Source organism: Malania oleifera, chromosome 13, assembly GCF_029873635.1.
Source record: "Malania oleifera isolate guangnan ecotype guangnan chromosome 13, ASM2987363v1, whole genome shotgun sequence".
In the NCBI taxonomy this organism is placed as follows: Eukaryota; Viridiplantae; Streptophyta; class Magnoliopsida; order Santalales; family Ximeniaceae; genus Malania; species Malania oleifera.
Window position 1 is genome coordinate 48,533,761 of NC_080429.1, and position 72,089 is coordinate 48,605,849.

The 72,089-nt window shown below is 34.1% G+C and overlaps 1 protein-coding gene across 1 annotated transcript; it reads left to right on the forward strand.

Moving 5' to 3' along the window:
* Positions 1-1,499: 1,499 nt before the first annotated feature.
* LOC131145830 (probable glycosyltransferase At5g25310) lies at positions 1,500-39,584 on the forward strand. The gene is made up of 4 exons (XM_058095014.1): positions 1,500-1,646; positions 28,500-28,684; positions 33,798-34,181; positions 39,491-39,584. Exons 1-4 carry the CDS (start codon positions 1,500-1,502, stop codon positions 39,582-39,584), a joined length of 810 nt encoding a protein of 269 aa, XP_057950997.1.
* Positions 39,585-72,089: the final 32,505 nt, after the last annotated feature.

Sequence of the window (72,089 nt, forward strand, 5' to 3'; positions counted from 1 at the left end):
AGGCATATCGTGTATGTTATTTTTAGTAGACATTGAAGTGATAGGATGTTCGTCGTACAAAGAAAAAGGGCATTGTGTTCAAATTAGATTTTCTGATTTTTAGAAGGCATGTGATTGAGCTAGTTGGGAGTTCTTGGATAGAGTGCCTTTGAGGAAGGGGTCAGGTGTTACGTGGAGGAATTCGATAGGGGGTTGTTTATCTAATGCCACCGGATCGACCGATATGGATTGGAATCTCTAAAATCAAGTAAAAATAATATAGAAAACAACCCACACTAAACATATGTGAACCATCAATATGGATAATCTTTAAAATCAAGCAAAACTAGTATAGAAAACAACTCAACTAGCCAATCCTTAAAAGAAGGTCCGCTTGTGTCCCAAATCATAATTTGACTGTTTGACGCACTCGAAAAGGATTTTTAGATTCCCATCTGCTTCTAATAACACACTAAATGTAATTAATAAGTTTTATTTTCAAAATTATTTTCTAATTTTTTAACATTTATATGAAAATATTGAAAATTAAACAAAAGTGGCTTTTTCAATTTTTGATCCAAGTGTTATAAGAACTAGAAAACACTACAATTTTACTTGCTCGGACATGGCAAATGTTTTTTCTCATCCTTTCAAAAATATTTTAACATTAAATGACTAATCCTATCTTTCATTTTTTTTTGGGGAAAATTTTAACGCAATTTCGGCAGCATGTCGTTTGTAAATTGAACGTTTTCCCATAAAACCTACACTTGATAGGTTCAAATAGAGCATTTATAAGAAGTTGAAGGCACACGAGAACCTATATCCACTACCAGCATGCAATACACATCAACTGCATCCGCCATGCAGAAGGCATTCTAGACTAGCATGCAATCATGTATCATATTCACGACATTACTACATATAACCATATCTTAAATTCAGAATATAAATAGAAGAGAAGATGCTTAAGTTTCTGTTTATTGGACGAGAAGCAGAGAAGGAAGTTTCATCAATGGGGAAGGAGAGAATGAAGTGGAATTGGACTAGTGGGTAAATGGGTATGTCTGAAAATGTGACATGTTTGAACTTAGCTTATGTAAAAACCTTTTTTTTTTTTTTTTTTTTGTCAACTCATAATATGCTATGCTCATTTGGCAGCCACTCTCGATGGAGAAATTGAACGAAAAAAATTTCCGTGAATGGGCTTAGTCCATTAAACTAGTGATTGAAGGAAAATAGAGGTTAGGATACCTTACCGGTGAACGGAAGAAGCCCGCTACAACCGATATCGCAGCTCTACAAAAATGGAAACCCAAAAATTCCATGGTGGACGTGGCTCATAAATTCGATGAAGCCCTCAATCGGCAAAATATACTTGTTCCTTCCAACAGTGAAGGATGTCTAGGACGTAGTTCGTGAGACATACTATGATGCCGATAGTTACTACCAAATCTTTGACATTAAGACCCAATTGTGGGTAGTTGCGGCAAGGAGAAAGGGAGGTCACCGAGTACTTCATGGAGATGACCACCCTCTGGCAGGAGGTTGACCTCAGTGTCAATGAAAAGTGGGAGTGCTCCGGCGAGATCATACGGTACAAGCGATGCCTTGAGAATGAGAGGGTGTTCGAATTTTTGGCAGGTCTCAATCGCGACCTGGATAATGTATGAGGGAGGATCCTTGGCCGGCATCCCCTACCTTCAATTCGGGAGGTCTTCGCAGAGGTGCAACGTGAGGAGAGTCACTGCAAGGTGATGTTGAAGATGCACGCACCTAAAATTTCAGCCCTAACCCGAAAAGACATGGGGCCTGAAGTTTCGACCCTAATGTCAAAACATCCCGTGGGGTTTGGATGCGGATTTTAACATCATCAAGGGAGGTGTGCTACAGATTGGAACCAGGCTGTGTGTTCTGAACGATGATGAGATTAGAAGGACGATTCTTGAGGAAGCGCATCGTTCCTTGTATACGGTACATCCGGGTAGCACGAAGATGTATCAGGATCTGCGTGAGTCCTTATGGTGGTTTAGTATGAAAAGAGAGGTTGCTCAATTCATGGAGCAATGTCTGATGTGTCATAAGTGAAAGTTGAATATCAGAGGCCGATAGGGCCGTTGCAGCCTTTGCCTATTCCGGTGTGGAAATGAAAGCGCATTTCCATGCATTTCGTTACTAGATTGCCACTAGCTCTTCACACGCAGACTTCCATTTGGGTAATTGTGGATAGGTTGATGAAATATTCTCACTTTGTACCGATGAAGGTTAGTTATCCTTTGAGTAGGCTAGCAGACCTGTACGTGTAGGAGATAGTTAGAATGCACGGAGTACCTGTGGGCTTTGTTTCAAATTAGGACCCGAGGTTTACTTCTCAATTCTAGAAGAGCTTGCAGGAAGCTATGGGGATGAAGCTTACTTTCAGTACAATGTTCCACCCCCGGACTGATGGATGGTCAAAGAGAACAATATAGATCTTTGAGGATATGTTACGGGCTTGTGTATTAGACTTCGGTGGTAGCTGATTATAGTTTATGCCACTTGTAGAGTTTGCATATAATAATAACTTCCAGGCTAGTATCGAGATCGCACCGTTCGAGGCTTTGTATGGTCGGAGGTGTCGATCTCTTCTGTATTGGGATGAGGTTGGTGAACATCAGGTTTTAGGACCTGAACTCATGCAGCAGGCATCTGAGAAGGTGGGTTTGATCCGAGATAGGATTAAATCGGCTCAGGGTCAGTAGAAGAGTTACGTGGATGTTTGCCGCCATGAGTTAGAGTTCGAGGTGGGGGGTAAGGTATTTCTGCGAATCACTTCGTTGAAATGAGTGATGAGATTCGGGAAGAAGGGTAAGCTGAGCCCGAGGTATATCGGACCATTCGAGGTTCTTGAGAGAGTGGATCTGGTAGCCTACAAGATTGCACTACCCTCAGCACTCTTGAGGGTCCACGATGTGTTTCACGTATCCATGTTGAAGAGGTATGTGTCAGATTCATTTCATGTTATTAGTTATGAGAACTTGGAAATTGGGGATACTTTAGCGTACGAGGAGATACCTGTTCAGGTTCTAGAATAAAGTTCAGAAGCTTTGTACCAAGGAAATACTGTTAGTGAAGGTATTGTGGCGGAACCACAAGATTAAAGAAGCTGCTTGGGAACTGGAAACAAAAATACGCCGAAAGTATCCACAGTTGTTCTGAGTGTATGTATATTACCCTACTTTGTTTGGAATAGGTGGTTAGTCATCAAGAGTGTGTGTTTTGTGAACTCCTGAGACTATATGTGTTTGTAACCACGGTATTCCTCCGCCATAAGTGAGGGCGTATGTATATGTATTGTGACGGGGCTATGTTATGGTAGTCGCTGGTTTTCTCTTCTAGAGTCGAGTTTGTGCATATGGTTATGAGATTGAGTTCGTGTATAAGAGAGTACAAATTTCAAGGACAAAATTTTTATAAGGAGGGGAGGTTGTAAGAACCCGACCCTTGATAATGGGATTAATATTTAAGAGAGGGGCAAATTGGCATTAGAGCAGACCTCGTCGACGAAGCCAGATTTCGTCGATGAGGAAATGCCAAGGGTTCTAGAAAAATTCAAAATATCAGCCTCGTTGACGAGGCCACCGTCTCGTCGACGAATTTTCTACAAACCTTGTCGACGAAATCGCCATCTCGTCGACGAGGGCGGTAGAGTCAAAAGCCCTTTAAATATCTTTCTTGGTTTCTTAGTTACTAAAAAATGTTTTTCCTCTTTCTCTCTCTCTCTAGAAACTCGAAGGGGCTCTCTTTCTCTCTCTAGATTCCTTCGCTGTTTGTCATGAGAATCGACGATCCGACATTACCATGTGGATCGGGACTGGATTCTCTTCGAGAATAGTGGATCAAAAACTCGTTTTGGAGATTTTCGAGTTTCAGCATAAAATCGAGGTAAGGCTCGATTTCGTTTCTGGTTTGGTAGTTCTGTAGAGAATGAAATCGTAAGTATGTTTCATAGTGTTGTTTATAGGTTTTGAGAACTTGATTCGTTGTTTAGGAGCTGTAGAGTTCGGTATTGATCGTTTGGGGGAAAGGTAAGGGGATTCTGTTTATGTCGGTTATTTTCTAAATTGGACTCGGTAGAACTGTGGTTCATGGTCTTATGTGTGTTTTAGCTACTCATTTGGGGGAATCTAATAGGGAAAACTATGAGTTTTTCATGTTACAGTTTTGGGAAAAGGGGGGTATTGGGTTGCATCCCTAGTTTTGTTGAAAATCGTTGTATATTGTGATTTATACTGTGTAATAGGGATGGTCGTGTCTTGACTTTGTGTTAAACTGTATGTGTTTGGAAAACCATGATTTTAGATTTTCTAATGGGTGTGGTTTGTTTGGTTATATGAGTCTGCATGGTTATGTTTTGATAAAATGCAATAGGAATTGGGTTCCAAATTGTTCCAGGTATGAAAGAGTGTCCGACTCTATATCCGAGGGCGTGTGTTTATCGCCTGTCACGTAGGCAAGAGTGTCTGGCTCTATATCCGAGGGCGTGAGCCTATACCAGTTGATCACCGAAGGGTGTGGATCCACCAGTTAGCGCTGGTATGATGCCATGGGAGCGTGGGGCTAGCCATGTGCCGGTGGTGCCGTGTTTCGCGGGTTGGCTTCAGGCCAACGCTGGTTATCGCGAATCACCTTCGGGCCGAAGGGTGTGATGACACTGGGTAGATCATGGGTGTGTGCGTGTATGCACGATACTGGAACTGTATTGTGAAAATACCGGATTTGTATTCAATTGTGTATGTTTTGTTGTCATGATAATACTCATATGTCACACAATGATATAATCTGAATCTGCCTTCCTAAGATGTGTCTCACCCCTGCTGTACATACATTTTTACAGGTCCTTTGAGTAGCCGGAACTAGCGTCCTTGTGTTGGGAGTGTAGTGGCCAGTGTACTACGTGTAGCGCTTGGGTAAGTGTTAGGACTTTTGTTTTCACGGGTTGCCGTTTTGGTATGTTTGGGCACCCAATTGTACGTTTTGTTTATGGTGCCTTGACTCCATTTTGTATAGACTCTGGTATGGTACTGTATATATATAGAATGACCTTTACTTCCGTTGTGTACCTATTGTGTATGTGAATGTGTATAGGGTGCCTGGAAACCCCACTGGGACGAACCCTCATTCTTTATGATGTGCCATTGGTATTTGTATGATACAGGGACAGGTTAGGTTACTTTTATTCACCTTTGGGCCCTTTACCGGGTTGAGGGCGTGATAGCTTGGTATCAGAGCTAACTAGCTTGTTAGGTCTTGTAGACTTGGTTAGGCGTTGATATGTGTACATACTAGAGTATAAGATGTCAGAAATGGGTAGAGTAGGTCGAGAGTTGTTTCGTTGCTAGATAGGGATTCATTGGTAAAAGGAGAGAGTGAGGTCTAGAGTTAGGGAAAGAAGGGAACCGGGAAGCAGGAGAGAAGGGAGCAAGGAAGAAAGGGAACCCCCGGGGGCTGGGTGTGCGTGAAGGAAGAAGAGCACCACACCCTTGCTTTGCGTGTGTTCATGCCTTTTTAAAGGCTTTCGGTCCCCAAACCCTAATTGCCAATACTAAATAATAATAATAATAATACTAATAATAATACAAATCCTAAAAAAAAATAATAATAATAATAATAATAATAATAATAATAATAATGATAATAATGATAATAAATAATAATAATAATAATAATAATAATAATAATAATAATAATAAAGAAATCCCAAATTCAATAACATGCCTGAAAGATGCTGCAGATTTATTGGCCCACACAAACGTCAGCATAATGGAGAGGAAATAGATTCCTCTATGAAACTAAATAACAAATATTACTTCTATAATACATATATTAAAATTCAAAAAAATTCAATTATAAAAATGACAAAGTCAACACAAGACTATTACTTTCCTACAATAAATCTAAATAAATTTTGGATTATCGAGGAATAAATATTTATTCCAAAACCAATTAAAATGGGAGAGAAAGAGGAGACGGGTGACATCAAATCCGTATATGCAAATTTATAAGAATTTTCAAAGACATAAAGAATGCAATGATTATGGTCAATTTCACCTTATTGATCATGACCAATTATTAAAGCTCCATGTTTAAAAAAAAAAATTCTGTTTTTTTAAGTGTTAAAAGTAAAAATTGTTAGTAGGAATTTGTCTGTACATTGGATATATCAATTTTGAATATATGAAACGAATGCATGGAATTTGAAGTCGTCGAAGGGCTTCAGCTTTGGCAAAGGAAATTTTCCTCAGCAGCTGGGCTTTGTTTTGCGAAAATAGGAAGGCGGCTGGACTTTCTGCTGTTTCTCAAAATATGGGGACAAACAAAAGTTTAACTCCGAAAAAAGCGCTTTATGAAGCCTCTCAAAATTTAATTGATTTATTTATTCCTTTTCTACATGCGGAGGAAGAAAACTTACATTTTGAAGCCAATCAACACAAGGTTATTTTACCTCTTTTTACCCCGCATGATAAATTGGCTAAACTACTACGAAAAAACAAGGAAAAAATAGCATTGAAATATATTTTTATTGATCAATCAGAATTGCCTCCCAGGATCTATAATTGTCCAAAAAGATCCAATATACATACATTATTGGACCTCTTCAACAAATATTGAACATTCTAGAAAAACATTTCGCAATTGAATTATCGAAAAACAAGTTTTAAATCCGACCTTGAATAAAAAATTTATAAGAATTTTCAAAGACATAAAGAATGCAATGATTATGGTCTATTTCACCTTATTGATCATGACCAATTATTAAAGCTCCATGTTTAAAAAAAAAAAAAATTCTCTTTTTTTAAGTGTTAAAAGTAAAAATTGTTAGTAGGAATTTGTCTGTACATTGGATATGTCAATTTTGAATATAATGCATGGAATTTGAAGTCGTCGAAGGGCTTCAGCTTTGGCAAAGGAAATTTCCCTCAGCAGCTGGGCTTTGTTTTGTGGAAAGAGGAAGGCGACTGGACTTTCTACTGTTTCTCGAAATATGGGGACAAATGGAAGTTTAACTCCGAAAAAAGCGCTTTATGAAGCCTCTCAAAATTTAATTGATTTACTTATTCCTTTTCTACATGCAGAGGAAGAAAACTTACATTTTGAAACCAATCAACACAAGATTATTTTACCTCTTTTTACCCTGCATGATAAATTGGCTAAACTACTACGAAAAAACAAGGAAAAAATAGCATTGAAATATATTTTTATTGATCAATCAGAATTGCCTCCCAGGATCTATAATTGTCTAAAAAGATCCAATATACATACATTATTGGACCTTTTCAACAAATATTGGACATTGTAGAAAAACATTTCGCAATTGATTTACCGAAAAATAAGTTTTAAATCCGACATTGAATAAAAAATTTATAAGAATTTTCAAAGACATAAAGAATGCAATGATTATGGTCTATTTCACCTTATTGATCATGACCAATTATTAAAGCTCTTTGTTTAAAAAAAAAAAAATTTCTCTTTTTTTAAGTGTTAAAAGTAAAAATTGTTAGTAGGAATTTGTCTGTACATTGGATATGTCAATTTTGAATATAATGCATGGAATTTGAAGTCGTCGAAGGGCTTCAGCTTTGGCAAAGGAAATTTCCCTCAACTGCTGGGCTGAGACTTCCCAGTTCAAAGTTCCCCCAAAATGTCTTTAATCATTTGTTAATCAAAGTACCCCAAAATGTCTTTTATTATTTAAATCATTCTTTTGGGGCAAAATATTTTGAGCAAATCTCTCCAACTCTCTTTCACTTGTTTCATCTCAAAATCATTTTTAAATAGAATATTTTATTTTCGGCATTTTATTTGCATGCATATACTTTACACTAATTTTTAATTATATCAGAATAATTTTTTTATTTTGAATTATATTTGTTATAATAATAATAATAATAATAATAATAATAATACTAATAATAATAATAACACATCCTGTATTATATTAGCCTTGGACAAAATGGGGTGTCTACATTAATTTTTAATTATATCAAAATAATTTTTTATTTTCAATAATATTTGTTATATTGATAATAATAATAAGAATAATAATAGCTGCTGTATTATATTAGCCTTGGACAAAATGGAGTGTCTACACTAAATTTTAATTATATTAGAATAATTTTTTATTTTGAATAATATTTGTTCTAATAATAATAATAACAATAGCTCCTGTATTATATTGGCCTTGGACAAAAGGGGGTGTCTACACTAATTTTTAATTATATCAGAATATTTTTTTATTTTGAATAATACTTGTTATAATAATAATAATAATAATAATAATAATAATAGCTCCTGTATTATATTAGCCTTGGACAAAATGGGGTGTCTACACTTACTTTTAATTATATCAAAATAACTTTTTATTTTGGATAATATTTGTTATAATAATAATAATAATAATAATTATTATTATTATTATTATTATTATTATAGCCCTTATATTATATTAGCCTTGGACAAAATGGGGTATCAACACTAATTTTTAATAATATCAGGATATTTTTTTGTTTTGAATAATATTTGTTATAATGATAATAATAATAATAATAATAATAATAATAATAATAATAGCTCCTATATTATATTAGCCTTGGACAAAATGGGGTGTCTACACTAATTTTTAATTATATCAGAATAATTTTTTTATTTCAAAAAATATTTGTTACAATGATAATAATAACAATAATAATAATAATAGCTCCTGTATTATATTAGCCTTGGGCAAAATGGGGTATCTACACTAATTTTAAATTATATCAGAATATTTTTTAATTTTGAATAATATTTGTTATAATGATAATAATAATAATAATAATAATAATAATAATAATAATAGCTCCTGTATTATATTTGCCTTGGACAAAATGGGGTGTCCACGCTAATTTTTAATTATATCAGATTAATTTTTTTATTTTGAATAATATTTGTTATAATAGTAATATTTGTTATAATAATAATAATAATAATAATAATAATAATAATAATAATAGCTCCTGTATTATATTAACCTTGGACAAAATGGGGTGTCTATACTAATTTTTAATTATATCAGAATATTTTTTTACTTTGAATAATATTTGTTATAATAATAATAATAATAATAATAATAATAATAGTTCCTATATTGTATTAGCCTTGGACAAAATGGGGTGTCTACACTAATTTTTAATTATATCAGAATAAATTTTTTATTTTGAATAATATTTGTTATAATAATAATAATTAAAATAATAATAACTCCTGTATTATATTAGCTTTGAACAAAATGGGGTGTCTACACTGATTTTTAATTATATCAGAATAATTTTTTTATCATGAATAGTATTTGTTATAATAATAATAATAATAATAATAATAATAATAATAATAATAATAATAAAGATAATAGCTCCTATATTATTTTAGCCCTTGACAAAATGGGATGTCTACACTAATTTTTAATTATATGAGAATAATTTTTTTATTTTGAATAATATTTGTTATAATAATAATAATAATAACAATAATAATAATAATAATAATAATAATAATAATAAAAACAATAATAACTCCTGTATTATAGTAGCCTTGGACAAAATGAGATGTCTACGCTAATTTTTAATTATATCAAAATAATGTTTTTTACTTTGAACAATATTTGTTATAATAATAATAATAATAATAATAATAGCTCCTGTATTATATGAGCCTTGGACAAAATGGGGTGTCTATACTAATTTTTAATTATATCAGAATATTTTTTTACTTTCAATAATATTTTTTATAATAATAATAATAATTATAATAATAATAATAATAATACTAATAATAGTTCCTATATTATATTAGCTTTGAACAAAATGGGGTCTCTACACTAATTTTTAATTATATCAGAATAAATTTTTTTATTTTGAATAATATTTGTTATAATAATAATAATAATAATAATAATAATAAAAATACCTCCTGTATTATATTAGCTTTGAACAAAATGGGGTGTCTACACTGATTTTTAATTATATCAGAATAATTTTTTTATCATGAATAGAATTTGTTATAATAATAATAATGATAATAATAATAATAGTAATAATAATAATAATAGCTCCTATATTATTTTAACCTTTGACAAAATGGGATGTCTACACTAAATTTTAATTATATGAGAATAATTTTTTTATTTTGAATAATATTTGTTATAATAATAATAATAATAATAACAATAATAATAATAATAATAATAATAATAATAATAATAATAACTCCTGTATTATATTAGCCTTGGACAAAATGAGATGTTTACGCTAATTTTTAATTATATCAGAATAATATTTTTTATTTTGGATAATATTTGTTATAACAATAATAATAATAATAATAATAATAATAATAGCTCTTATGATATATTAGCTTTGGACAAAATGGGGTGTCTACACTAATTGTTAATTATATCAGAATAATTTTTTTATTTTGAATAATATTTGTTATAATAATAATAATAATAATAATAATAAAAATAATAATAATAATAGCTCGTGTATTATATTAGCCTTGGACAAAATGGGGTGTCTACACTAATTTTTAATTATAACAGAATAATTTTTTTATTTTGTATAATATTTATTTTAATAATAATAATAATAATAATAATAGCTCCTGTACTATATTAGCCTTGAACAAAATGGGGTGTCTACCCTAATTTTTAATTATGACAGAATAATTTTTTTATTTTGATAATATTTGTTATAATAATAATAATAATAATAATAATAATAATAATAATAATAATAGCTCTCGTATTATATTAGCCTTCGACAAAATGGGATGTCTACACTAATTTTTAATTATATAAGAATATTTTTTTATTTTGAATAATATTTGTTATAATAATAATAATAATAACAAAAATAGCTCCTGTATTATATTAACCTTGGACAAAATGGGGTGTCTACACTAATAGTTAATTATATCAGAATAAATTTTTTATTTTGAATAATATTTGTTATAATAATAATAATAGCTCATGTATTATACTATCTTTGGACAAAATCGGGTGTCTACACTAATTTTTAATTATTTAAGAATAATTTTTTAATTTTGAATAGTATTTGTTATAATAATAATAATAATAATAATAATAGCTCCTTTATTATATTAGCCTTGGACAAAATGGGATGTCTACAATAATTTTTAATTATATGAGATTAATTTTTTTATTTTGAATAATATTTTTTATAATAATAATAATAATAATAATAGCTCCTGTATTATATTAGCCTTTAAGAAAATGGGGTGTGTACACTAATTTTTCATTATATTAGAATATTTTTTTTACTTTGAATAATATTTGTTATAATAATAATAATAATAATGATAATAATAGCGCCTATATTGTATTAGCCTTGGACAAAATGGGGTGCCTACACTAATATTTAATTATATCAGAATAATTTTTTTATTTTGAATAATATTTGTTATAATAATAATAATAATAATAATAATAATAATAATAATAATAATAATATGTCCTGTATTATATTAGCTTTGGACAAAATAGTGTGTCTGCACTAATTTTTAATTATAACAGAATAATTTTTTCATCTTGAATAGTATTTGTTGTAATAATAATAATAATAATAATAATAATAATAGCTCCTATATTATACTAGCCTTTGACAAAATGGGATGTCTACAGTAATTTTTAATTATGTCAGAATAATTTTTTTATTTTGAATAATATTTGTTATAATAATAATAATAATAATAATAATAATAATAATAATAATAATAATAATAATAATAATAATAATAATAACTCCTGTATTATATTAGCTTTGGACAAAATGGGGCGTCTATACAAATTTTTAATTATGTCAGAATAATGTTTTTTATTTTGAATAATATTTGTTATAATAATAATAATAATAATAATAATAATAATAATAAATCCTGTGTTATATTAGCTTTGAATAAAATGGGATGTCTACACTAACTGTTAATTGTATCAGAATAACTTTTTTATTTTGAATAATATTTGTTATAATAATAATAATAATAATAATAATAATAATAATAATAATAATAATAGCTCTTATATTATATTAGCCTTTGACAAAATGAGTTGTCTACACTAATTTTTAATTATATGAGAATAATTTTTTTATTTTGAAAAATATTTGTTATAATAATAATAATAATAATAATAATAATAACTTCTGTATTATATTAGCGTTCAATAAAATGGGGTGTGTACACTAAATTTTAATTATATCAGAATATATATTTTTTTGAATAATATTTGTCGTAATAATAATAATAAAAATAATAATAATTATAATAATAGCTCCTGTATTATATTAGCCTTGGACAAAATGGGGTGTCTACACTAATTTTTAATTATATTAGAATATATTTTTATTTTGAATAATATTTTTTATAATAATAATAATAATAATAATAATAGCTCCTGTATTATATTAGCCTTGGACAAAATGGGGTGTCTACACTAATTTTTAATTATATCAAAATAATTTTTTAGTTTGGATAATATTTGTTATAATAATAATAATAATAATAACTCTTATATTATATTAGCCTTGGATAAAATGTGATGTCTACACTAATAGTTAATTATATCAGAATAATTTTTTTATTTTGAATAATATTTGTTATAATAATAATAATAATAATAACTCTTATATTATATTAGCCTTGGATAAAATGTGATGTCTACACTAATAGTTAATTATATCAGAATAATTTTTTTATTTTGAATAATATTTGTTATAATAATAATAATAATAATAATAATAACAATAATAATAATAATAACTCCTATATTATATTAGCCTTGCACAAAATGGGGTGTCTACACTAATAGTTAATTATATCAGAATAATTTTTTATTTTGAATAATATTTGTTATAATAATAACAATAATAATAATAATAATAATAATAGCTCCTGTATTATATTATCTTTTGACAAAATGGGGCGTCTACGCTAATTTTTAATTATACAAAAATAATTTTTAATTTTAAATAGTATTTTTTATAATAATAATAATAATAATAATAATAGCTCCTGTATTATATTAGCCTTGGACAAAATGGGGTGTCTACACTAATTTTTAATTATATCAGAATAATTTTTTTATTTTGAATAATATTTGTTATAATAATAATAATAATAATAATAATAATAATAATAATAATAATAATAATAATAATAATAACTCCTATATTATATTAGCCTTGGACAAAATGGGGTGTCTACACTAATTTTTAATTATATCAGAATAATTTTTTTATTTTGAATAATATTTGTTATAATAATAATAATAATAATAATAATAATAATAATAATAATAGCTCCTGTATTATATTAGCTTTGGACAAAATGGTGTGTCTACACTAATTTTTAATTATATCAGAATAATTTTTTTATCTTGAATAGTATTTGTTATAATAATAATAATAATAATAAAAATAATAATAATAATAATAGTTCCTATATTATATTAGCCTTTGACAAAATGGGATGTCTACACTAATTTTTAATTATATGAGAGTAATTTTTTTATTTTGAATAATATTTGTTATAATAATAATAATAATAATAATAATAATAATAATAATAATAATAATAACTCCTGTGTTATATTAGCCTTGGACAAAATGGGGTGTCTACGCTAATTTTCAATTATATCAGAAGAATGTTTTTTATTTTGAATAATATTTTTTATAATAATAATAATTATTATGATAATAATAATAGCTCCTGTGATATATTAGCTTTGGAAAAAATGGAGTATCTACACTAACTGTTAATTGTATCAGAATAATTTTTTTATTTTGAATAATATTTGTTATAATAATAATAATAATAATAATAATAATAATAATAATAATAATAGCTCTTGTATTATATTAGCCTTGGATAAAATGAGGTGTCTACACTAATTTTTAATTATATCAGAATAATTCTTTTATTTTGAAAAATATTTGTTATAATAATAATAATAATAATAATAATAATAATGATAATAATAATAATAATAGCTTCTGTATTATATTCGCCTTTGACAAAATGGGGTGTGTAGACTAAGTTTTAATTATATCAGTATAATTTTTTTATTTTGAATAATATTTGTTATAATGATAATAATTATAATAATATTAATAATAATAATAATAGCTCCTGTATTATATTAGACTTTGACAAAATGGGGTGTCTACACTAATTTTTAATTATATCAGAATACGTTTTTTATTTTGAATAATATTTGTTATAATAATAATAATAATAATAATAATAATAATAATAATAATAATAATAATAGCTCCTATATTATATTAGCCTTAGACAAAATGGGGTGTCTACACTTATTTTTAATTATATCAGAATAATTTTTTTATTTTGGATAATATTTGTTATAATAATAATAATAATAATAATAATAATAATAATAATAATAATAATAACTCTTGTATTATATTAGCCTTGGACAAAATGGGGTGTCTACACTAATTTTTAATTATATCAGAATAATTTTTTTATTTTGAATAATATTTGTTATAATAATAATAATAATAATAATAATAATAATAATAATAGCTCCTGTATTATATTAGCCTTGCACAAAATGGGTTGTCTATGCTAATTTTTAATTATACAAGATTAATTTTTTAATTTTGAATAATATTTGTTATAATAATAATAATAATAATAATAATAATAGCTCCTGTATTATATTAACCTTGGACAAAATGGGGTGTCTACACTAATTTTTAATTATATCGGAATAATTTTTTTATTTTGAATAATATTTGTTATAATAATAATAATAATAATAATGATAATAATAATAATAATAATAATAATAATAATAATAATAATAATAATAGCTCCTGTATTATATTAGCCTTGGGCAAAATGAGGTGTCTACACTAATTTTTAATTATATTAGAATAATTTTTCTATTTTGAATAATATTTGTTATAATAATAATAGTTATTATTATTATTATTATTATTATTATTATTATTATTATTATTATTATTATTATTATTATAATTATAATAATAATAGCTCCTGTATTATATTAGCCTTGGACAAAATGGGATGTCTACACTAATTTTTAATTATATCAGAATAATTTTTTTATTTTGAATAATATTTGTTATATGAGAAGAAATAATAAAAAAAATAAATTTTCTTTATTTTTCTTTTGCTTTCTTTCCCTTAAACAAAATCCTTTATCCAAACTCCAAAACATCCACTCATATTTATATGCTTGTTAATTTTAAGTATTTCTCAAATGATTTATTTTAGTTTCATTGGATGATAGTCAACTTAAGGCTACACAATGTAAAATAATTTTTTTCTCATTCACTGTCCATGTTCCCTATAGTGGCTTACAAGGATAAAACCCAAATCTCCCATATGAAAGGGGCATGTAGCCAGAGTCCAAGATTCTTTTTCTATTTTTTTTTTTAGTTATTTACTGAACACTTATTATTTCATTGAAAATTTATTAAAAAATAAATAAATATTTATACGATGAAATTTGAGGATAATTATTTCTTCGTATGGATTCATAAAAAAAAAATTCACTTTGTTATTTACTTTGTTGTAACAATTTAATTTTTTATAAAATTAATCAAACGTAACATAGAACTTTTAAACAAAAGACATTTTTTTTGTTGAGTTAAAATTAAAACTTTTTATTTAAAATAAAATTATTAGAGTGAAGAGTTTCTATGGAGCTGAGCTGGTGAGTTGGAAAAAAATAACTGAAGATGATAGGATGTGACTATGAAGAAGATGTTTACAACATGACAAGTTCTTCAACTTTATATATAAAGCAAGAAATAATTGATATTTCAAAGAGGTGGGTTATCCCAAAATGGGGTGAGGTTTGAATTTGGGAGCACTTTGGGTGTGTGGTGTCGTCCTTAAGCTTGTTTTGTGGTTAGGGAGAAACGGAGGGAGGGGTACATTGCCATCATTAAGGAACGCATTGAAGGTTTACTTGTTGACCCTAAAAGTGGGGGACCCTAAGTTTTAAACGAATGGAAGGGCTTTTGTCCTCTATTTCTCTCTCTCTCTCTCTCTCTTTCCCTCCCTCCCTCCAAGAGCTACAGCGGGGGTATAATATATATCACATAAATTAAATAATAATTGTAGACACCCCATTTTTACCCAGCCCAATGTCACACCCTGAACCCGCAGATGGGTCCCAGGTGTGAATATAGTAACTCAACCTGTCTCTGTATCAAATAAACATACATGATACAATACTGAAAGAGGGTCCGACCTCGTGGGGTACACAGAAACCCTATACACATACACATACACATCCACACTCATCAGATACACAACAAAAAAAATGTTCTTTCTATACATATAACATACCATACCAGAGTCTATACAAAATTATCCTGCAAGTTAATTCAAGGTCGGATTTAAAACTTATTTTTCGGTAAATCAATTGTGAAATGTTTTTCTATAATGTCCAATATTTGTTGAAAAGATCTAATAATGTATGTATATTGGATCTTTTTAGACAATTATAGATCCTGGGAGGCAATTCTGATTGATTAATAAAAATATATTTCAATGTTATTTTTTCCTTGTTTTTTTGTAGTAGTTTAGCCAATTTATCATGCGGGGTACAAAGAGGTAAAATAACCTTGTGTTGATTGGCTTCAAAATGTAAGTTTTCTTCCTCCACATGTAGAAAAGGAATAAATAAATCAATTAAATTTGGAGAGGCTTCATAAAGCGCTTTTTTCGGAGTTAAACTTCCGTTTGTCCCCATATTTCGAGAAACAGTAGAAAGTCCAGCCGCCTTCCTCTTTCTGTAAAACAAAGCCCAGCTACTGAGGGAAATTTCCTTTGCCAAAGCTGAAGCCCTTCGATGACTTCAAATTCCATGCATTCGTTTCATATATTCAAAATTGACATATCCAATGTACAGACAAATTTCGAACTAACAATTTTTACTTTTAACACTTAAAAAAAGAGAATTTTTTTTTTTTTTAAACGTGGAGCTTTAATAATTGGTCATGATCAATAAGGTGAAATCGACCATAATCGTTGCATTCTTTATGTCTATGAAAATTCTTATAAAATTTTTTATTCAAGGTCGGATTTAAAACTTAGTTTTCGGTAAATCACAATTGCAAATGTTTTCTAGAGATGTCCAATATTTGTTGAAAGGTCTCAATAAATGTATGTATATTGGATCTTTTAGACAGTTATTAGATCCTGGGATTGCAATGCTGATTGACTCAATAAAATTCTTTCCATGCTATTGTTTTTTTTTTTCCTTGTTTTTTTTCGTAGTATGTTTAGCCCAATTTAACTGGCGGGGTAAAAAGAGGTAAATAACCTTGTGTGATAATGGCTTTTCAAATGTAGTTTTTTCTTTCTTCCTCCACAGTAAGAAAAGAGGATATAAATCAATTAATATTGAGTATGCTGCTTCATAAAGCGCTTTTTTTCGATTTAAACTCCGTTTGTCCCATATTTTCGGAGAAATAGCAGAAAAGTCCAGCCGCCTTCCTCTTTCCAAAACACAGCCCAGCTGCCAGGGAAATTCCCTTTGCGAAGTGAAGCCCTTCGCTCTTCAAATTCCAATGCAATTCGTTTCATATTTCAAAATTGACATATTATCCCACTGTACAGCAAATTTCCTACTAACAATTTTTTAATTTTAAGCCATCTTAAAAAAAAAAAGAGTAATGTTTTTTTTTTAAAGAAAGAGCTTTAATAATGGTCATGATCCATAGTGAAATAGACCCTAATCTTGCAATTCTTTACGTCTTTGAAATTCTTATAATTTTTTATTCAAGGTCGGATTTAAACTTATTTTTCGGTAAATCAATTGCGAAATGTCCTATACAATGTCAATATTTGTTGAAAAAGGCCAATAATGTATCTCTAGCTGGATCTTTTACATTATAGATCCTTGGAGGCATTCTGATTGATCAATAAAAATTATTTCATCTATTTTTTCCTTTGTTTTTCGATCCGTAGTTAGGACTTTATCATGTGGGGTAAAAGACTAAAATAACCTTTGTGTTGATTGCTTCAAATGTACTTCTCCTCCGCATGAGAAAAAGGAATAACAATAAATCAATTAAATTTGGAGCGGCTTCATAAAAGTGCTTTTTTTCGTAGTTCAACGTCCGTTTGTTGCCCCATATTTCGGAAACACAGAAGTCCAGCCGCCTTCCTCTTTCCCTCAACAAGCCCAGCTCCTGAGGGAATTTCCTTGCCAAAGCTGAGCCCTTCGAAGTGACTTTCAATTCCATGCAGTCTTTCCATATATTAAAATTGACATATCCAATGTATAGACAAATTTCGAACTTCACAATTTTAACTTTTAACACTTAAAAAAGGAATTTTTTTTTTTTTAAAAAACTTGGAAGGCTTAATAATTGTCAGATCAATACTGTGAAATCTACCATAATCGTTGCAGATTCTTTAGTCTATGAAACTTCTTATAATTTTTATTCAAGGTCGGATTTAACACTTATTTTTTTCTGTAATCATTGCGAACTGTTTTTCTCAGAAATGTCCAATATTGTTGAAAAGGTCCAATACTTCGTATGATTTGTAGATCTTTTTGTAGGACAGTTCATAGATCCGAGTGGTTAGGCAATTCTGATGATATAAAAATATTTCAATGCTATTTTTTCCTTTTTTTCGTAGTAGTTTTAGCCAATTTATCAGCGGGTGGTAAAAGGGTAAATAACCTTGTGTTGATTCGCTTCAAAATGTAAGTTTTCTCCTCCGCATTTAGAAAAGTTATAATAATCATAAATTTGGAGAGTCTTCATAAAGCGCTTTTTTTCGGGAGTTAAAACTTCCGTTTGTCCCCATATTTCGGAAAAGTAGAGAGTCCAGCCGCCTTCCTCTTTCCACAAAAACAAAGCCAGTGCTCAGGAAATTTCCTATTGCGAAAGTTGAAGGCCCTTCGACGACTCAATTCCATAGCATTCGTTTCATAGTATTCCAAATTGACAATAGTATCCAATGAAACAGACAAATCCTACTAACAATTTTCATTTTTAACACTTAAAAAAAGAGAATTTTTTTTTTTTTAGATAGAGTTGAATAATTGGTCATGATTCAATAAGGTGAAATGACCATATCATTGCATTCTTTACGTCTTTGAAATTCTTTAAATTTTTTTATTCAAAGGTCGGTTTAAAACTTATTTTTCGGTAAATTCAATTGCGAAATGTTTTTCTAGAATGTCCAATATTTGTTTTTTAAAAGGTCCAATAATGTAAGGTATAGGTATGTTGTCTTTTTAGATAGTTATAGATCCTGGAGGCAATTCTGATTGATCATAAAAATATATTCAATGCTATTTTTTCCCCTTGTGTTTTTCGAGTAGCTTTAAGGCCCAATTTCTTCGGGGTAAAAAGAGTAAATACCCGTTGTTTGATTGGCTTCAAAATGTAAGTTTTGCTTCCTCCACATGTAGAAAAGTGAATAAATTAAATCAATTAAATTGGATGGCTTCTAAAGCGCTTTTTTCGGAGTAACCTTCCGTTTGTCCCCATAGCTTCGAGAAAAAGCAGAACGTCCAGCCGCCTTCCTCTTCCACAAAACAAATCCCCACTTCTCATTGAAATTTCCTTTGCGAAAGGATTAAGCCCTATCGACGACTTCAAATTCCATGCATTCGTTTATATTCAAAATTGACATATCTCAATGTACGAGACAAATTGCCTACTAACAATTTTATTTTTAACACTTAAAAAAAGAGAATTTTTTTTTTTAAAGATAGAGCTTTAATATTGGTCATGATCAATAAGGTAAATAGATCATATCATTGCTTCTTTACGTCTGTAAAAATTTCTTATTAATTTTTATTCAAGGTCGGATTTAAAACTTATTTTTTCGGAAATCAAGTGTCGATGTCCTTTACAATGTCCGAATATTTTGTTGAAAGGGCCAATATGTATCTATAACTGGATCTTTTTAGACATTAGATCCTGGGAGGCAATTCTGATTGATCAATAAAAATTATTTCATCTATTTTTCGCTTTTTTTTTTTCATAGGAGTTAGCCATTTATCATGTGGGGTAAAAGACGTAAAATAACCTTGTGTTGATTGGGATTCACAATGGTAAGCTTTCTTCCTCCGCATGTAGAAAAGGATAAATACATCTATTAAATTTGGAGAGTCTTCATAAGCTTTTTTTTTCGGATTAAACTTCGCGTTTGTCCCCTATTTCGAGAAAACACAGAAAGTCCAGCGCCCATTCCTCTTTCCTTCCGCAAAACAAGCCCCCGCTGCGAGGAAATTTCCGTTGCCAAACTGAAGGCCCTTTCGATGACTTCAAAGTCCATGCATTCGTTCATATATTCAAAATTGACAGATCCAATGTATAGACAAATTTCGCTCACAATTTTTACTTTAACACTTAAAACAAGAGAATTTTTTTTTTTTAAACTGGAGTCGTTATAATTGGATCACGTCAATAAGGTGGAAAATCGACCATTAATCGTTGGCATTCTTTATGCTAATGAAAATTCTTCTTATAAATTTTTTTTAATTAGGTGATTTAAAACTTATTTTTCGTAAACAATTGCGAAATGTTGTATTTCTAGAAATGTCCCAATATTTGTTGAAAAGGTCAATCCTGTCTGTATATTGGTCTTTTTTAGACAGTTTATGATCCTTGGAGCAATTTCTGATGATCAAGTAAAAATATTTCAATGCTATTTTTTTATCCAGCTTGTTTTTTTTCGTATTCTGTTTGCCGCGAAGCCCATTTCAATCATGTCGGGGTAAAAAGAGGGTACAATACCTTGTGTTGATTTCGCTTCAAAAATGTAGTTTTCTTTCCTTCCTCCTCCTCAGTAGAAAAGTTATAAATAATCAATTTGAATTGGAAGGCTTCATAAAGCGCTTTTTTCGGAGTTAAACTTCCGTTTGGTCCCCATATTTCTATAATAGTAGAAAGTCCCACCGCTCCTCTTAATCCCCACAGAAACAAAGCCCCAATTCTGCTCAGGGAAATTTCCCCCTTTGTGCGAAAGCTTGGAGAAAAAAAAAAAAAGAAAAAAAAAAAAAAAACGGCCCCTTCGACGACTTCAAATTCCATGCATGCTCGTTGCATATATCAACATTGACATATCCCCGTTACCGCCAAATTCCTCCTAACAATTTTTTCCTTTTTTCAAAACCAACACTTAAAAAACGAGAATTTTTTTTTTTTTTTAAAGTAGATCTTAATACTTGGTCATGATCAAAGGTTAAATAGCCATAAATCATTTGCATTCTTTACGTCTTTGAAAATTCTTATAAATTTTTTATTCACGGGGTCGGATTTAAAACTTTTTTTCGGTAATCAATTGCAATGTCCTTCATTACAATTTCCAATATTTGTTGGAAAAGGACAATAATGTATCTATACTGGATCTTTTTTAGACAATTATAGATCCTGGGAGGCAAATTCTGATTGATCAAATAAAACTATATTTCAATGCGATTTTTTTCCTTGTGTTTTTCATAGTGTTGAGTCCCAATTTATCATGTGGGGTAAAAAGGACGTAAAATAACCTTGTGTTGATTGGCTTCAAATGTACGCTTTCTTCGCTGTCCGCATGTAGAACAGGAATAAATAAATCAATTAAATTTGGAGATGCTTCATAAAGTGTTTTTTTTCGTCGGTTAAAACTTCCGTTTGTCGCCCATATTTGAAAACCAGCAGAAAGTTTCCATCGCCTTCCTCTTTCCGCCAAAAAAGCCCAGCTGTGAGTGAACTTTCCCCTTGCCAAAGCTGAAGCCCTTCGATGACTTCAAATTCCAATGCCATGGTCGTTTCATATATTCAAAATGTTGACATAATCCATGGTATAGACACAATTCGAACGTCACAATTTTTTAAACTTTTTAACACTTAAAAAAAAAGGAAAAAAAGGATTTTTTTTTTTTTAAACGTGGAGCTTGTAATAATTGGTCCACGATCAATAGGTGAAATCGACCATAATCGTTGCGGGAACGACACCTAAATACAATCAGGTCAATTAGCACAGGGTTGACCTCAACCTTTACAACCAATCCTTCCGGGCTTGATTAACGCCCCCTCAGGTCACATCTAGAATACAACAGAATCACAATACAATATTCGTACAAATTATTTGCTTCTCAATTAAGCAGATTTGTACCAACAATAAGCAGAGTAAAATCAATACACTCACATATGATAGAGAATTAAGGCTTAAGTGAGATTTGTTCTAAACAAGGTATCTACTCACAGTAAGATATGTATCAATGTGTATATGTGTGAGTAAGTAAGGTCTTTGATTATGAAATATGTAATTCCCAATATAAGCAATCACAGAATCTAAACAACCTTAAGCTAGTACCTCACTAATATTTTTCAAATAAAGCACACTAGAGGTTATGGACAAAGTTTGCAAAAAGATTTATCAAGGAAGAATGCAAACTTTCAATTCTTGTAATTTGTCTATAAGAAACTCACAAGCTAAAATAATTTTCCCCAACAATGCTAATCAATCAACAACAATATAGGAAAATTACCAAGCAAACTCTCAAAGGAGATTTTTTTTTAAATGAGTATAAAAATTTGAGAGTATATAAAAATTTGTGTAGGAAAAACCTCGCAACAATAAAGCTGAAAACTCCCCTTCAACTTGCAATCAATTTGCAAGTGATATAAGCAAATAAATATCTCCACTCTTAAAAAGATTTTAGCAAGTAATGTAAGAGAGAGTATAAGAAATTGGCATAAAAATGTGTAGTATTGGCAAATGGGATTGAGTATGAAAAATTAGGACTCAAGCATCTCATGAATATCTTTTAGGGCTTATCCGTTGACTTAGAGACTTTATTTAAAACCTCGGAAAATGTTTTATGAAGAAGCAAAGCAAGAAAGCAAAAAATGGCTTTTGAAAACAAAATATAACTGCCCAGTCGACTGAGGATTATCCTCAAACGTATGAACAAACAACTTTAGATGACTGAAGTTTTACTTCAGACGTCTGAAGAATTTCCTCAGACGATTGAAAATTTAGTTCAGTCATTTGAAGATTTAACTGATGAAACACATAACAGGCAGAATGACTTCAGAAGACTGAACCTTGAGTTCAGTCGTCTAAAGCATGGAATTCAGAATTCTGAACCTTAAGTTTAGTCATCTGAACCTACGGGAAGTTTAAAACCATGATCTTTAGCGAGAGAACATGCAGGTTATACACTTGATCAATTTGATCCAACAGTCAGGACTTATCCTAAGGTTGAGATTAGCTATATAATAAACCTCTAAAGCCTAGTGCCTTAGTTTTTTTTTTGGATAATATTGAGAAACTTGAACATATTGCAATATGATTGCTTGCACTCCAACTTATATTCATGAAGTTTAGGAAAATCATCTTAGCTTTTCGAAGGGATTTCATTTACACATCTTGAAAGCAAGCCGCCCTAGTGATTGAGGTTTGGTAAACAAGGGATTGGTTTGCGTTTTCAATATATAGATATCTTGAAGATTTTTCATATCTCATACTCATACATCTATTACTCTTATTGAAAAGGAAAAATCCTTGTGTCGTTACATAAAAATTTATTTGTGAAAGGATTTTCTAAGCATTGAATATTTGGTGATCTTCAAGTTCTTATTTTTATTCAAAGACTCAATACTTTGTTATTGCAAAATCTACTTGATTGAAAAGGCTAAAGGTTCTCAATATATATTTGTGAGAAATATTGTTGTGACAAATAGTGTTTAAATCTTTGCAATTTTCAAAACCTTTTATTTATTCAAAAATTCAACTTTACAAATTATTTGATAGCAAGAACTTAGATTTTCATAATATTCAAGACCAATTTTTAATAAGATCACATTCGGTATTCTTGCATCTAGTAAGTTGAACTAAAACCCTGAGTTCTCCAAAGCATTTACTTATATAATTATTTTTGGAGTTTGATCAAAGGGAAATTTTATGAAGCATATCATTCATATAACATCGTTATATACATACTGAGCTTCAAGTTTTATCATATGAATATGTTTTAGGATTTCAATTGTACTCACTAGCTTGGTTAAAGCAATATTGAGTTTTGTAGAATTGTAATTCTATATTAAATCACGGTTTGGGATGTGAATCAGTGAGAAGGAAGTTGTGCCTTGTGTAAGCAGCGAGTGAAGAGGGAGTTGTGCCTTTTGTAAGCATCGGATTGTAGGGGAAGCTTCATCCCGGTTAAAGGAGCAAGGATTAGTGGAATCCTTGAGTGGGTTGCTCAAGGCGAGGACGTAGGCTGGGTTGGCTAAATCTTGTAAAATCATGTTTGCCTTCTCTTTTCCCTTATCTTTTTTATGTTTGTTTGCATTTCATTATCAGCTTTTGCATGTTTATATATTGATTTATATTATACGAACTTGATAATTAATTGGGTAAAATAGAATTTATTGAGATAATAATTAAAATTAATTTTAAGCCCCTGCAATTAATTTGTTAAATATTGAAATAGGGATTAAGTACTTAAAATTTTTTAAAATACCCAATTCACCCCCTTCTTGAGATTACATCTAAATTAACAATAAGTTTAGTGCACAGGTAAGATACTTATGTGTTGTTTGCATCAAAACAGGTATTGGACTCAAAAAAGTCAACAAACTCCAAAACATCCTCAAAAAGTCAACAAATTCCAAAAAATCCACTCATATTTATATGCTTCTTAATTTTAAGTAATTTTAATATGGATGGACAAATAATGTACTCAACATATAGAACAATTTCATCACAATTATTAAGCACATAAAAATGCGCTTTACCAATTCTTCAACATCGATGAAATTATATACTCGTCAATTATGGGTTCTTAGATGTCTTTTTTGTTGCCACCTATGTTTACATTTCACTTATCACAAGTGAACCTCATCTCATTGCTTGTAAATACGCTGATTAGTAAAATGTAAGACATTGACTATCAATGTGTGCCTCAATAATTGAGTCTTCAGGTTGTGTTTTATTATGCACATAGTTTTTTAGAGTTGATAAGAATTTATGCATTTTACATAATTTTATAATGCATGTAAATAGGAAAAAAAATCATATACAAAATGTTTGATTATTAAAATTACTTATCAATTGGATACATCCAACGATATTGCACTAGTTTTGCAATTATAGTCTCCCTCAGTAAATGAATAGATATATCGACCATAACATCAAAGAATTTTGGGGGAAATATTTTCTCCACCTTACATAGTATGACAACTATGTCCTCTCTAACCTCTAACATACATCCGATTTCAATTTCTTTAAGCAAAATTTTTGAAAAAATATTCTCAACTCAATCAACATTGAACGAACATGACAGTCATGACTTTTTTTATTTCCAATATCTTACTTTTCTTTGCACTTATAGATTGAAATATGTTGGATGCATATCCATAAGGGAACTTCATTAATTTCATCCATTCAAAGAAATTATTTTCTTTCATCCTTTGAAAATGCGTAACGTGTTAATGGTATGAGAAACTTGTTACTATCACGAATTAGCTGCAACTCATGTCATATTCCCATCTCTTCAGGAGATCATGACCAACACCATGCGGAACAAAAGTAGGAAGTAGTGTGAAAGCACAAAACGGCAGCCAGCAGCTATTGATGTGTACCTTATCCTTGGAAAACGATGCCAGTCCTTTACATTGCATGAAACACGATGTTCCCAATATAATTTCCACCATTCCCAACTCAAATAATTTCTGGCTATGACGTGTTTCAATTCCTTTTGATAAAAATAAACCTAACGTGTATATATGATGCACAGTGCAACGCCTCCTTAGGAACACTACTAAATCGCCATGGTCGATCCTACTCCACTTAAAATAACGAGTCTACTGCATGAGATTTAGACATATTTTCATTTCAAATAATGTTAAATAATTTATTCAATATATGTAACTTCCTAATATTTCGTCCATAAATATAGACCTATATATATATATATATATATATTCTCTTGGGGTGTTCATCATGATTCACAGGCTCGCTTACCTAATTTTTTTTTAATATAATAATATATTTTTGGGGCTCCAAATTTTCTTAGGTAGATATGTAAATGGAATGAATTTATCTTATGTTTGGTGAAGTCTTATATTTGAATTTAGATATGACGTAATATAACATTGTATTCAATTTTATCATAATTTATCTAAATTTAATTCTAAAGTTCGAAACTTATATTTCCAAATGCAATATTAGAGTGGGATCATTGTTGTCAAGACTGGTTAGATCGAAAATTGGACCAACTCTAGTTTAGCTGATTTTAGAAAATGGAATTTCAAAAAAACCGGGTCATTGGTCAATAAATAGTCAAACTAATAAAAGGCTTGGCTAAAGTTTGTAAATAAATTTCGTTAATCGGAGTAGAAAGTTTATTATATTATTTTACATACATACATAATATAATTATATATAAATTATATATGTGATGCCATGATAATATATATATAGGTCTATTTTTTCAATTTTTTATTTTTTATTGAATTAATGAGTGCATAAAATTGTTCATAGCTCATAATCTTTTGCGTACTTACTATGCATATATAAAATATTTTTTCGTTTTTTTTTCTGTATCCAAGAATTAATTGTCAATTATTAGGCTTATTATTTATTTGGGTCATCACCTAATAACTTAAACTCTTAAGTTAAATAGGTAATATTTTTATTTTAATAACAAATTAAGGTTATTAGCTTGAAGGGATCTAACTTCTCTAAATATACTTGGCATGTTCCATTCTTATAACTAAATTTTAGTATAAATTCAAAACTTAATTATCATATTCGATAATTAATTCATATTTTTCATATTAAATAATAAAATGAATTCAATTTTTCCTTTGTTATTTATGGGCATTTGAGAAATCCACTCAAATGATTTCTCAAATAATAATAATAATAATAGCTCCTCTATTATATTAGCCTTAGACAAAATGAGGTGTCTACACTAATTTTTAATTATATCAGAATAATTTTTTTATTTTGAATAATATTTGTTATATGAGAACAAATAATAAAAAAATAAATTTTCTTTATTTTTCTTTTGCTTTCTTTCCCTCAAACAAAATCCTTTATCCAAACTCCAAAACATCCACTCATATTTATATGCTTCTTAATTTTAAGTATTTCTCAAATGATTTATTTTAGTTTCATTGGATGATAATCAACTTAAGGCTACACAATGTAAAATAATTTGTTTCTCATTCACTATCCATGCTCCCTATCAAACAATAAAGATGTAGTGGCTTACAAGGATAAAACTCAAATCTCCCATATGAAAGGGGCATGTAGCTAGAGTCCAAGATTCTTTTTCTATTTTTTTTTTTTTAGTTATTTACTGAACACTTATTATTTCATTTAACATTTATTAAAAAATAAATAAATATTTATACAATGAAATTTGAGGATAATTATTTCTTTGTATGGATTCATAAAAAAAAAATTCACTTTATTATTTACTTTGTAGTAACAATTTAATTTTTTATAAAATTAATCAAAACTAACTTACTAATTATATCTAATCTATTTGTAGAAATCAGAATTCTGACGTGGACTAAACGTAACATAGAACTTTTAAACAAAAGACATTTTTTTTTGTTGGGTTAAAATTAAAACTTTTTATTTAAAATAAAATTATTAGAGTGAAGAGTTGCTGTGGAGCTGAGTTGGTGAGTTGGAAAAAAATAACTGAAGATGATGGGATGTGACTATGATGAAGATGTTTACAACATGACAGGTTCTTCAAGTTTATAAATAAAGCAAGAAATAATTGATATTCCAAAGAGGTGGGTTTTCCCAAAATGGGGTGAGGTTTGAATTTGGGAGCACTTTGGGCGTGTGGTGTCGTCCTTAAGCTTGTTTTGTGGTTAGGGAGAGACGGAGGGAGTTCAACATGTAGTTTCAAGTTTAAAGATTCAATTTGACACATTCTATGTACACGTCTCGTTGTAAATTATTTGACAAATCATTTTACGCACATATATTTAAAGTATATGAAAAAATGTTTGAAAATGTATTCAGTTTCATTCATTTTCATTTTAAAACTTTCAAATAAGAAAAAAAAATTGGCATTCCTTTCTATTTTTTTAATATCTATATGAAAAAATATTGAAAACGATAAACTTAATTTTCAAAGTTATTTTTTAATGGTCTTCACGAATCACATTGTTAAGTGTCTTATTCTAATTGTATGGATTGTAATTTCTTCTTTGCTGTTTTGTTCACGAGCTGCTCTGCATTCTATTACTATAATTTAATGATTTCTCAAGCATCTTCCTTACTGAAACTTATTTGCTTCCAATGAAATTATGTTTACTTCTTAAGGAAGAAATATTTGCAGGTAATTAAATTTACTCATACGAACCATGCTTTAAGCGTATTTGAATGTGAACACAAGAATATTTAATGAATTATTTATATAATATGATTTGGGGAAATGCGCGCAGGGCCCTCTTGCATCAGAGGGCAACTCCCTGCTGTTCAAAACATCCATCAGGGTGCTGTGCAACGCCAACACCTCTGAAGGGTTCAACCCCCAGAAAGACGTGAGCCTCCCCGAGATCTATCTCTACGACGGCAACGTCTCCCCCAAGCTCCTCTCCCTGCCCCCTGCCCACTTCCCCCGCCCCCTCCTGGCTGTTGTGTCGGGCACCCCACTTATGCCAAACACCAATATTACAACTATTACTATTGAATATAAAAGAAAATTAAAATAATGCAAAAACTAATAATAAAGCAATAAAAAGAAGAAGACAAGAAATTTACGAGGTTCAGTATAGAATTACCTACGTCCTTGGGCGCCGATGATCAATCCACTACTTCTTGACAAAGTACAACTTGGAGGTGTGTCTTACAAGTGAAAAGTTGAGCTCTTTATATAGCTTCAACCTCAAGTCTAAAAAACACTTCTCTCCAATATGGGACAAATAATATAAGGAATTCAAAACAACCTTTTATACTAAGGTGTAAGTATTCTACCAATGTGGGATAAAAAAACAACAAATCTCCACCTTGACGATAAATTCAACAAAATTTTTAGTCACCAACATTTTCTGGAGTTCCACATCATCGGCGCCTTCCAAAAATACTCAAATTTGCAGGATATTGATCAAGTCCAAACAATGTTTGAACTTGATTGTTGTCACAATCTTTGTCAACATTTCTGCGGGATTTTCAGTTGTAGCAATCTTCTAAAGAAGTGTCTTGCCTCCATCAATAATATCCCACATAAAATGAAACTGAACATCGATGTGCTTCGTTCGTGCATGGTAGACTTGGTTCTTTGCCAAGTGAATAGCACTCTGGCTATCATAGAATACAACCATATGCTTCTGAACAACTCCCAAATTTTCAAGTAAACCCTGCAACCAAATAGCTTCCTTAACGGCCTTTGAAGCCATGTACTCTGCTTCTGTTGTAGACAAAGTAATGGTAGACTGTAAGGTAGACCTCCAACTCACTGGACCATTAGCAAATGTAAAAATATATCCAGTAGTTGATCGACGTTTATCCAAATCACCTGCAAAATTCGAATCCACATATCCAACAACACGTTGATCAATAGTATTATTTTTCTCAAATACTATACCAATATCAATTGTATTCATAATATATCTCAAAATCCATTTCACAGCTTGCCAATGTCCTTTACCCGGATCATGCATATACCTGCTCACCATATAAATGCTTGTGAAATATCAGGTTTAGTACAAACCATTGCATACATAAGACTACCAACAGTACTTGCATAAGGAACCTGTGACATATACTTACGTTCCTCATCTGATTTAGGAGATAAAGCAGCACGAAGTTTGAAATGAGGAGCAAGAGGAGTGCTTACTGGTTTTGACTGCTTAGACATGCCAAAACTCTGTACTACCTTCTTCAAATACTGTTTCTGATACAAACTAATTCTTCCTCTCATTCTGTCTCTGCGAATCTCCATGCCAAGTATCTTCTTTGCTTCACCAAGATCTTTCATCTCAAAGTCTTAATTTAACTGACTTTTCAACTTGTTGATTTCTTCCCTATTCTTTGAAGCTATCAACATATTATCAACATACAATAGTAAATATATAAAAGATTCATTTTGTAGTCTGGAAAAACAAACACAATGATTATGTTTATTTCTTATATACTTCTGACCCATCATAAACTGATGAAATTGTTTGTACCACTGTCTTGGAGACTGTTTTAAACCATACAACGATTTACCCAGTTTACATACCCAATTTTCTTTTCCAGCAACCTGAAATCCATCTGAATGAGTCATATAGATTTCCTCTTCCAAATCACTATGTAAAAATGCAGTTTTTACATCGAGTTGAACTAGTTCAAGATCAAATTGTACTACCAAAGCCAACAAAATTCGAATGGAAGAATGTTTAACAACTGGAGAAAATACCTCATTATAATCAATGCCTTCCTTCTGTGCGTAGCCCTTAGCTACCAATCTAGCTTTGAAGCGAACATTATGCTTTGAAGCGAACATTATTTGCATATGAAAATCTTTCTTTCTTTACATAAACTCATTTACAACCAATTGCTTTCTTACCCTTAGGTAGCTGGGCTAACTCCCAAGTCTGATTCTGATGAAGAGACTGCATTTCTTCATCCATTGCTTTTTTCCACTTGTCTCATTCAGAGTTCCTCATTGCTTCTTTGAAAGTGTAAGGAACATTATCATCCACAAATGGAAGTGTATAGGCCACCATATCAGTATACCGAGCAGGTTTTCGAATTTCTCGTCTTGGCCTTTGAGAAACAATTGATTCTTGTTGCTGTGAAGATTCTCGAATTGAAATCTCCTCTTCTTGTACCCCCACCGTAACTGGAGAGTTAACTTGTGTAGTTTCATTTCTCACTGGGTTTCCCAAAATTGTCTCAACCTCCACCTGTTGTTGAGTACCACTAGTCTTCTCTTCAACTCGTGACTCCTTGCGTATTGTTTTCTTCATCATCGCAAGTTCATCAAAAATTACATCTCTACTTAAAATCATTTTTTTCATCTCTAGACACCAAAGATGATATCCTTTGACTCCTGCACTTATCCCCAAGAATATTGCTTTCTTGGCTCTTGGGTCCAACTTAGATTCTTTAACATGATAATAAGTCATAGTACCAAATACATGTAAAGAATCATAATCACTAGCAGCCTTTCCAGACCATACCTCATAAGGTGTTTTTCCTCCTATTGCAAATGATGGTAGACAATTGATGAGATGACACGCATATTTAACAGCCTCAGCCCAAAACCTTTTGTCTAACCCAGCATTAGACAACATACATTGAACTTTCTCCAGCAAAGTCCGATTCATACGTTCTGCCACCCCATTCTGCTGTGGTGTATTTCGAACTGTGAAGTGTTGAGCAATACCTTCATCCTGACATACCTTCATAAACGGGTCACTCGTGTATTCACCACCATTATCTGATCTGAGTCATTTAATCTTTTTGCCAGTTTGAGTTTCAACTAATTTTTTCCACTTAAGGAAAATATCACACACTTCATTTTTATGCTTCATAGAATACACCCAAACTCTTCTAGAAAAATCATCAACAAAAGTGACAAAATAATGCATACCACCCAACGAAGCTGTTTTTGTGGGTCCCCATGCATTTGTATGGATGTAGTCTAAAATACCTTCAGTCTTGTGGATTGCAGTGCCAAATTTCACTCTAGTTTGTTTTCCCAGAATGCAATGCTCACAAAATTCAGGTTTGCACACCTTTGCACCTTTTAACAAACCTTGCTTAACTAGTTGTTGCAAAGATTTTTCTCCTGTATGTGCTAATCGCATATGCCATAACTTGGTTGTATCTAAACCTGCATCTTTCTCAGAAACAACAACTACTGAGCCAATAACCTTACTACCTTGTAAATAATACAAGTTATTTTTCCTTATTCCTTTCATCACCACCAGCACACCTGATTTAATCTTTAAGGTTCCGTCTTTCGAAGTGATAGTGAACCCTTTAGATTCTAAGGCACCCAATGAAATCAGATTCTTCTTTAGGCTTGGAACATACCTAACATCAGTCAAGGTCTTAATAGTTCCATCTTGACATTTCAACTATATTGATCCTATTCCAGTTGTTTTACAAGTATTATCATTTCCCATAAAAACAACCCCACCATCTAATTCTTCAAAATTAGAAAATCATTCCCTATTGGGACACATGTGATGGGAACAACCAGAATCCAAAATCCACTCACCAAAATAATGTGACGAAGATGTTCAAACAAGAGAAAAATCTGACTCACTTCCATCATCATTGGCTATATTGGCATTAGAATGTGCTTTGCACTTATTCTTCTACTGTAATTTAGGACAATCTTTCTTCCAATGCCCTCTCTCATGACAAAAGGCGCATTCATCTTTAGCAGGTCTCCCACGAGATTTACTCCTCTTATGAAATTTACTCTTCCTTCCAGGCATATGACTCTGAGAACGTCCCCTTATTGTTGTGCTTCTGCTGTTTCCTTATGGACCCTCTGATCCTTCTTTCTGCATTCAGTACTAATCAATGTAGTAGAAACAGCATCATAAGTAACTTTATCTTTCCCATACAATAAAGTGGTGGTCAAATGTTCATACTCATCAGGGAGAGAATTCAGTAACAACATGGTTTTATCCTCATCTTTCACCTTTTCATCCAAATTTAACAAATCAGCCAAAATTTTATTGAAGGAATTTATGTGGTCATTAATCGAAATATCTGGTTGATACTGGAAGCGAAACAATTTCTTTTTCAAATAGAGCCGATTTTCCAGACTCTTGGTCATAAATGTATCTTCCAATGTCTTCCACAATTTCTTTACAGATGTCTCCCTCATAACACAATATTTCTGATTTTTGGCGAGACACAGACGAATCGTACCACATGCTTGACCTTTGATCTTTTCCCAATCTCTATCACCCATATTTACTAGTTTATCATCCAAAGCAATATCTAGTTCTTGTTGATACAAGATGTCCATCACCTCACATTGCCACATACCAAAATTATTGGTACCATCAAATTTCTCCACCTCAAACCAAGCATTAGCTATCGTCTTCGATGATGATGTTGAAGCCGAAGGGGTTGGAGTTCGTGTGGACAGAGTTTCTTTTACTGATGCACTAGTTTCTGCCATCTTCTATATATTCAATAGCAACCAACAAATCAAAAGGCCTAGGATGAATAGTACGTACCAACTGTGGCTACTCTGATATATCCTATGAAATTCCACTTTGACCAAGCCGATCTCCAAGGAGCGACTGAGCCGCAATGGTCTCTGAGCACTCGCTTAGACAAGGTCTTTCTTAGGCATCAAACGTGGAATCAAGGATCCTAACAGAGGAACACCTCCGTATCAACACTATTCAACCTAACTCTGATACCAATTGTTGTGTCAACCCCACTTATGCCAAACACCAATACTATAACTATTGCTATTGAATATAAAGGAAAATTAAAGTAATGCAGAAACTAATAATAAAGCAATAAAAGAAGACGAGAAATTTACAAGGTTCGGTATAGAATTACCTACGTTCTCGGTCGCCGATGATTAATCCACTACTTCTTGACAAAGTACAACTTGGAGGTGTGTCTTACAAATGAAAAGTTGAGCTCTTTATATAACTTCAACCTCAAGTCTAAAAAGCACTTCTCTCCAATGTGGGACAAATAATATAAGAAATTCAAAACAACCTTTTATACTAAGGTGTAAGTATTCTACCAATGTGGGACAAAAAAACAACACTGGCTTTCTTCGCCGGCGGCCTCCATGGCCCCATCCGCCCCATCCTCCTCCACCACTGGAAAGGCTGCGACCCGGACATCCCCTTCTTCGAGTACCTTCCCCCGGGCTTCGACTACTACTCCTTCATGCTCCGATCCAAGTTCTGCCTTTGCCCCAGTGGCCACGAGGTCGCTAGCCCCCGCTTGGTGGAGGCCATCTACGCCGAGTGCATTCCCGTGATTCTGTCGGACCACTACGTGCTGCCCTTCAGCGACGTGCTGTGCTGGGAAGAGTTCTTGGTCAGGGTTGAGATTGCAGAGATCCCCAGACTCAAGGAGGTGCTGAAGGGGATTCCAAAGGAGAAGTACTGGAGGTTGAAGGTGGGCGTGAGAGCCGTGAGGAGAAGTACCAGACTGCTGAAAATTCTCCCGAGGACCCTTCGGTCGACCAGGTAGTTGTAGTACAAAGGTTGTCGGTCGACCAGATGGTCAAATGTTGACTCAGGAGGGTTTCAGTCGACCAGGGCCTTTTGAACTACAAGTTTCGGTCGACCGGGTAGTTAAAATGTTGACCAAAAGTAGTTTCGGTCGACCGTAGTGAAGTCTCGGTCGATCGAGGCTCAAATTAGCGAGTTTCGGTCGACCGTAGTGAAGGCTCGGTTGACCGGGAGGTCAAAATATTGACTCCCAGGTGGTTCGGTCGACCGGGGACAAATGAACTGTAAGGGCTCGGTCGATCGGCCTATACTTTTCTGCACAGACACTCTTTAGTGTTTTGCCATAACTTTTCGTATACAACTCCAAATTGGATTTTATTGATATCAATAGAAAGGTAAGAGAAAATTACACAACTTTCATGTTGAACACATTTTAAGATAATGACTTTTAAATTAATAAAAATGTCCATCAATGAGACAGAAGAAACATGAAGGGAGTTTTTCTCTTACGGACACGTTTCAGTGTTTTGGCCATAACTTTTTCTATGTAACTCCAATTTGTACGTTCTTGGTATCAAACTCAAGATATGGTAAAATGCTACAATTTTTATTTTGAACATGATTTGATATGACATCCAATTGAGTAAGAAAATTGTTCATTTCTAACATTTGGTCGACTAGCCGGTTGACCGACCCCTTTGAAAATTTTAGTTTTTGCCTTCTTTTAACTTTAAAACCATTTAAAAACTTTTGTATTAGTTAGGCATTTTATGACAAAAGTTTTTCATGTTATTTGGAGGTCCTATGGTCAATCTAAGGTGAATTTGAGCATACCTACTTATCATGCATGATGCAAATTATTACAAGCCATATGAGTGCACAGTCCATAATAAAATTACATCCCAGAATGAAGAAATTGAAAAATAAATACAAATGTAGCACAAGATTCTTCATTCATCGGCACGAACACCGCACGCCATCATAATAAGTCTTTTAGTCCCAAAGCGCGCACAAGGTGATCCTGCATACAATTCTCAGTACAACCATTAGTACCAAGAGTATTTATCATAATCAAAACTGGGTGTGACCAATGAAGTCAACATTCTCCCCCTTTTTGATGATGACAAATACTTGCCTACTTCTCCCCCTTTTGGCTACAACAAAAAGGGACTCAAATAAACATTTAAGCACATAGGCAAATGATCATCTGTAAACAAGTGATCTGATTGAGTAATATATATTCAACACGTTTACAACTACGTACTCAAACAGTCCAGTATTCTCAAAAACATTTAAATTGAAGTATAACTTTCAGTCATTCAAAAGATAGAATAGTCATGCATTTCATAGCATAAAAAAGTTCATAGAGTATAAATTAATGACTGTTTTAGTAGTTATGCACACAAACTATATAACTGGTTATAAAAATGATTTAAATGACATGAAAAACAAAATTAGACCATGAAAATGCACAAACTATTTGGAATTTAAACATATCATAAGACCTGTGGAAGATTTGAGTTAATGGCACACGACATATGATACCAAACAGGAAGTTTGAGCATGAACACAATCTAACTAGTTCGCATGCATTTTAATGTGTAGGTATAGAACCAGTTATGCGACTTTAAAACAATATATGTATATAATAATAATAATAATGAAGCAAGAGAAAAAGTTTAAGTTTTGAAATTAGTTCTTGCCATAAAGTAATAAATATATATATGTATGAATATATATCCCCCTTATGATGTTTGCAAGATGGTGCTGGGGGTAGCTTGCAGAAAGGAAGTTTTAATTTAAAACAAGCAAGCATAAATTTTCTGGTTTGTCAATTAAGTACATACAATAGTATATCCAGAAAATCACAACCATGTTGATCCTAAAGATTTAATAATTCACATGCGGGATCATATGGCAAACACAAACAGCATGTGGCAAAGGACTATAAGTCAATGTAAGATTTTTACCAACAACATATCAGTTAAGCACACGCCACAATTGATTCGACACCATATCTAAGCTAAAAAGTTGGTGAGCATAATGTGATAGTCATTTCAATTTTAGATGCTCCCCCTATCAATTTGAATTATTACGTAGATACTGAAAATTACTTATACTTTGAAAGGGATTGATTTCATTGAATATGCCAAAGTATAAGTGAGCACACAAACCATTCTTTAACAACTATACTTGATGTCTATTAACAACATTTATCTCAAATTAGTATAGTCACACCTATAGACAACAAGTGCATCAAAAATAGATATTAAGGCATGTAATGCAACTCATGATCCAAAAACATTTCATATCAAAACATGGGACTTTACGTGCAAGATATAATGTTCAGGGATATAGGAAGAGCCTCAATATTTCAATAAACAATAATGATGCATGTGAGTCCTATAAGTTCTTTCTATAGAGTAGGTGCTCAACTCTTTAAGTGTTTGATGATTATACAAGGATGACATTTAATTTTCAATTAGTTTTCACTCATCCTTTTAAAAATATTTTAACTTTAATTTTATTATAATCATCTTTAACACAAGGTTTTATATGGGAAAGTCCTAGCAAAATTTCGGCAGCATGCCGTTTGTATATAGGACATTTTTCCTATACAAATTGTACCTAATAGGTTCAAACAAGCAATTTATATTTCAGTTCAAGGCATACGAGAACCTATAATCCACTACCAGCATGCAATTCACATCAACTGCATCCGCCATGCAGGAAGCATTCTAAACTAAGCATGCAATCAGATAGTATAATCAACTATCCATATAACATGTGAACCATCCAACTAGATATTATGAACAATAAATAACCATGAATAGTTAGAAATTCAGTGCAATACCCATATGGACATTTAGGCATGAAATAAATATATGAGAGCATTTTAATTTATATAATCATGAAAGAATATATGCTCCCCCTTAATTATGCGCTAATTCATTTTATGCCTTTCCTTATTTTTCAGGTTCTTTAGGCCAAGTATATTAAGATTTTCAATGTTATATGCTTGGCTTTGGATGAATAGGCTTAGAGGACCAAAAGGTCAAAAGATATATGTCTTTAAATAAGCTAAGCCAATATTTGCCTCTTTTCTTATGATTTACAATACATGAGAGGCCTAAGTTCAAATGACGGGTTTAGGATTAAGTGAAATATAGTGTGGGATGGATTCCCTAAACTACAAGCTAGGCAATGGACAAAATGTATGCTTAACTTTAGATATTCATATTTACGCATGAGTTAAGCAATTTGAAATTTTAATACAAGACAAAAATGTCATGTCCACTTGGAAGTGGATTTTCATTCAAGCAGTCAATACTTTCATATTTCAACCAAGGAATGTATGCATTAAGTTCAGATTGGTTGTATGCTTGGATTTGCAGATTGGCTTGATTTTTCAAAATACTTAGTATGTAAGATTTTAAATAGTTGGCATATACTAAGATTTTACATTTTCAGTCCCGAACCATTTCCTAAGCCTTTAAAAGACACTACCCCCCATGGCTAATCCTAAACAATAAGGAAGAATTATGTGATCATGTAATTCCTGTTTGAGCAAATTCTTCCTTGAATATCAAGGGGTTTTCTTTCTTAACAACCCATATCATTTTTCTACCTTTTATTCTCGATGGGTTAGGACTAGGTGGTACTTTGACTCTCCAGACTTGCTTGGGTTTCACACCTTTTCTTTTAAATGGGCAGTCAAATTTTGTGTGCCCCTTCTTTTTACATAGAATGCATATGGTGTGAGTGTATGGACCGGAGGAGGTACTAGCATAATGTTTTGATTCTTTTACAAAGTACCCCATGTATAGGTTCTTCTCTTTCTTATTTTCAATTCCATTAAAACCTATACCCTCCTTATCTAAGGTCATCTTTTGTGAGCCAAGCAATTTATCAAAATTTTCTTTGCCTCTAGTGAACGTGTGGATGATCTTAGATTGGTCTTCTATTTTCTTCTCTAGATCTTGAATTTTTTAGTTTTTCAAATCCTTGCAAACACTTTGAAGTTTCATAAGTTCTTTTGACATATTGTTTGCTTTATTCTCAAGATCATGGATATGAAGATCCTTTTTATCATCATTAGAAAATTTAGATTTCAAAATAGTCAATTCTTTTTCTAATGATTCATTCTTACTTTCCAATCTTTTAATTTTCAAATTGTTTTCTCTTTCAGCAAGAATTTTTGAGTCACATTCTTTCTCACATGCCTCATACTTGTTTTTCAAAGCTGTATATTTTTTATTAGCTTTAACAAGTGACTTATGAGTTCTAACATATTCAACTTGCAATTCCTAATAAGTAGGCATGCTTTAACTATCAGTACTATCACATGATTCAGTATCAGATGCATCATTCAATTCATCACATGAATCATAATCATATTTATCTACTAAAGCAGAAGGAACAGAGATAACATCATTATCTATTAATTATCTATTAAGGCAACAAAGCACTGGTTACCTCCTTCAAGATTAGAAGGACTTGAGTCACATGGAGAGATCACAATGTTTTGCATGGGTGCTCCATATCTCCTCTCAAGTTCTTCCCATATCTGCTTAGCACTACTACAAGCCATAACCTCACATAAAACATTAGAATCTAAAGCATGCAGTAAGGTATTCATAGCATCAAAATTTACCTGTACTAAGTTCCTATCATGGTCATTCATTTCACACTCAGATTTAGGAACATCAGTACACCCAATAGATTTCGTAGGCACACAATCACCCTGGTCAATGACTCTCCAAAATTTCCAATTTAAAGCTTTCACATACACAGTCATTCTAAATTTCCATATAGCATAATCATTTCCATAGAATACAGGTGGGTGTGTGACCAATCTTCCCTCACATGCAAAGGATGCACTAACTTGAGCCATCATGATCTTTAAATAAATAATGTTTAAATCTAAGTTACGAGGCTCTGATACCAATTGTTAGCTTTGGTGCAATCCCAAAAGGGGGGGGGGTGAATTGGGTATTTAAAAATTATCACCTAGGTTAAACCAGATAAGTAGTATTACTTAAGCTAGGGTCTGTCTATGCAAATGTAAATCTAATCATTTACAATATAACATACACGTGCAGTAAGTAAATTGCGGAAATGTAAAGAACACGCACGATATGTTATATTGTAAATGATTAGATTTACATTTGCATAGACAGACCCTAGGTTAAGTAATACTGCTTATCTGGTTTAACCTAGGTGATAATTTTTAAATACCCAATTCACCCCCCTCTTGGGATTGCACCAAAGCTAACACACTTCGAGCTTAACCAGCCGCCCAAGAGGTTTGATATGTTTCATATGATTTTGCATTCTATATGGCTCCGCCGAATCAATTTGAATCTTTAAAAAACAATAATAAAAAAAAAAGGGTAAGTTTAGTGATGTATATGGTTGATCGATTTGTATAATGAAAGTAGAATGGGTACGTAAAGGTAAAGATTTTTGGTGAGCTATAAGAAGTTCATAGTAGAGTAGTACGTTTATATATGTCTACTCTTGTAATTAAGTCCCGACAAGTCGACAACACTCCGAGGAAATCCAAAAATTGGGAGTAATATTGGATCTAACATCAATTTAACTTTCCAATTTGAAAGTTAAATCATTTGTTAAGGTAATTAACTTAATTATTTACAAATTAAGTTCTTGGAAAAGAAAAAGGAGCATTATTGTAGCATATATAAGCTAGTTTCTTTGATGTTTTTTTTTAAAAAAGTTTAAGATCAGTGTAGTAAATTAAATAGTGCAATTAAAAAACGCAGATTCTAATTTCAAAATTTAAACATTTAAGTCACATCAAACTATTTTTTAACAAAGATAATGAATGCATGCCTTCATAAAAATTATCATAAAAATGCCTTTTAAGAGTGATTTTATATATAGGGACAGGCTGCAATGTAGCTTTTTGTTCACCTAAACATTTCAACAGCGTCACACACAACCATTGAGATGTCTTAATCTATGAATCATAGGCTTGCTAGTTTTTTGAAAATTCACAACTATTATGGTGTAAGATTTTTGTATTTTTTTTTAATAATAATAATAATGTTAGCTTTATCGTGATCCCAAGAAGGGGGGGGTGAATTGGTATTTTTAAATTTTATCTCCTAGGTATTCCTCCTAGCAGTAGTATGTTCACAAGCCTAGGGTCAATCTAGTGCAAATAATGTAAATATACCAGAAATTAAATAAAGCAGTTTAAGCAATCATACAAGCACCAGAAAGCAGTAAAGAGAAGATGATACGTAGATATGTTATCGAGGTTCGGCCAACTGCCTACGTCCCCGCCTTTGCTAACCAGCACAAGGATTATCACAATACCTTGCTCACTTAAACGGGTGGAGCGGCACCTATACAAACCAGGTCAAATTACCACAGGGCTGACCTCAACCTTTACACCAATCCTTACCGGACTGGATTACCGCCCCCTCAAGCCACACCTAGAATCTTTCAGATATACAATCAAAGGTACAATACAAGAGTGCTTTCACGTAAAGCAGATTTGTACCACAAATGCGCACAAACACAAGACACCATAGATGATTTAATAATGTAAGCTCTGTGTGGTCTAAATATGTCAACTCTCAACAATGTTTTCTATCAGTGTAGCAAGTACGTGAGAGTGTCAATAATAATAATCTGTGTACTTCAAAATATTTAGTCAAGCGTGTTCACACTGAGTATCAAACAAACCTCAACATTGTCAATCAATAGAATGTGTCAATTATACGAATGTGTATATGCTTGGAGTGCAAAATAGATAATCTTTGCTTTTGGCAAATGATATATATACTTGTATAAATGATACCACAAAGATTAGTGTAACAAGCACAAATATCTTTTCACAAATTGTTTAATAAATTCCACAAGATATTTGAGTAAGCTTGAAATATGTTTTTGCAAATCAAAACAAATACAAACTTCCAAAGATGTTGCAATGATAATGCAACACTCAAAAGTTTACCACAAGTCTTCTTAGAGTAGGCTTATTAGTAAAGCCTCCTAAGAAAACTTAGGTTATGCTCTCGAGAGAAAAATCGAATCAAACACTCTAAACAATGAGAGCAAACCTCTAAGCAAGAATACTCAATACACTTACAAATGATTTAGATAGATGAAGAAGGTAAGCTTGAGTAGGTTTCAAAAGGAGTATAGTAATGAGAAGCAAAAATAAGTATTTTGGCTTGAGAGAGATTTTCTTAATCTTTTTGCTAATCAAAATGCTTAATCCATCAAATGAAGGAGTATATATAGACATGCTGAAAATTTTGACCGTTGGGGACTTATTAGGGATTGTTAGAAAAGATTAATGACATTTAAAATAATTTAACCCTGTTTAAGGCATTTAACCACGGTAAAAAATAGGAGCAACCCGAGAGGTCCGGTCGACCAGAAATGGTTCGGTCGACCAGAACACAAGTAGCTCGGTCGACCAGGACTCTTTTGAACTGAGTGGTCGGTCGATCGAGGAAGGGCGATTTTTCAAAGTTCCAAGGTTTGGTCGACCGAGCCTATTTTGAACTGAAGGGCTCGGTCGACCAGACCGTTGGGAATTCTCCCAAGACCCCTCGGTCGACCAGGTTGTTGGAGTACAAATTTGGTCGGTCGACCGGGAGGTCAAAATGTTGACTCCCAAGTGGTTCGATCGACCAAGGTCAAATGAACTATAAGGGCTCGGTCGACTGGGCCTTGGTCAAACTGTTGACCCAGGCCAGTTCGGTCGACCAGGCCAAAAATGAACTGTTTTGGCCGGTCGACCGAAAGTGCACCAAGTGTGCATTTCGATCCTGTATTGACCCAAACAGGTCCTATTCAAGTGCCTAACAAACATATGTGAAATATGTGTGTGTCCTAAGGTCACTTGGAGTCCAATTTGAAGACACCGAAAAAATCCGGTGTCGGTTGACCGAAGGTGCACCTTAAGGTCTTTCTACGGTACTTTTTCATTCATGGTTCGGTTTGAGCTTACAAAATAAATCATGCATGTGATGTGTGTGCTTATTACAAACCGAAAACCCTAATTATTATTACAGACAAATTTCATTGAAAAATATTACAATTAGAGTGTGAAATTGTCTTCAAGCTTTGAGCTTTCACATGCCACTGAAGATATGCTAATATGAACCTGCATATGAACTAGATATTTATTAAATACAATCGTATTTGTCATTATCAAAACCAGGGCGTGACCTATAAGGTCAACAAATAATAATAATAATAATATTAATAATAATACTACTACTAGTAGTAGTAATAATAGTAACCTAAACCCTAAAAAGAGAGCTGCTTAAAAAGCATGGGCCTTTTATCTCTTTCTTCTTCTTTTCTTTTCATCCTTTTGTATACTTAGTGTAATAATAATAATAGTAATAATAATAGTAATAATAATAATAATAATACTACTAATAATACTAATAATAATAGTAATAGTAATAGTAATAGTAATAGTAATAATAGTAATAATAATAATAGTCCCCAGGGTGTGGTTCAGGTGGTAGTACGAGTTGCGGGAGTGCCTCTCATGAGATCAGGTGTTCAAATCCTCCCGGATTCGTTTCCGCCCTTGGACTCCTGAATTTACCCTCCCTTTAGAGTTGTGGGGTCAACTTCAAGAGGGGCAGGATTAGTCACGTGGACCGTAAAACAGACATGTGGATACCCGGTGCGTAATCAAAAAAAAAAAATAGTAATAATAATAATAATAATAATAATAATAATAAGTATATTAGCTCTGGTATTATATTAGCCTTGGACAAAATGGGATGTCTATACTAATTTTTAATTATGTCAGAATAATTTTTTTATTTTGAATAATATTTGTTATATGAGAACAAATAATAAAAAAATAAATTTTCTTTATTTTTCTTTTGCTTTCTTTCCCTAAAAAAAAATCCTTTATCTAAACTCCAAAACATCCACTCATATTTATATGCTTCTTAATTTTAAGTATTTCTCAAATGATTTATTTTAGTTTCATTGGATGATAGTCAACTTAAGGCTACACAATGAAAAATAATTTGTTTCTCATTCACTATCCATGTTCCCTATCAAACAATAAAGATGTAGTGGTTTACAAGGATAAAACCCAAATCTCCCATATGAAAAGGGCATGTAGCCAGAGTCCAAGATTCTTCTTCTATTTTTTTTTAATTGTTTACTGAACACCTATTATTTCATTTAACATTTAATACAAAAGGAATAAATATTTATATGATGAAATTTGAGAATAATTATTGCTTTGTATGGATTCATAAAAAAAATTCACTTTATTTACTTTCTAGTAACAATTTATTTTTTTGTAAAATTAATCAAAACTAACTTATTAATTATATCTAATCTATTTTTAGTAATAAGCATTCCAGATGTAAACTAAACGTAACCTAGAACTTTTAAATAAGAGACATTATTTTCTTTGTTTGGTTAAAATTAAAACTTTTTATTTAAAAGAAAATTATTAAAGAGTTTCTGTGGAGCTGAGCTGTTGAGTTGGAAAAAAATAACTAAAGATGATGGGATGACTATGATGAAGATGTTTACAACATGGCAAGTTCTTCAACTTCATATATAAAGCAAGAAATAATTAATATTCCCAAGAGATGGGTTTTCCCAAAATGGGGCGAGGTTTGAATTTGGGTGCACTTTGGGTGTCTGTGGTGTTGTCCTTAAGATTGTTTTGTGGCTAGGGAGAGACAAAGGGAGGGGTACGTTCATTGAGGAACGCATTGAAGGTTTACCAAGACCCAAGAAGGTGTTGATGATGTTGATTTGGAGGAAGAGTAAAGAGATTAAAGATGGGAAGACCAAGACCCAGGAAGGTGTCAACGATGTTGATTTGGAGGATGACTATGATGAAGATGTTTACAACATGGCCAGTTCTTCAACTTCATATATAAAGTAAGAAATAATTGATATTCCAAAGAGGTGGGTTTTCCCAAAATGGGGTGAGGTTTGAATTTGGAAGTACTTTGGGTTTCTGTGGTGTTGTCCTTGTAGACACCCCAATTTTAATCAGGCCTTTCTGAAAAGTCCTCATGTCAAACCCTCCCCCACGCTGCTTGTGGACCCCATACATCTTTGGAGGTCCCACGCTACTTATGGACCCCACACATTTTTGTAGGTCCCACGATGCTTGTGAACCCCAAAAGTATTTGTACGTCCCACAATGCTTGTGGACCCCACATCTTTTGGTACGCTAGATCAAATTATTACATTTGATGCATGTTACCCCCTTTGGTACGCTAACTCGAATTCCTACATCCATTGCACGTTACCCCATTTGGTATGCTAACTCGGATTCTCACATTCGGGGCACGTTACCTCCTTTAGTACGCTAGCTCGGATTCCTACATCCGGTGCATGCTAGCTTGAGTTCTAATAACCCTTACACAGCTTGTAGGCCCCACATCTTTGGTACGCTAACTCGGATTCCTACATTCGGTGCACGTTACCCCCTTTGGTATGCTAGTTCGGATTCCTACATCTAGCGCACGTTACCTCCTCGTATGCTATCTCGGATTCCTACATCCGGTGCACGTTAGCTCGGGTTCCTATAACCCTCACACGGCTTATGGGCCACACATGGCTTGTGGGTCCCATATGGCTTGTGAGCCCCACACATCTCCATTGGGCTCCGCACGACTTCTTGGACCCCCGTATATTTATTTATTTATTATTATTATTATTATTATTATTATTATTATTATTATTTATCTAATTTGTAAAATGCAAGCATGCTTTGTTCCCCTCATCATCACTCACCTCATGCCTTGTTCCCCTCTTTATCATTCATCTTATGCTATATTCCCTTCATCATTCTTCACCCCATGCTTTGTTCCCCTCTTTATTATTCATTCCACGCTATATTCCTTTCATCATTCTTCACCTCATGCTTTGTTCCCCTCTTTATCATTCATCTCATGCTATATTCCCTTCATCATTCTTCACCCCATGCTTTGTTTCCCCCATCATCACTTACCCCATGCCTTGTTCCCCTCTTTATCATTCATCCCATACTATATTCCTTTAATCATTCTTCATCCCGTGCCTTGTTCCCCTCTTTATCATTCATCTCATGTTATATTCCTTTCATCATTCCTTACCCCATGCTTTATTCCCCTCTTTATCATTCATCCTATGCTATATTACCTCCATCATTTTTCACCTCATGCTTTGTTCCCCCCATAATTACTCTCTTATGTCTTGTTTTCCATGCTTGCCCCACTTTAAGTCTATAAATAGCATTCTCATTTTAAACACAAGGGAATGATTTTTTCTTTGTTGTAGGAAAATATTTCAAATATTGAAGTCTTCTATTGTAAGTTTTTAAAATTTGCCTCTCTCTTTGTGGTTAAGGAGTGAGATTACGTTTCATTCTCTTAGAATCAAGTGGTCGACCGATCTCGTTTCCTACTGGTGAAGAAAGCACTCCGTAGTGTGTCGAGTTAGAGCTCAACAACCACCCTTGAGAAGACGCTGTAGATTGGCTCCTGTAGACTCACCGACAAGAAAAGAAGACCAGAGGAGAGGAAGACGACAGGTAAATCTAATTGACATTCTCTTCCTGGGTTACATTCTGAAGTGTAATAAATGGGGTATGAAGTTATGAATCAGGGAGTCAAACCCAAGGTTAGGTTCAACCTTGAACCTAAACCTTGTTTATCTCTCTGCGAATTGTTTGAACCCTTGAATCGGTATGGAACCGATTTACTGTTTTATTTAGTATGTGATTTTTTTTTCTTTCCTTTAAACGTCTAATAATTCGAAAAACCCACAAAAAAAATCCTAAATGCCAAAAAAAATCTCAAAAGTTTTTAGGAAAAATTTCAAAAATATTTTCTAACTTTAACTTCTATGCGTTTTGTCTTAATTTTATTTGTGCTATTTTTAAGTTTGGGAAAAATATTAAAAAATTATAAAAGTCACAAAAAAGTTTTCACACTTTAAAAAAAAAATCACAAAAACATTTTCAAGGTCCAGGAAATCATTTTTACCCCGAATGAGCCCAAAACCTCCCAAGGTTTCAAAAATATTATTTTCCTTAGAAAAATTCTATAAATTTTAAAATATGTGGGAGTTATTTTTTGTAAAAACCTATTTTCTCGATTTTTCGATCCCGATGATTGCAAAGAAGGGTGTTGAGCTTTTCGAAGCATGATATGTCCTGGTTATGAGGGAATACCTATATGTTATTTTTCTTCGAGTATTTATTTTACAATTTTAAAAAGGGAGTAATTTTAAAGGCTTATTAAATTATTTTTGAGATAATTTTTTACTAATCTGGTACCGTTCGTAAGAACGGGTGCGTAGGGGATGTGAATACCTTCCCTTCGCGTAATGGTACTCCGGAGCCCATCTATGGTAATTCAGACCGATTCTACCCTTAATTGGGTAGTAATCAAGTGTTCTAACCACACTAAAAGGTTAGTGGCGACTCCATTACACCAATTTTCGTGAAAATTTAAATTCATTTTTCATTCGCTTCGTTTTGCCTGGGAATGTTGCGACAGCACTGGCCACCTAGCGGCCTTAATCAAAGTAGAACCTGGAGTAGAGTTTGAGATGATTCAAATCAGAATGCAGTCAGAGCACGCTCATTGTGTAGTGGTAGAAGAGGCTGATGGAAATCCTTGGTTCCACAATATTATGACATACATCCAGCAAAATGAGTACTATGAAGGAGCCACCAACAATGACTGAAGGACGATCAGGAGGTTGGCCATAGGATTCTTTTTTTATGGTGAGGTGTTATACAAAAGGAACCACAATATGATCCTTCTACGTTGTGTAAAGGCACGAGAAGCATAGCGTATCATGCATGAAGCACGAGGGTCGATTCACGAGGACGAAATCGAGAGCCTTGCAAATGTACGACGACTTGAAGAGATCAAAACACCCAATTTCCCTAGTGGAGTCACCAAGCTGTCACGACATCCCGAGCCCGTCAAAGACCACTAGCAGATGGGTGCGGATGCAAACTGGGAAAAATAGGATGTGTATTTTGAAAAAGAATTTTCATGGAAAAACAAAGTGTGATGAAGTTGTCACTAACTTTATGGAGTGTGGTTAGAACACTTGATTACAACCTTATTAGGGGTAGAATCGGTCTGCGTCACCAGAGGTGGGCTTGGGAGTACGGTTATGTGAGGGGAAGGTGTTAGCACCCCCTACACACCCGTTCTTACGAACGGTACCAGATTAATCAAATATTGTCCAACAAATTAAATTTAACAAGTCTTTGAAAATTACTCCTTTCTGAAAAAAAAAATCGAAAGAATGAAAATACTATATATGTATTCTCTCAAAACCAGGGCATGTCGTGTCCCAAAGAGTTCAATGCCTCTCTTTGCAATCATTGGGATAAAAAAAATCAAGAAAATAGTTTTCAAAAATACACGCTCGTGGTTTTGAAATCTTTATAGAATTTTCTAAGTGAAAAGTAATATTCCAGGAAGTTTTTGGAATTTTTTCGGGATGAAAACGATTTTCTAGACCTAAAAAACATTTTTGTGATTTTTTAAAGTGTGAAAACATTTTTTGTGATTTTTCAATAATTTTCCCAAACTTCAAAATAGTACAAATAAAATTAAAAAAAAAACCATGAAAGTTAAAATTTGAAAATATTTTTAGGATTTTCTAAAAATTTTGTGATTTTTTTTAGACATTTTCATGAATTTTTGTGAACTTTTCAAACATTGAAATGATACTAAATAAATAAAATGAAGAAAACTGATGCTAATCGATTCGGGAGGGGTGAACCAGTCAAACGTTGACCGCCCCAGGTGAAAACTAGTTTAAGGTCTTGGTTGAGACTATCTCAAGTCAACACGTGTTGCCTTCCGCGTGGGTTGTGTGTGTTTAGGTGTATTTTGGAATATGCAAGTGATGCATGAAGTATGTGTGAGCATGAATGAGAATGAGCATGCGTGTGCATGGTGTGTGAATGAACATGCACGCATGGTGTGTGAATGAGCATGCGTATGCATGCATGCATGAATGAAAAATGACACATGAGGTGTGTGAGCGGGTGTGCATATGCATGCATGCATGAATAAGGACATGGATAATGATGTAATGCATATATAAGAACAGACCCGCATGCATGTATGATATGAGATGGATAGGCATATCCATGAACGGATGATGATGTGTGTGTGTACATGGATGTATGTAAACAATATGTGCAAAATGTGTGCATAAATGTGTGTAAATAACATGTGCAAAATGTGTGTAAATAACATGTGCAAAACGTGTGTGCATAAATGTGTGTAAATGACATGTGCAAAATGTGTGTGCATAAATGTGAATAAATGACAATATACAAGTAAATAAATGTTAGTATGCAAGTTAACATGTGTTAGTATACAAGTTAGAGTACAAGTAAATAAATGTTAATATACAGGAAATTAAAAGTTAGAGTGCAGAAAAGTAAATGTTAGTATACAGAAAAATAAATGTTAGCAGGCAAGAAAATAAAAAGGTTAGAGGGTAGGAAAAGTAAATGTTAGTATGCAGGAAAAATAAATGTTAGTATGCATGGGTTAGAGTTAGCATGAATGCAAGCCAATAAATAAAATATTGGTAAAAGTTAGTATAAGTTAGAAAGGTAGTTTATGAGGGTGTGTGAAAGAGTGTGTGTAAATGTGTTTGTGTAGTGAGTGAATAGTGTGTGAAAAGTGTTCACAAACACCTCACAGCCATGCCAACATAGCCTAATGAAAGTAGCATATGAATGTTGTGCATAGGCGCATGAAAGCATGTGTAGGGTGTGTGTAAATGCATGTTAGCAGTGTATGTAGAAGTGTTCAAACTGTATGTGGGTGTCCAAGTGTGTGTATCTTCACTTCGGCATTTTCACAAACACCTCACAGCCCCATACACATAACCCACCATTTTGCAAGAAAATGAACTCCCCATGAAACCAAATCTCTCTCTGGCTTCTCATAGACACTACTCTTGCAATGTCAACATTCCCCAACTTAGAATACCCACCAACACTTCTCTCTGGCATTTTATCAAACAAACCATGCTCATTCTCAACAGCTCCCCCAAACAAAACAAAACATTATCATCGTATTCCAGTTAAACACACGGCACGTGGGCATTTCATCAGATAGTTTTCATCCATTGGATCAATTCCCACTTTTCGAGTTCATACACTGCAGAAGCAAATTGAAGGAGACCCTGCAACGTTAACAAAAAACTAACTCTAGAAATGCACAACAATTCAACATCAACACCACATATATTCTAAGAAATTCGAGCAAAACAAACAAAATGAATAACAGACAAGAATCAAAATCACCTGGAAACATTGATGCTCGGAACAGGGGACGGATCCGCTGTAGTTGTCGAAAATTGGTGGCGGGTGATGGTGACGCCGGTGTGACGGAGAGGTCATGCAAGGACTCCTGGAGAGGATGGGTGGGCGGCTACGACCGCTCTGTTTTTTCTTTTGGAGGCTATGTGTTTTTATTTTGGTGGCTCTGCTCATCTACCGGTGGCTGGTATGGATGGGGAATGAAGGAGATGAGGTAGGTGCTGGTCGTTGTGAGGATGGTGGTGGAGCTTGGGTGGTCAAGGTGAGGAGCAGTGCCAGGTGAGAGTGGAGGGAGGTGAAGCTGTATACGAGAGAGAGTGGGGCTATGAGCGCCGTGAAGTGGCAGGAGAAACTGTGAGGGTGAGGGCGTGCAGAGGGAGAAGATCTGGTTAGGAGAGAAGATGAATGAAATGTGCCCGGAGCCGTGGGAGGTGGCTGTGTGTGGTCTGGATGGCCGGAGACGAGTCTGTGAGGGAGACAAAAGAGGGAGATCGGGGATCGTGGGGTGGCTGGAGGCGAGTGTGGTGACCGGATCTGGAGATGGCTGGGTTGTCTGATGGTGTCGGGTGGTGGTCGGAGAGCGGAGATGAGGTGGTCGGATGTGCTGCTAGCCGGATGAAGACGATGGTGATGGCCGTGGTGGTTCGGCAGTTGTGTGGTGCGGATGGTGGCTGGTGTGGTCGCTTGAGATAGAGGGTGGCTCAAGAAGAAGATGACGGTGGAAGGTTGGTGCTGAGGTGGAACCGAGAGGGTGGCGGTGATGGGTTGCCGTGAGATGGGAGAGGCGAGGATCTAGGAGAACCGGATAGCCAAGGCTCAGTGTGGTGGCTGGATAATGCTGCTATGGTGGCCGAAGAGTGGAGATGGTGGAGGATGGCGGTAGATCTGGTGTGAAGTTGGAGAGATGAGAGTGGGTGAGAGAAGGGAAGAAAATGGAAAAAAAAATCGAGAAAATCAGCGAGAGGGAGCCTCTGAGGGTGGTGGATGAACAGTGCCTGCCTCCTCTGCGTGTGTGCATGACCTGTGACCTTTTATAGGCATTTTTTGTTTTCTTATTTTTGTAAATTTGTTTGTTTTGTAATAATAATAATAATAATAATAATAATAATAATAATAATAATTGTAATTATAATAATAATAAAAATAGACTAATAATAATAATAGTACCCTAAAATAAAAACAGAAATAAGAATAATATTAATAATAATAAACTAATAATTAAGCTTCTTCTTTTTTTTTGGTGTTTTGATGCATTTTTTCCTTTTTTCTTTTCCTTTTTTTTTTTTTTTACTCTTACTATCCATTTTTATTCCCCCCGAATAGAGAGACCCAGTTTTGAAAAGAGTGAAACTTAATTCCCGAAAATAGGACCCGGAATCCATTTTTTTAAAAAATGCTCATAACTCAATGGAAACAAACTGGGGTTCGGTGAAAACACTGGGACTCAATAAAAACACCGGGACTCGATAAAAGCGTCGGAACTCATTGAAAACAAACCAGGACTCGGTAAAAATACCAAGACTCGATAAAAGCACCGGGACTCATTGAAAAAAAATTGAGACTCGGTAAAAACACTGGGACTCGATAAAAGCACCAGGCCTTATTGAAAACAAATCGGGACTCAGTAAAAACACCGAGACTCAATAAAATCACAAGGACTCATTGAAAACAAATCAAGACTCGATAAAAAATACCGGGACTCGATAAAAGTACCGGGACTCATTGAAAACAAACCGGGGCTCGGTCGGGTTTCTCAAAAGGGTCCTCCAATTTTTGGGACACAAAGTCAACTTTTATTGTGTCGGGTCTGCATGGAGAGGTCTGGTTAAATTTGGAGTGTCTGATGGTGTTGGGTGGTGGTCAGAGAGCAGAGATGAGGTGGTCGGATGTGCTGCTAGCCGGGTGAAGACGATGATGATGGCCGTAGTGGTTTCGGCGGTTGTGTGGTGTGGATGGTGGTTGGTACGGTGGCTTGAGATAGAGGGTGGCTCAAGAAGAAGATGATAGTGGAAGGTTGGTGCTGAGGTGGAACCGAGAGGGTGGCAATGGGAGGACTAGGAGGCAGTTGTGGTGGTGGTGATGGGTTGCTGTGAGACAAGAAAGGTGAGGATCTGGGAGAACCGGATAGTCGAGGCTCAGTGTCGTGGCCGGATAATGCTAGTATTTTGGTCGAAGAGTGGAGTTGGTGGAGGATGGCGGTAGATCTAGTGTGAAGTTGGAGAGATGAGAGTGGGTGAGAGAAGGGGAGAAAATGGAAAAAAATCGAGAAAATCAACAAGAGAGAGCCTTTGAGGGTGTTGGATGAACTGCGTCTGCCTCCCCTGCATGTGTGCGTGACCACCTTTTATAGGCATTTTTTGTTTTCTTCTTTTTTGTATTTTTGTTTGTTTTGTAATAATAATAATAATAATAATAATAATAATAATAATAGACTAATAATAATAGTACCCTAAAATAAAAATAGAAATAAGAATTATATTAATAATAATAAACTAATAATTAGGCTTCTTTTTGTTTTTTGGTGTTTTGATGCATTTTTTCCTTTTTTTTTTTTTACTCTTATTGTCCATTTTTATTCCCCCGCAAAGAAAGGCTCAGTTTTGAAAAGAGTGAAACTTAATTCTTGAAAATAGGAACTGGACTCCATTATTTTTTAAAATGCCCAGAACTCAATGAAAACAAACCGGGACTCGATAAAAGACTCATTGAAAACAAATCAGGACTCGGTAAAAATACCGGGACTCGATAAAAGCACCGGAACGCATTGAAAACAAATTGAGACTCAATAAAAGCATTGGGACACATTGAAAACAAACTAAGACTCAGTAAAAAATATCGAGACTTGATAAAAGCACCAGGACTCATTGAAAACAAACCAAGACTTGATTGGGTTTCTTAAAAGGGTCCTCCAATTTTCGGGACACAAAGTCAACTTTTATTGTACCGGGTCTTCTTAGGGAGGCTTGATTAAAATTAGAGTATCAACAACTGCCCCTCTTTGTAGGCTTTGTTGCTTCAATGTAACGCTTGGAACTCTCCTACGTTATTTGAAGCAACAAGTGTGTAAAGATAAAAGACACCTATTTTAACCAGGCTGCTCAACTTTTTAGTGCCTAATAAAAGACACCTATTTTAACCAGGCTGCTCAACTTTTTAGTGCCTATGTGTCAATCGGGTGCATTTTCTTGCTAAGGAAGGACAAAGTGCAATGGAAATGTGGGAATGTGCGTACAAGGTTTTTTTTTTTTTTTTTTTGTGTGGTTAAAAGTCAGGAGTTAGTTAGGGATTAGTGATCAGTATTGAGTGTAGGAATCACAAGAGATGTCAAGTGGTCTCTGGCGGGTTCGGGACGTTGCGAAAGCTTGGCGACTCCACTAGGGACTTTGAGAGTCGAGCCAGTGATTAATCGAGAAGTATCCCATTTTCAAATCTAATAAGCCTTTTGATTACTTCCCCCATATTTTGTACATAGTGTTAACATTTGATTGTTAGGATGTACATATGTGTCATATTTTTGATTGATTGTTCTTTCCATAGTCATTTGAATAAGCATATTTAATTGTAAATATTTGCTTCCATATTTTTGAGTAAGCACCTGAATTGTAAATATTTGCTTCCACATTTTTGAATAAGCATGTTGAATTGTGAACATTTGTTTCCATATTTTGGAATAAGCATGTGAATTGTAAATATTGGTGAAATTAGGAATAGATTCGTAAGACGGGGGGCGGTGAATTGGTTTAAAAAAAATTTCTTTATAATTAGTTCTTTTAAGTTACAAATCTTAGAAACAATCACAATCAATCACAACAAGATCAAACTTTCAATTTTAAGTAACAATATATGTGAAAATTTGCTGCACTCAATATAAGCCCTGTATCACAAGTATTCTTCTTCCCAATGTTCATTTTTTTAAATAAACTTTCAGATTAATAGGTCAAGGATAATCAACCAACGTAGTCCCTTTTGGTTTCCGCAATCAATGCTGATTTATCCAAAACGAATTACCTTTCGGTCTATTTAACAACCAAACATTTAGGATTAAAATTTTAAAACAACCACACAAATTATATCCTTGAAAAATAAAGAACATAGTAGAGAAATAAGAACACAATAACTTTTACGAGGTTCGGCTTCAACACAGTCTACGTCCTCACCTTTGGCCAAATCGCCAAAGTATTCACTATTACTGTTCCTTTATTAGCCTTTAACAAAAACAATTACAAGCACTACTTGGCTAAAGTTGGAGCTCGCCTTCTCCAAATAATCTCCCTTTGTTTGGTCCAACGATTCAATACTCAAATCGTCAACAAGCCTTATTACAATGATAGAAAAATAAAACGTACAAGAACTTGCTCCTCAAAGAGTTGATTAGTACAAGTTTAAAACACTAATGCACTTCAGTAAATTCAGAATATGAATTTCAAAATGAAGCTCTTAGAAATTTATCACCGTGGGTATCCTTCAATGAAAAACTCAACAACTCAATGATCAAATACAGTGAGATTCAGCAAGAACTTCTTAATTTCGAGCAAGGATGAGAGCAATATGAGGCACTTTTAGAATTTCAAAGTGAGAGAGAGTATGACAGTAGATTGTGAGCTCTTAATAATCTTGGTGATTAATTCAATGAGTCTTGGGGGTATTTATAGATGAATAAAACCTTCTTCCTTGTTCCCCAAAGGATACTCAGGCTTGTTTCCATATATTACACTTATTTAAGTTTCCAAAAATTTGAATTTCAAAAATTATATCCGTTGGAAAACAGAAAATTGCCACGAGGCAGACGACTGTGAAGTCCTGACAGTCATCTGTCCATTTAATATAACGGTGAAAAAATATAGGCAGAAAGGTGACAGTCGTCTATCCTTTGAGTGGCAATCATTTGTCATCAGAATATAAGGTAACAGTTGTCTGTCCATATGATGATAGTCGTCTTTCTATGTATAAATTTAAGCCATTCAGTAACATAAAAGGTGGACAATCGTCTAGTGAAATTTTCACAGACTTCTCACTTTTCACTGACAGTCATCTGTCAGACTTCTGTGTTTCAATTTTAAGCCTTTAATTTGGCCAATTGTCTGTCTATAACCACACAGTCGTCTGTCAACTGATTAAATTTCTTTCTTAGTCACTTTTTGATTTCTCTCTCATTTTTACTTGGAATATATATTTGTTTTAACTTTGAAAACATGTTCCAAGTTATTATCTTAAGGTCTCTAAGTCTCTTTGTTTAATGAGCTTCAAAATGAAAACTTCATACTTGAATAAACTTAAAGTACTTACAGAGACTTGTCCTAAGTTCTCAAAAATTCTCCTTTGCTCTGAACTTTTTTTGAGGCTAATCTCTGATCTCTCAGAATAATCTGGACTTTAATCTCTCATGTTATCTTCTTTAATCATCAAGCTCTTATGTTCTTCAAACTTTGATTCATACTATCAGTCATTGATATGAGTACCTTCAATATGAATTCCTGAGAAAACACAACACTTAACTAAAACAAGTTAAATCCTACTTGTTTGTTAGCATCAAAATGGAGTATCAAACCTAGTAAGGCCAACAATTGGTTTTCATACTTTTCAATAAGCATGTGAATATTTGTTTCCATGGATTGTCTGAATAAGCATGTCTTTAATTGTGAATAAATGTGGGGATTGTGGGATTAGTCTAAGCTTGTAAATTCACACACTTTCTCGAGCCTTCTACTCGGGCTTCACCCTTTAGGAATAGAAATGAACACAATACCGTTAGCCCTCATGGGACATGGTCCTTTAGGGTGGGCGAACCACTCTACTCAGTGCGAACTTTGTCCGAACCTCTGTGAGGGAGGATAGAGTTTCAATATGGAAACCTGTTGTTTATAGGGATTAGAGCCCACACACACATATTGTATCCCAAATCCTTCATCTAGGATAGAGCCTCGGAGAACGCTCTGTATATCCAAACTTACCTCGGGGTTGGGACAAGAGCCACATCCTTCTCCACATGTTGTAATATATGTCTTTTGCACATATGTTTTGAAATGATTTGTGTTGTACATATTGCATCCATAGTAGGCATCCTTATCACTTGACCTATATTTCAGAAAAAGCCAATTTCATTTATGAAAAAATTCAAATATTGTCTCCCAACGTACCCCACCATGGGGAAAATGGATCATTCCTGGGATTATTAATGGATAAGGTTTTTCTCGAAACTCTGGCCAAATGATTATTTAGGTTGCATTACATGCATACATGCATAAGTTCACATATGAAGCATGCATATTCTTCTCCAATGGGCTAGTAATCACATTCGGATTTCCTATAAAATTAGGCTGAATCAGAATTCAAGATTCCAACATTGAGCCCACCTCTTCCCACCCTTACACTACCAGAGGTGAGGCAAGGATTATGGCTGAAAAAGTGGAAAGCCGAATTATGGGCCTAGAATAGGGGCAAGAACAAATGAGAGATAATATGAGTAAGATCTTGGAGCTCTTAAAGGGAAAAAGCGAGGCAATACAAATACAAGATGATTCAGACTCCATCCACACTCCAGGTTTTACCTCAGTGCACGGGCAAACCTCGACTCAACCGCCTGTCGTCATAGAAGGCTCTCTTTTGAATGTTTCCCCCTTCATCCCAATCACACTAATACCCAGAGTTCCAGCAATGAGAATATCTCCAATGATGATAATAGATATGGGTGCGAGCGAATTTGCAACCGAGCGTCACTGTGACATACTTAAGGAGCGATTAAGAGCCATTGAAGGAACTAATGCGTTCGGTTCTATTGATTCAGCGGACCTTTTCCTGGTGCCGAAGATCACTCTGCCACCAAAATTTAAGATCCCAAACTTTGAAAAGTTCAATGGAACCCAGTGTCCTAGAACCCATTTATGGTTGTATTGTTAGGTGATGGCAGCATACTTAGATGACGATAAACTAATGATGTGCTGCTTCCAGAGCAGTCTCACCGATTTGACCATCCATTGGTACACACAGCAAGACAAGACCCGGATCCGCTCTTGGAAAGACTTGGCCAACGATTCATGGCCCAATATCGCCACCTAACTGAAATGGCACCAGACCGGATGGCTCTACTAGGGATGGAAAAGAGGCCCACAAAGAGCTTTAGAGAATACTCCTATAGGTGGAGAGATGTGGCAATCCAAGTGGACCCCCCAATAGGTGACTGGGAAGCTATCACATTGTTCGTGAGTACCCTAAAAGACCCCTATCATAGGCATCTCTTGGGAGCAACTCCCCACGATTTCATGGACATCGTGGCAGCCAGAGGAAGGATCGAAGCCAATATCAAGGTAGGTCGGGTCAAGGTTAGTAATGCTGAGATTGGCCCAAGCAAAAAATGGACTAGTAAAAGGAGAGATGAGGAAGCCCAGATGATTCAGGGATGTTATCATCAGGGAGGCCAAAACCAGAGGCACAGGAAAAATTTTTTTTTTGGATCCACTGCTAATTAGATAGCACATATAGGAACAAGGCCCCAGACTAGGCCTATGCCCGCCCAATCGAATGTTTGGGCATAGGATGGTATTTGACAGCGAGGAGCTCGGTATACAGGGGAATCTACTGCCTAATCATAGCGGGGGGTATAATTAAGGCCATCAGATCGAAGGATTGATTAGAAATGATGTCAAAAAATGGATCAAGTTATAAGAGGGATGCTTCTATGAGTCCTTTATGTTTTAATCATTTTGAATTTGAATTAAATGAAATGCATTTCAATCTCATCACATCACCTTGTTTTAAACGCTGCCTACTTTTGCTTGCATTTTGTGCTTTGACACAGGAAATGACTTTACAAGAACAAAGGACTTAGAGCCTGTAATTAGTTGATTTTGCAAATCTACTCAAAAAATTTTTTTTTTTAAAAAAAAAGGAAAAAAAAAAAACAAAACAAAAAACAGGAGAAAAAAAAGGAAGACAAAAAAATGAAATGAAGAAAAAACCTCCAAGTTTGAGTTTAGTAAGGACCCCACTGCAAGGAGCCTTGTTGATAATGAAGTGTTTTAGGAAAAGCAGACAGAAACGACCTATCAAGCGTTACATTTGATTGATGAAATCAATGAACAAAGTCTCCTATCTTTATCTTCTAAATCATGATTGGTGTCTTAAGTGTATAATGATTATATTCTAATCAAATGAGGGGTGGCCATCTTTAGTCAACCATTTTTTCCATATAAAATCAAACAATGATTTACCATTTGTTAACCAAGTTGAGCCTAAATGTTTTACCAGATTTTTCTTAAAAGTTAATTCGCCAGAAATTTAACTTGGGTTTGGGTCTCCTGGGGTTTGACAAATCCTTTGAAGCAATTGTCACTACCAAAGGGATGGGAGACCATTTTTTCTGCTATCCAAAAGGAAAAATCGAGAAAAGAAAAATCCCTTGTTAGCCCTTTTGAGCTTAAAGTATTTGATTTCTTGGCTAACATGTTAAAGGATCACACCCCACCCTGGGGCAATTTAAAAAAAAAAAAAAAAAGTTTCGTCCCAAAAGGAGTTCAAACAAGAACAAAGTAGATATTTCTTCATAGTTAGCTTAAACAGAATGAATAAATGCCCACAAGATTTGAGTGTTTATTCAAACCTCAAATTTCAAAAACTTTGCAAATGAAGATGAATAATAAAAATGCACCATTTCTAAAATATGCAATCAATAGAGTATAAGAAAGAGTTTTAACAATTAGCTTATGAAAATGTGGGAGTATGAGAGCTTTAGCACAAAAAGGATTGTCAGAGAAAATTTGCTAATCAAAATGCTAATCTCTACTTAATCTAGACAAAAGAAGGAGGATATATAGAATTCTAGAAATTTTAAACCGTTGGGGAAACGGAGGGAAATTTGGAGAACTTTAGTAAAAATTAACCCCTATTTAATGCGGTAACAAATTGCGAACCTGAGAGGTTCAGTCGACTGGTGCATAGCACCACTCGCCCGAACAGACACATTTAATTTGAAAAAAAAAAAATTGAGTGTTCAGTTTGCTTTGGTAGTAGTTGGTCGGCCAAGCCAAGGCGATTTTCCACCTTTGTAGGTTTGGTCACCCGAGGTATTTTTAAACTGAAAATTCGGTCGGTCGGGGTAGGTAGAGAAAGTCAATTTAAAATTTTGGTCGACCGTGGAAGTTTAGTTCAAAAATAGGTTGGTCGGCCAAGCCGAGTCAAACATTTGACTTCTGGCCAAGTTGGTCGACTAAGGTGTTTATATCTCCAAGAGGTTGGTCGACTAAGCACCTTGAAAAGTCAAGGTATGCCCTACATTTTTCCTTGAACTCATTCAACCATGTGAATAAGTTATAACACTTTGTTCTAAGGGTATTGGGTCCTATGGTCAATCTTTGACTATTGAGCATAAAATCCTTACCATGCATGAGATGCATTATTACAGACCAAAGAACTTAGTACTATTACAATACAACTTGAAAGAATAAACAAAAGTTTTTATGCTCTGCTCCTTTGCAATTTTATGGATTGTGCCGAATGGTGTGTGCGTTTAAGTGCTTCTCGGCTTCCATTTCTCATCTGTCATCTGTGCTTAGAAAAGTGAACATGTTCATGTACTTAATACATAGATGAGATACTGTGGTTTGTTATAATCAAAATAGGAATCAGACTCAAAAAGTCAATAGTTTTGGTTAGGAGTAAAGCAGGAGGTAAGGATTCCAGTGATGGTCTCTATGCAGAAAAAGAATTTCAAGAAATGAGGGATTTAGAAGGGCTACTGGCTGGGGTAGTTTTAGGGGGCGCATGGGGGCCACTCCCTTGTTGGTTGGGGATGATATTGTTGGGGAAGGGGTTTGGGGGTTTCTGATTGTAGTGGTAAGGGAGGTGTTGTGGTTTGGTTGGTGGGAAAAGGTGTTCAAGTTTCAAGCACACAACTAGTGTTTTCTGGGAAGTTTCCATAGTGTGTAGTGTTTGAATTTCTAGGAATTCAGACTTCGAATGGCTGCATGGTGATCATAATGTGCTCTGATACCAATTTGATGTTGGAAAGATGTTAGAATATATATATATATATATATATATATATATATATATATATATATATATAATTGGGAGAATTAGAAGAAGAAGAGAAGTAGCATCAACAGAGGGAAGAAGACGGCCTAATAGAGGTGAGAGACAAAATCAGAAGAGAGAAGAGAATGAAGAAGGAGAAAAGGGGAGGAGGAGCAAAAAGAAAAGGAAGAAGAGCAGTAGAGCCTATAGGGGAGAGAAACAGAGAGGGAAATTGCCATCTAATTCAAACAATAAATGTACAATAACTTGCACGTCTAGCACTTGTACAACTATTACAACTAACACGTGTTTACAAATAGGACTCAACTAAATACATAATTACAAATACTAAAATCCCTAAAAATACAAAGATGTCTTCATACACATCTTTCCTAAACCTTATTAATCCTACGCCTAAAAAATGGATGTTGTTAAAAAGATCACCTAGGTACCTCATTAAATTAATAATGATGGTTTAGGGAAAAAATTAAGGAAGAATTTGGGGAAGGGGGAGCTCTAATGTTTAGTGCTTAGAATTTGACTTCCAATTCACATCAAAATATTGACTATAAAAATAACAATCTAGCCTTGATGCTATGAGCCACACTCGTGTCCACAATAAAAATTGTTAAATTAGAGAGGTTAAAATCATTAAGTGAAAGAACATACTCATGATAAAATTGTTCAAATAAGTTTCTAACGACTTCAAGACCCAGCCTAGCTAAATGTAAATTACATGGATGGTTCCTAGAGTTCTTATTGTATCAATTTTTTTCTTTCTTTCTTTTTTTGTTTTGTAGGGTGTCCCATGTCTTTGATGCTCCCATATGAATATGTTGTTGAGGATCGCACAACTCATTGGCTTCCCAAATATAGATGCATTGACTCCCATGATTGTAAATATTTCATTTATTATAGGATATTAGTTTCCATTTTACATACGGTATCATTTAATTGTAATTATTCTATAATTATTCCTTGTAATTATAAGTATAGTATTAACACCCACGTTAAGGTGTGGTGGTTTCTTAAAATATTGACATGGTATCAGAGCATAAGATCGTTTCTTCTTTCTTTTAGTACATTAAATATCTTTTCACATATCCCTAATATATCATCTAGCTTGGTCTTTCGTTTGCAGCTCTGGCTTCCTCACCTCCAACTTCAACCTTGTCATCACCTTCTTGTTTGCTGACGGTGCTAGCCTGAACCTCTCGTTACACAGCATCAAGCTTGTTGTGCATTTCTTGTCGTTGGATCTATGCATCGCTAGATCTGCACCTCCATGGTTGTAGCAGGTCCCCGCAAGTTTTCTCTATGAATTGTGTGTTAATGACGGCTCCCTATCCTCATCATCACCGACTTCCTTTGTCGTCATCTCCGTTGACGTCGTCTCCATCCAACTTTTGGATCTCTGTGACCCTGTTCGTCCTCGAAAAACACCACCTCCCTCGCACCAGAGTAATTCCCGATAGCAAATCTGCTTCATCCTCAACGAACACCCCCTCCCTCGCATCCTTGCAAACAAGCTCCCTCACGGATCCACGATCTAGAAACACAAATTGGATCATTGTGGAGATCTTCTCTATAGAGTTCTTCAGCACTCGTTTGCATCTCCAATCTAGAAACACGCAGAACTATTCCCACCATTTTTAAATATCACAAATTTCCTTATATTTTACTTGTACAAATGCTAGGATTACTCGTGGGTGCACCAATTTTCCCATTGTACTGAAGCACCTCCTTGATTGAGATTAAAAATAAAAAAAAATTAAAAAACTTAAAAAAAAAACTAATTAAAAAAAAAATCAAACCTTTCCATGGTTGCCAATACTGCAGGCACTGACAATTTTGATGATCCAAGTCATGTTTTTTATCTCAATAATTTCGACAATCCTGGTATTGTCTTGGTTTGCAATCTCTTGACTGAAACCAATTACAATACATGAAGCCAATCCATGGTCATTGAACTTAACACAAAGAACAAAGTTGGCTTTATTGATGGTACCATATCCAAGCCCTCCAAGACATCTTCTATCGAGTATCGACAATGGAATCATTGCAATAACATGGTAAAAGCATGACTTCTTAACTTTCTTTCAAAAGAAATTTCTGCTAGTGTTCTCTTTTTTGATCTTGCTCAAGATATTTGGATAGAGTTGAAGGAGCGGTTTTCTCAAGTTAATGGTCCTAGGATGTACCATCTTGAACAAGAAATACATAATCTTGTTCAAGGAAAAACATCTGTGGCTACCTATTTTACAAGGCTGAAATTGCTATGGGATGAACTGTCGTCTCTTTAGTCTAATCTCTTTAAGGGAGATGTAGCTCCATACCAACAATACCGGTGCACCATGAAGTTTCTTATGGGATTTAATGACTCCTATGGTGCGATTCACTACCATATAATCTTGATGGATCCTTTGCCCATGATCAACCGTATCTAAAGTTTAGTCTTTCAAAAAGATTGTCAACGAAACATCCAAACTACTTCCCCTATTAATGGGGTTACATTAGTTACAAAAGGTATTCTCCCCACACCAAAAGATGGTAAGCCATTCCATAAGCCCAAACCAAAGTGTACTCACTGTCCCAAAGGTCATATGGTGGATCGCTTGTATTTCATCCATGGGTTCCCATTTGGACCCTGTAAAGCTAGATCGGGTTCCAGTGTTCCATCACTCACTGGGGCACAATTTTTCTTGACTATTGTAAATGATTACACTTGATATAGTTGGGTCTATTTAATGTGTCATAAGTCCGAGACTTGTTCTCTTCTCCAAACATTTATTCAACTCATCAAAAATTAATTTAACCATAGAATCAAAATTGTGCGTAGTGATAATGGTTCTGAATTCAACATTCCATCATTTTACTCTAAAAAGGGCATTGTGCATCAAACTAGTTGCATTTCCACTCATCAATAAAATGGGGTTGCGGAACGAAAACATCGTCATCTTTTAAATGTTGCCTGCGCTCTTCTATTTCAGGCCAACATGCCCAAAGAATTTTGGGGTCATGCTCTTTTTACTGCCACTTATTTGATCAACATAACCCCTACTCCTCTTTTGGGCGGGAAATCTACCCATGAAAAACTCTACAACACCCTGCCTAAATATCACCACCTTTGAGTATTTGGGTGTCTTTGTTATGCCTCCACTCACTTCCGCCACCCTTCTAAATTTAACCCTCATCCCATTCATTGTGCCTTAATTGGATATCCTTATGGAGAAAAGGGTAATGCGTTATATGATCTTGTCACTCAAAAAACCTTTGTCTCTTGTAATGTGATCTTCGATGATAATCAATTTCCATTTAGCCACACTTCTTTTGAAACATCATATTCTATCTTACTGCAACCTCTTGACTCTCCAGATCTCCTCTCCGCCAACCCTACCCAGACACCTCCTGGCTCACCTCCTCTTCATTCCCCTTTTAATGCTCCAATGGTCCCTATCTGGCGATCCACACGTGCAGTTCAGCCCTCTGCCTTCCTACGGGATTACCATGTCGACATAGCACTCCCTTCTCATCCTATCCCATCATTTGACTCGGCGGCGGTTCGTTCTTCAGCTACTCCTTATCCTCTTTTTAATTTTATTTCTTATGATTCCTTTTCTTCTACACATCATGCTTTCACCACTGCTATCTCCATTGCAAAAGAACCCTAGTCTTTTTTGCAAGCCATGCAGGATCCCTAGTGGCGTGCTGCCATGCATGCTGAGATTGATGCCTTGGAAGCTAATAACACTTGGACTTTGACTCCTCTTCCACCCCAAAAATGACTCATTGGCTACAAATGGGTGTACAAAATCAAACACAATCCTGATGGATCTGTAGAACGTTACAAGGCTCGCCTTGTTTCGAAAGGGTACAACCAAATGGAAGGGATTGATTACACTGAAATCTTTGCCTCTATAGCCAAGATGGTCACTATTCGCACTGTCCTCGCTCTTGCTACTGCCCACAATTGGCACCTCTTTCAGCTTGATGTTAATAATGCATTTCTACATGGTGATCTCGATGAAGATGTCTACATGCATCTTCCTTTTGGTCTCGAAGGAAAGGGGGTGACAAGAATCTGCAAGATTAACAAGTCTTTATATAGTCTCAAACAAGCATCTAGGCAGTGGTATGCTAAATTATCTTTCACACTTATCAATGCTGGTTATAAGCAAACAAAAGCAGATTACTCTATGTTCATCCGATCAAATGAAACAAGTTTCATCATCGTCTTGGTCTATGTAGACGATATTATTTTGCTAGGAAACAATTTGGAACAGATCAACGAGCTTAATAAATACTTGGGAAAATGCTTCAAACTGAAGGATCTTGGTCCCTTGAAATACTTTCTAAGGATAGAGGTGGCTCACTCCAAAACTAGAATTTTCCTATCACAAAGGAAATATACCTTGGAGATACTTGAGGAGACTGGTTTCCTTGGGGCTAAACCATGTAGTCTACCAATGGAACCAAACTTGGCACTTAGTGAGACGAATGGAGAACTTATCTCAGATCCATCTTCATATTGAAGACTGGTTGGGAAACTGATATATGTGACTATCACTAGACTAGATTTGGCATATGCGTTGCACACATTGAGTCAATTCATGGATAAGCCTCAAACTTCCCACTTGGATACAACATGTCGGGTTTTGCGTTATCTTAAACAGTCATCTGGGCAAGGAATCCTTTTGTCAGCTTCTAGTGGTATTCAATTTCATGCATTTTGTGATGCCGATTGAGCTCGGCGCAGAGATACTCAACGATCTGTTACTGGGTACTATATTTTACTAGGAAAATCACCAATCTCTTGGAAAACCAAGAAGCAAACAACAATTTCATGGTCCTCAACTGAAGCAGAATATCGCTTTATGACATTAACCTGTTGTGAAATTACTTGGTTAAAGCAACTTTTGATAGATATCCAGATAGCTCACCCACAACCAATCAAGTTGTATTGCGATAAGAAAGCAGCTATTCACATCATATCTAATCCAGTCTTCCATGAGTGAACAAAGCAAATAGAGATCGATTGCCATCTTGTACAAGAGAAGACATACCCACAAGTCAGCAGCCTGTAGATTTATTCACAAAAGCACTCGAACCCACACAATTCAACCATTTATTGAGCAAGTTGAGTATGATCACTATGTACTCCAACTTAAGGGGGAGTGTTGAGGATTGCACAACTCATTCCACTAAGGCTTCCGAAATATAGATGCATTGACTCACATGATTGTAAATATTTCATTTATTCTAGGATATTAGTTTCCATTTTATAGACAGTATCATTTAACTGTAATTATTTTGTAATTACTCTTTGTAATTATAAATATAGTATTAACACCCACGTTAAGGTGTGGTGGTTTCTCAAAATATTCACATATGTGCCCATTTTTAAGTAGGAATAAGATTATGCACCTAAATTCATCAATTATAAAATTAAACACATAACATTACATTATAGGTGCACATAATTGATTATGTGGGCTATCTTACTTTAAAAAATAAAGTATATAAACACTTCAGAACTAATAATTAGCAAAGACAATCCAATGGTCATGTCGGATTTATGTTTCGATCTAATTGCGAAGGCATTGAGCTAGACCCTAAAAGGGTTAAATAATATGACATCTATTTGTACATATTCCTAAAAATGTTTGAAATGGAGTTAAAAGAAGCATTACTTTAAAAAAAAATATTTACAATACAGTAAAAAATCACAACCACGCATCAATTCTTTTTAAAGAGCTCTTGAGCTATTTTCCTTTCCCTATAGTACTGTACCCAACATTTTAGCATAATATAGGAAAGTAAAGTCAAAATCAAACCCTATGAGATTTGGCCTTTGCTTTGCTATAATGAAAATTACTAAACTAAAATAGATTGAATACAAGGGAGAGAGGGAGAAAGTTTGCTTTATTGTAAAAGTAGAAAATGTTGAACTGAGAAAGAGAGAGAGAGAGAGAGAGAGAGAGAGAGAGAGAGAGAGAGAGAGAGAGAGAGAGAGAGAGAGAGAGAGAGAGAATTTTCATGAATTTCTTCTATTGCAAATTACTGTACAAGATTAGTATATATAGAATACAAAAGGGAATCAAAGAATAAGTTCGTTGCTAACCACAAGAATAATATACATTTATTGCTAACAATTTTTTGTAATAGAAAAGAAGAGAAAAAAAAAAAAAGGAATCTGAGCTGTTATGGATTGCTGCTTGTGGACATTTTTAATTTTCTTCAATCTTCAACAGCTCCCCACAAGATGAAGAGTAGATGTCTTCTACTCCTATCTTGTATATGCACGAATAAAAGTCTTGTGAGCCTAAGCTCTTTCTGAAAATGTCTGCCACTTGCAGCTTGCTTGTCACATGCTTTGTTGAAATGCAACCCTCTTGAATCTTGTCTCTAATTAAATGACAATCTATCTCTATATGCTTTGTCCTCTCATGGAATATGGGGTTGGTGGTAATGCGTATAGCTGATTTGTTGTCACAGTATAAGAAAGCAGCCCGTGGATGAGCAATCTGTAAATCTTTAAGTAAATACCTTAGCCAAGTCAATTCACAGCTGACATGTTCCATTGCCTAGTACTTTGCCTTTGCAGAAGACCTAAAGACCACACTTTGTTTCTTTGACTTCCAAGACACCAAGGATTTCCCAAGGAACATGCAATAGCCTGTCACGGACCTCCTAGTGTCTGGACAAGCCCCCCAATCTGAATCACTAAAGCCTCTGAGTTGGATTTCTGAGTCTGCTGGATAGAACAAACCCTGCCCTGGTGACCTTTTGATGAACCGTAGTACCTTGTGAGCCGCCTGCAGGTGTGGCACTCTTGGATTCTTCATGAACTGACTTAGCATTTTGACTAAGTAAGCTAATTTAAGCCTGGTTATGGTCAGGTACAATAATGTACCGATCAACCTTCTATAAAGAGCAGGCTCAGGAAGTAACTCTCCTTCTTCTTTGGACATTCTCACATTTTGATCTAAAGGAATCTTTGTTGGAGTAGAGCCCAATGTTACCCGAGTCACCTAAAATATCCAAGGCATATTTGCGTTGGCATAAATAAATTCCCTTTGTTGTTCTGGTCACTTCAATACCCAAAAAATACTTCAACTTACCAAGGTCTTTGATTTGAATTGGTTACCAAGAGATCTCTTTAATTGATCAATTGTATCCATATCATTTCCAGCAACTATTATATCATCCAAATATAATAAAATAGCTGTGAAAGAACCTTCAGTTACCTTTGTGAACAAGCTGTAGTCTAGCTTGGATTGAATATATCCTTGGTGAAAAATGAAATTTGAGAGCTTTGAGTACCATTGACGTGAGGCTTGTTTGAGACCATACAAACTTTTGTTTAATTTGCATACTTTTCTCGCACTTTCATTAGGATATCCTGAGGGAAACTCCATATACACCTCCGCCTCTAAATCCCCATGCAAGAAGGCACTATTGACATCAAATTGCTGCAAAAACCACCCTTTTACTGCTGCAATGGCTAACAAGGTTCACACTGTAACCATTTTTGCCACGGGAGAAAAGGTTTCATGGTAATCTAGCCCCTCCTGTTGTGTGTACACCTTAGCAACAAACCTGGCCTTGTATCTTTCTAGGCTACCATTAGAAAGAAATTTTATTTTTTAAACCCATTGACAGCCTATTGATTCTTTGTCAGAAGGTAAATCCATAATAACCCAAGTGTCGTTGTGTTCAAGTGCAACAATCTTAGTTTTCATGGCGTCGACCCATTCAGATGATGTATTGGCTTCTAAGTAAGTTCTAGGTTCAGTGTGTGAGGTTATGGAGGTCACAAAAGCCTTGTGTTGTGTAAACAACTTATCACAAGATATGCTGGCATTTAGAATAGAGGGCTTACCTAATAAGATCTGGTTTTTCTACTTTTCCAAGTCCGGATATGGGAGAAGAGAAGTTGACTGCTGACATATGAAATCTTGCAAATGGGTAGGAGCTCTCCTTATTCTGGTTGATCTTTGGGGTAAGTGTGTATGGATGTTGTCATGAGATTTTGTTTTTGGTCTGGAGTTATTTTGAGAACTAATCAGCTCATTGTTTTTTGAATCAGGTAATGCAATAGGCATTGGCTCTGCTTCTGAAATGATATTGGGGTTGACAGTGTCTATAGAATGATAATGAATAGGTAGAGTGGGAATGGAAATGACGGGGTTTGGAGTAAAACTTAATTCATTTGGATTTGGTAGTGGATTAATTGTTAACCTTATAGGTCACACCTGATTTTGATAATGACAAATTCTTGTTGTATTTCATGGCTATCTAAGGATATGTGTAGGTATATAATTAGTAAATCAAAGTGATGGCACATGAAGGAGAGCGTGAAGACCCTGAAGACTATATTTGTGTTGTACTTTAGATTCATTTTATATAATGTGGGTCTATAATTGTAATTAGGGAAAATTATCTATAATAATCAAATGCACTACATGCATGATATGATAGGTAAGCTCAAAAAGACCTAGAATGACCCTAGGATCCACATGCATGCATAAACATATAAGCTTATATGGATAGGGTGATTGCATAAGGAAATAGAACTGAAATGCATTAAAAATGCATGTTCGGTTAACTGAACCTGAATGTATAAAAACATTCGGTCGACCGAACCGGTCAAAAGGTTAACAATTTGATCATACCTCGATCGACCGTACCGTGCCAAGTTCATATAACTTGGTCGAACAAACTCCCATCGAGTCAACATTTGACTCCTCGGTCGACTGACCAGAAATATACAGGCAACACCCTAGTTGATCGAATCCCCACGTGGGAGAATCCAACTGCTCGGTCGACTGAACTTCAAAGTTTAAAATCACCTGGTCGACCAAACCACGCGGAAATGGAAAAATCGCCCTTGGGACCCTTAGTCTAGTCAACCGAACTCTTAGTTCAAATTTCTCCCGGTCGACCAAACTTTGTCACTTGGTCAACTGAACCTCAAGTCCGGTTGACCAGTGCCCTCGGGTTAAATTTTTTTTTTTACCGTAGTTAAATTTTTTAAGCAAGGTTAATTGTGTTAAAATGTTTTAAAATAATACTAATAATACCCTATATGTCGTGATCGATTATAATTATGGGGTAGTCTATATATACCCCTTCATTTGAAAATATTATATCTTAATTAGCAATCTTAATTAGCAAAATTCTCTTAAATTCAAAATTCTCATATACTCATTTGGAAGCCTCCTACACTCACTCTTGCTAGTTATTATTGCAAAATCCCTTTGTAAGTGTGTGCTTGAGTGTTCTTGCTATTAGGCTATTGCTCTCCCATGCTTGATTGATTGAAATTATTTTCTTTGGGACCAAAGCTTTATGTTTTTCCTAGGAGACTTTATTCATAAGTCTTCCTTAGGGAAACTTCATTTGAGCTTGTGAGTACTGCATTCTCATTGCAATATCTCAAGGAGTTCACATGGCTTTTTGATTGCTAAAACATATTTCAAATCATTTTCAAATATCTCGTGTGATTTACTTTGAGAAATATTTTGTTGAGAAAATTGTGCATATGCAAAAAGATTTGTGTTGAAATATCCTTTGATTGATTTTATCTTATTGAACACAAAGATCGAATCATTATATAAATTAAATCTGAATATCTCTTGAGGTTTATATTTGTACAAAAATATTTGTTGATATATTTAAAGTGTGCTAAGGATCATTGTTTGTGCATTGTGATTGAAATCATTATTTTGACACAAAGATCACTTCATTTACACTCTCACGCATTGATTGCAATATTTGCATAAATATTTGAGAGTAGACATTTAGACCACATTAAGCTTACTTCATTATATCATTCGGTGGTGTATTGATTAAATTGGGTACATATCTTCTTTATTGAGAAGCATAGTCACTATACCGGTTTCATTATTGAGAAATATTATTGTATTCTAGGCATGGTCTAAGGGGGCGGTAATCTAGCCCGATAAGGATTGTTTGTAAAGGTTGAGGTCAACCCTATGCTAATTGACCTAGTTGTTTAGGTTTTGCTCTACCCGTTAAGTGAGCCTTATAGTGGCAATCCTTCTGCTTGTTAGCCAAGGCGGGGACGTAGGCAATTTGCTGAACCTCGATAACATTTCTGGGTGCCATCTTATATTTACATCTTTCTAGTGCATGCTTAGTTAATCTTACCATGCAATTTAATTTCCACTGTGCATTAAAATCAATTTAATTTATCTGCATTAGATTGACCATAAGGTTGTGTAATATTGTTGTCAGGGGATTTACCTAGGGTGTCAATTTTGAAAATACCAATTCACCCGCCCCCCTCTTGGGTTAACGGTAAAGCTAACAATTGACATCAGAGCCACGTAGTATAGACTCAATAGTTATTTTACAAAAGATCTTAGATGGCTCATAGCGCTGTGACCCCTTTCCCCGAGGGACCATCTTCCACACGACCTTCAGTTTTCAGTAGTGTTAATTACACCTTCTAGAAATAGAGGATACAAATCTACCTTCAAAATATAGATTGGAAGGTGTGGATGATCATCTCTAAGGGAAATTATGTTCCTATGAAAACAAAGGGTGAGACTAGAGTCCCTAAAACTGAGGAAGAATATAATGATGATGATATAAAAGTTGTTAGTTTGAATGCCACTGCTATGAATAATTTGTATTGTGGTCTTGATGTGAATGAGTTTAATAGAGTAATGGCATGTGCTATTGCAAATCTGGGATAAATTATAAGTCACATATGAAGGTACTAGGGATGTGAAAGATAGTAGGGTTGATATGCTGACTAGTGAATATGAGGCCTTTAGGATGAATGTAGGTGAGTCCATTCAAAGCATGTACACTAGATTCACACACATTATAAACTCATTGCATGTATTAGATAAGACCTATCCTATATATGAGATATTAGGAAGATCCTTAGAGGTTTGCCTCCTGTTTGGGGAGCAAAGGCTACAACCATATGAGAGTAGAGACCTTAAGGCCATGACTCTAGATGAATTGATAGATTCTTTGATTACTTATGAATTAGCTATAAAAGAGAGACTCGATGAACATGATAAGGCAAAAAAGGTGACTGCATTAAAAACCTCCACTAATACATCTAGTGAATGCAGCGAACCTAACACTGAGGATGATATGACCATGCTAAAAGAAAATTCAGCAGCTTTTTTAGGAAGAATAGAAAGCCATAAAAAAGATATAGGGAGTCTGCATCAGAGAAGGGAGAGTTTAGTAAAAGAAAAGAAAAATCAAATGCTCCCACGTATTACAATTGCAACAAAGTTGGGCACATTAAGCCAGACTGCCCACTACTGAAAAATGATGTGAGGAAAAAGAAGAAAGCCATGAAAGCAGGTACTTCATGGGATAAATTAAGTAGTAGTGACTTAGACTCAAACCGCAGCGACTCAGAGGTTGCTAATCTGTGCTTAATGGCACATGATGCTAAGGTATATCTTCTTGCTCTTTATCTTCATATTATTCGTTTGATGATTGTGATTCTGATTGCATGCCTACGTTTAGAGAATTACAATTTGAATATGTTCGTGTATCTAAACTATTGAATAAAATGATCAAAGAAAATGATGATTTGAAAAAGAAATGTGACAATTGGTCAAAATTGTTTGGAATTGCCAAAACCTCTCATGCTTCAATTTTGAAAGACAAAGATGTGACTATAGCTGAGTTTGAGAGGAAATTGGAGGATAGCTCCAAAATTGTTTTTAAATTCACTGAGGGCAAACACAATTTTGAAAAACTACTTGGTGCCCAAAGAAATTATCTAAGTAGAGAGGGTCTAGGTTTTAATGGCATTAAAAATGTTAGACGACCTAATCTTTACTTGGGACATTTCACACGCGAATCAAAATCTCAAGTCCCACCTAAAGATCCTAAGTTTAGAATGAAATTTTTTAAATGCAAAAAAATTGACCATATTCAATTTGATTGTCCACTTAGGAATAAGCATGCAAAAATTAGAAAGGTGTGGGTAGTTAAGGGTGATCCAGTTACTAACCCCCGTGGACCCAACAAAATTTGGGGACCAGCATCAGTCACTTAGTCAATCTTGTAGGTGTGTTTGAGATCATCCTCCTTCAAAGATAGGTCATACCTAGATAGTGGGTGCTCACGGTATATGACTAGTGACAAGGCAAAATTTGCGTCAATCATTCCCAAGGATGGAGGGTATGTGACGTTTGGCGACAATGCAAAGGGAAGCATCATCAGTGTAAGTAAGGTTGGTAAGGATCCTTCGCTGGTTATTGATAATGTAAGAACTTGACCCATGAATTATGGAATAAATAAATAAGAGAAGGGTAAAATAGTAATTTGAGCAGGCTTCGTTGACGAAGCCAGTATTCTCGTTGACGAAAGCCCTTCTATGGTTTGGCGACGAAATTCAAAGGTTCGTCGATGAGGAGATGCCGAGAGATTTGGAAAAATTTGAAATCTCAGGCTCATCAACAAGACCACCACAACGTCGACGAACTCCCTTCGTTAGCTCGTCGACAAAGACGCCGACTCGTCGA

Excerpts from the sequence above, each read along its gene's own strand:
- LOC131145830 (XM_058095014.1), top strand. The coding sequence starts at position 1,500 with ATGGAGATGACCACCCTCTGGCAGGAGGTTGACCTCAGTGTCAATGAA. Across the intron at positions 28,685-33,797 it reads GCCCACTTCCCCCGCCCCCT|ACTGGCTTTCTTCGCCGGCG; the intron begins CCTGGCTGTTGT and ends CAAAAAAACAAC. Across the intron at positions 34,182-39,490 it reads GGCGTGAGAGCCGTGAGGAG|ACACTTCGAGCTTAACCAGC; the intron begins AAGTACCAGACT and ends ACCAAAGCTAAC.